At 31.2% G+C, this 72,089-nt stretch overlaps 2 pseudogenes across 1 annotated transcript; both read left to right on the plus strand.

The window, feature by feature from the left end:
• The first annotated feature begins 1,410 nt into the window (after positions 1–1,410).
• Positions 1,411–2,128, plus strand: LOC111297514 (putative calcium-binding protein CML13 pseudogene; annotated as a pseudogene).
• LOC111297516 (uncharacterized) lies at positions 1,798–25,229 on the plus strand (annotated as a pseudogene). Its single transcript, XR_016326329.1, has 18 exons — positions 1,798–1,933; positions 2,386–2,726; positions 2,810–2,849; positions 2,971–3,209; positions 6,364–6,404; positions 6,487–6,561; positions 15,023–15,120; positions 15,524–15,639; positions 15,760–15,875; positions 16,062–16,161; positions 16,741–17,099; positions 17,490–17,706; positions 17,942–18,000; positions 18,182–18,267; positions 18,333–18,573; positions 19,898–20,158; positions 23,948–24,191; positions 24,829–25,229. The product of XR_016326329.1 is annotated as an uncharacterized LOC111297516 (transcript).
• Positions 25,230–72,089: the final 46,860 nt, after the last annotated feature.

The raw sequence follows: 72,089 nt of genomic DNA on the forward strand, positions 1-72,089 counted from the left end.
GCATTTTTGAGCGACCAATGAGAAGATTGTGAAGATAGCAGTGCATTCGACACATCCATGGTTGGTAACCGCCAATGCCTCTAATTACGTCTCCGTATGGAACTGGGAGCCTCACCAGGTCATTTAGGTTGACTAGAGACGTTTTATTGGTGCCAAATTGGAGAAGCTTGCTGAGGATGAATCTGGTTCGCAATCTATTTCTATTTGGAATTTTCATCTTTTTTTTTTGGGTTTGATTTGACAAAATTTTGACTTCACAATGCCTAAAGGGAAACCTATAGAGGCCATCTGTTGAGGAAGGTAATTAATAAGGAATAGTGCATTTTTAGCCATTTTTTTCCTTTCTTCCAATAAAAAATAAAAATGTGAATCTGAAATGTCAACCTTTCTTTTTTGATGAATTGTTAAAAATGTTAAGCATGTGAGCTTTTTCGATGATGACGTGCTATTTTGGCAACTTTGGCGTACCCGTTATACGATTGTGGAGGCTCATTCTATTGTCAATCTTTGAAAAGTAGAAATTATAGTAATAATTTTCATAAACATCTCCCTTAATGACAAGAAGTTTTATGATTTAATGGAAAAGTTAAAAGATTTTCTTTTTGAAAAAACAGATATGATTTTAGCCCTTAACCATGAAAACGATGTGTAAAAGGTGAAAATGACCTTATAAAATTGAAAGCTCTAAAGGTTGTGCTAAAGATGAATCGGGGATTGTTAGTATAAAAGCTTCAAGCTAATATTATAGAAAATTTGTGTTTAACAAACTATTAAAAATTTATATATTTTTGTTGATATAAAAATATAAAAAATATTTTTTTAATTTTATTAAATTTATTTATAATTTTATTAAAATTTTAGATTATATTATTTTTATATTTTTTATTTATATCATTTTTATATGATATTATCATATCATTTTTATATAATATTATAATATCATATTTGAAATTATTATATCTAATTATTTGGATATAAATCCAGAATTATAGGCAATTGTACCAGTTTTGGGCTGAAGGTTAATACGGCAAATCCATGAACCTTGGGCTAAACCACCACAAAATTGAAATCTTAGCCTGTAATAATCCTATTCCTATTATATAGTAATCAATGATATAATATCAAAGCTTAGGCATATAATTATTTATTTATTGTAATTATTATTTATAATTTAGTATTAATGCTTGTAATAATTAATTGAAATCAGTTCTCGATTGGGACCCGTTTCCAATTCTCAATATTTCTGCCCAGAGAATAATTGAGGGGACAAGACAAGTCGCACTTTATAACTTTTTCTTTGTCATGACTTTAAAAAACGACATCGTTTAAATCAAACCATTAATTCGGCACCGTTTTGGACAAGTCTCCGATTCACACTCCTTTCCTCACGCTCACACCAACAAAGGCTCTGAACTCAAAATTCAAAGAACAGAAAATCGCTCAAAGCTAAGCACCCGAACCCAAAAGCCCCAACTGTACAAAATCGGCAAGGATCTGAGCGACGAGCAAGTCTCATCAATGAAGGAGGCTTTCACTCTCTTCGACACCGACGGCGACGGAAAGATCGATCCATCGGAGCTAGGGATCCTAATGAGGTCTTTCGGAGGAAATCCAACCCAAGCCCAACTCAAAGCTATAGTCGCCGAAGAGAAGCTAACTTCGCCGTTTGACTTCCTTCGGTTTTTGGATCTCATGGCCAAGCACATGAAACCTGAGCCGTTCGATAGGCAGCTACGCGATGCGTTCAAGGTGCTGGATAAGGATTCGACTGGGTTTGTCTCCGTGGCGGATTTGAGGCATATATTGACTAGCATTAGGGAGAAGCTGGAGCCGTCTGAGTTCGGTGAGTGGATCAGGGAAGTGGATGTCGGGTCAGATGGGAAGATCCGTTACGAGGAATTTATTGCCAGGATGGTTGCTAAGTGAGAAAAAGGTCATTGCTTGTTTTGTTTGTTCTTTGTTTTTGAAGAAAAGTTTTTTCTTTTTCTCTTCTGAGGGGAATTAGGGTTTGTTTGGATTTGATGTGGTAGAGGATAATGTTATGTTTATTTCATGGAATTGTTGGAAGTAATGCTAACTCTCTTTCTTAGAGACTTTGATTAAGGTGTAGTTATGTAATTTATATTAATATTCTTTGCTTAGTTTTATTTTGCATTAGAAATTTGCGCTTTCATGTTTTTGATGAATTTGTTCCAACAATTTCTTGTTTGGTCCTTTGAATTCTTTATGCAAGGTTGCGTTTTTATGCCTCTAAAATTTCATGATTAACTTCTATGTAGGGAATCTTTGTTACATTTTTATTTTCAAATTTTCAGTTATCAAGATGGATCCAAGTTAGGACCCAATTGTTTTGTTTCTATAATTTTTGGAAACCCGCAGGGACAGGACTCAGCTGAGAGTGGCTGGATCTGGAATTCTGGGGGAGATTTGAAGTTTGAATTGAGATCCTAGATTTGTTGGTCGCAGCTGCAAGTGAATGATAGATGAGTTGTTTTACTGTTTTAGAATTAGATCAGATGGGGGAGAAATGCTGCAACTGAGGGCATTTCGAGCGACCAATGAGAAGATTGCGAAGATAGCGGTGCATTTGACGCATCCATGGTTGGTAACCGCCAATGCCTCTGATTGCGTCTCCGTATGGAGCTGGGAGCCTCACCAGGTCATTTAGGTTGACTAGAGACGTCTTATTGGTGCCAAATTGGAAAAGCTTGCTGAGGACGAATCTGGTTCGCAATCTATTTCTATTTGGAATTTTCATCTTTCTTTTGGGTTTGATTTGGTTTGATTTGACAAAAATTTGACTTCACAGTGCCCAAAGGGAAACCTATAGAGGCCATCTGCGGAGGGAGGTAATTAATAAGGAGTAGTGCATTTTTAGCCCTCTTTCTCCTTTCTTCAAATCGAAAATTTAAATGTGAATTTGAAATGTCGACCTTTCTCTTTTGATTAATTGTTAAAAGTGTTAAGCAGGTGAGCTTTTTTGATGATGATGTGCAGTTTTGGCAACTTTGGCGTAACCATTCTGCGGTTGCTGAGGCTCCTTCTACTGTCAATCAACTTACTTTTGCTTTTGCCTCTCCGGCTCCATCAACAAAAGGACGGCATTTTCTTGTCATCTGCTGTGAAAATAAAGACATCTTTTCGGACTTGGTTAGCATGCGTGGCCGTGATGTACCCAAACAAGAGCTTGACAACAAGTTGCTTCTCTGGTCAGTGATCTTTCACTTTGCTCACTTTTGAAATATCAATTTCATCACCATATTTTATGCATTCATATATTTATTATTGTGGAAAAGAAAATGCACTCCTTTATGTCATATCATTTGCTGAGCCCAAATTCCACAATTGAAGCTTCCTATTCCATGTTGTCTGTTGGCTATAACTGCCAATGCTTTCATCTTTTCATATCCTTGGATGACTTGCATAGCATTTTGATTTCATTTGTGTGCCTCCCCATTTTTGAGTTTTGCTGCTGCCGCTCTCTAATTTCTGACTACTTTTTCTTATCATTGAAAACAATAATCTTGTAGCGGGCATGAGGTGACCTTGTTGATTTGCCTTCTTCAATTAAAGCGCCTCATACCCTGTCAAGCAAGGTGCTTTTTGTTAAGTGCATGCCTTTTGTGTGTAGAAAGGAAAGGGCACATAAAAGGCCTGCTGCACCCTTTTGGTCCTTATGGTTTTTAATCTCCTTTATTAGCTATGTTTATAGTAGCTAGAAAAGGTCAGTATCAATCCTTGGGGAATATAGTCCACTCACAATCTTTTGTTGAAATTGTAAGTCAAGGAAACATCAAGCTACTATGTGATGACAACTTTTAATTATTTATGATAATTATGGATCTTCAGAACTAATCAATTTAATGAGCAAATTTTTAATATTTATTAACAAACTCACAGATTTTAAGATTATTGCATATGGTACATAGATTTATTTTTTGTTTTATATATATTTTGGGTGCTTTTTACAAATTAGTGTCACAGACTTAGGCAAGTACTATTTTTCTCTTTGGGAGAGTAGGATTCAAGTTAGATATTTGTAAACTTAATGAATTATAGACCACTTGATAATTTTACTTTTAGGGAATTGGCTATTGGATTTAATAGTCTAATCATGCTTATTACATGTGCCAATTTTTAAGAGAAACTGGTGTTTGTTATAGTTTCTTTTTAAATATTACTTTTAACTGTGTATTTAAGGGTTGAAACTGTTGTGATTTTATAAAATAGTTAGAGATCCTCAACCAGTTTGAAACTTGACATGCATTATTTGCATGATAAAATATTGAATCCAATGGCTGGTTTAATCAATTATGAGTTGTGGAAAAAATATCAAGTTATAACAATTGGAAATTAACAAAAACAAAAGCTTGCCTTGGTCGCATATTTGGTCTTCTTTGAATGATGTATTTATCATATATAACCTACTTAAAACACAAAACTTCAGGTAATAAACCATGAAAGTTAAGTCATCATCATACTGTATTTCCAGGTCTCCTTCACTTCCATTTCCATTGGATTGATAATCTTCCTCTCTATCTTTGCAAATTCGATAATTTTCTACATTGTCGCCTTTAGTATCTTTCTGAAGTCATATTGGGACACCCCAGTGGTTAGAACTGGAAACTCTAACTTGAACATTTTGGGTTTGAATTTTGGGATGGGAGGGGCTACCTCCTAATTGTAGCTCAAAATCATTTGTGCCATAAAAAACAAATGAAGCCTCTAATCATGATTTTAATTTTATCTATTATTCCTTCTTTTACACCAAGTCCCAATAATGCTTGTTGCTATACCATATTCAAGCATCATCACAAAACACCAATTATTCTTTTACAAAATCTTTCTAATTAAACCATTCATTACTTTGAGGGTGAAATACAAAAATCCCCCTTCCAAATTAATAAAAGTACACTTAAACCCCCTTATATTTTAAAATGACCTTTTAACCCCCTTTTTTAAAGCTGTTAGTTAATCTGTTAAACCAACCAAATCCCACTTCCGTTTTGGCTAGGCAGACCTTTATGGAAAAAAATTGCCCCTTTCTTAATTTTTTTTCCTCCTTCCCTAACAGTAAGCATTGCTTTTTTTCTCTTTTTCTGGTTTTTGGATTGTTGAGTCTTTCATCCTCATCCACATAATCACCTCCCTCCCTCAGAGCCACCAATGCCCCTAAATGCTCATTCTTCACCTCGGCTTCTCCAATCTTGTTCACCTTGTCTCTGCACATCTGAAGTAACAACCTGCTACTTTTTGAAGATTTGTAAAACGCAAATCTATAGCTGTCATTACTACTTTTTGAATTAACCAAAGCCCTTTATTCTTCTTGTTATTTTTTAATCAATAAAATTTCAACGTTATAGCCCTTTATTTTTGTTGAGTGTGAATTTTCTTTATAGTTCTTGTTAGACGCTGCTTTATTGTTTGAAATACTTTTGGTCTCAATTTTGATGCTAATAATGCATTTGGGTTGTTTTATCAAGCTTCAAGTATTGGTATGTTCTTTCTTTTTTTTTGATTGGCTTTGTGAGGGGTTTTAGTTGGATTTTTTTTTTTTTTTGAAAATCTTTAGTTGCAAATGATATGAAATGGAGTGAAAGTAAGGAAACTCCACGCAATTTTTTGTATGGGTCTCTAAAAAGTAAGTTAAGTTTGACAATTTTGTAGTGTTTAGATAATTTTTTTTATTGTGTTCAAGTCTCAAGAGAGTTGGGGAAGCTTTTAGAACATACGAGGATTTTTTTTATTTTGATGATTTGTCAAAGTCTAATGTGCCAATGGATTCCAAACAACAAACGCTTTTCTAATAGTCTTGAAAGTCAAGGGGGTAAAGTCATTTTGAAACAAGAGGGGGGGGTTAGTGTACTTTCATTGAAGCAGAAGGGGGGTTTTTTTATTGTTTCACCCATTACTTTGACCATTGTCTATTTCAACATTTTGTTGATCATATCAATTTGTAAGCTGTTAATTGTGCCTATATAAGCTATATCATTTCATTTGTTTTGTTCTAGTTTGTTCCTCCTTTTTGCATGCATCTGCATGTGTTTACTAAAGCATAGCAATTTCCTTTTAATTGAATCAATTCACTTGCTTAAACACATGGTTCAGTTACTTTCACCCCAAGAAGCAGTAATGTCTGGCTGTTGTTATTTCTGAGGCAAGATGTGATATTAGTTCCACCATTTAGCCATGTATAAGAAGCATCTGAGATAAGAAGAATGCTAGAAATAGTAAACTGTCTAACAACTATTATGTATTGTTGATACAAATTTTGATCATGATTGAATTATCTTTACTACTTTGGACCTTTTTTTTCCTTGATCTAATGGTGTTATTAGGGTTCTTTCAATGATGACATGGAAGGTTTGGTGTTTGCTTTTTGGTCACATTCTCTACGTAATCTGGTGCTTATCCCTTTTAATTTATTTTCTAGTAGATTTCATTATGACATCATGTTTTTCTTTTAAATTCATTCTATTTTGGCAGCTTGTGGGAAGATACACTGGGGGTCATAAAAGATCAATTTCTTGTTTGATGACTTTCATGGCTTCTTCTGGTGAGGTAGGTCATAGTTTTCAAAGCAAAATCATACAACTATATATGTCTTTTGCTAATTCTTATTGTTCAAGAATAACAAATTTGCCCAACCATGAGCAATGCATGTGAGTTAATTATATTTTTATCATGATGTTAACATTTTTTATCATAAGGTTAATGTAATTCCCATCCTTGATTTGCATATTCATTTTTCAATAAATTTCAATGCAAGACAGCCTAAAAAGAAAATAAAAAGAATGATGATTTATGAATGAATAAATACATAGCTGATGAAATAATTTGTTTTGTCTTTTACATGGATTTGATAAATTCGGGTGCCACCCTAGTGTCGACATGACATGACATTGGTATAAGTATGAAATTTATGTCTGAGGTGGCACTAGAAATTCATACTTGATGTCTTTATGTAAGGTTATTTAAAAACCAGAGCTGAGATCATATGTGGAGATTGATGGAGACCAATGAGTCAATTTTTGTTGCTATGCCATTGTTGTTGATGAGAACTAGGCCTTTTAGCTTTTATCAACTAGTAGATTAGCTTCTAAAATTCCACATAGGTTAGGAGGGAAGAAGGGGGAGAGTTCGTTTGTCTGGCTACAGTTATGACTAGAAGAAAAAGAGGAAATTTATGGATTTTTTTAGTTTTTATCAAGTCGTAGCTTTGCTTTGAAAATCCCAAAGACATAGGTTAGGGGGGAAGAAAGGGGAGAATTCTTGTTTGTGGCTGCGGTTATGACTTTAGGGCATTTTTATATGCCAAGGGAATCACAACTTTTCTTTTAGTTCCAATTGGGCTTGAAAAAGGAGCTTATCTTGGAGCCTCAAGTTTTTGTTTATTGACATTGTGTTTAAGGAAGCGTAATGTCTTACTTTGGACTTAAAACCGAAATGGTTTTGTCTTGCACCTTTTTTTTTTACCATGGGCTGTTTCCTAGTTAATAATTATATGGGTTTGATGTTATAAAACAAATGCATTTAATTATTTTTTTGGTGGAATAAACCTGTTAAAATTAATTAATAATTGTTAAAAGTGTATTTGGTAGATAAATATATATGAAAAGAAATTGTTTTTTGATTAGGTAAAAACTGAAAGGGATTATTTATATTAGGCATTATATTTATAATTTTTTCATGACATCCATTTATGTTGTATGATATTGACTCTTTTTAGTTATTCCAAGAGTCCAAAACTTTGGGCGAAAGGCGAGCTAGACATTTGTGTCTAATACCCTCGTTTGAGTCCATGTAACTTAGATTCTTATGATGGTAGATTAGAGAATACCCTTTTACTCATGAATTTGCTGGAAGACATTTTGAATGAAGAATTGTTAATTGTAAGTTTCTATTCAATGATTTAGGACTTAAAAGGGGGGAGAGGATAAAGGGACAAAGTTAAGCTGTATAGTCACATAGATGACTCGAGAGATCAAGGGAGAGAGAGAGGGAGAGGGAGAGGTAGAGGTAGAGGGAGAGAGAGATATGGGATTGGACTAGAAGAATGGGTATTTTCATATGTATGAGAGAGAGGGAGAAAGGAAAAGAGATGGGATGGCGGTAAGTGAATTAGAGGCAAGTGTGTTTCCATTTGTATAGGCCCATTGAAGAAATCTTTAGAATAAAATTATTTTTTTCTTCTATATTTTTCTTATTACAATGCTAGAATTGCATGAAAATATATAGGCTAAAGATTGAATATTCTCAACCTTGAAACCCAAGATTTTCATGCATTAAAACAGCTAATCAAAGGAGTAATTTACTCTCTACACATAATAAAAAAATAGCATTCATAGAATGGTAGAATTTCTTTGTTACTGGTGAGTAACACTTGTATCTTTTTTTATTTGAGGAGTATTTGAGAAATATGCATTTGATGGATTTGGGATCTAATTTGCTTTGGTTTTGTTGGCTGGTAAGAACAAATGCAGTGCATCCAAACACTTTAATGGGAATAGACAAGATGATTCGAAGGTGAGGATAGAAGCTAAGAAGGGATTGGCAAGGGTTTTGAAATTTCAGGATTCGAGAAGGCATTCTATTTATAAGTGTGGGAAAACATTTAGTACAACTGAGTGTAATCTGTGTAGTTGATTCTACTTATTGTAATCTGTATATATTTGTATCCATAAAATTAAGAATTTATATCTCTAGAATTAAAGACAATGTCAGGATAGTCAATCCCTTAATTATAGGGATCAGTTTTTAGGAAGATTTAGTTTTTTAGTTTAACCCCTAGTTAGTTGTATATAAACCTAAGATGCTTATATAATTCTTAATGAACAGTTTTTTCAATATACATTTAGTTTTACTCTTAGTTTTTCATAATTTTATTTTGTAGTTTTTTCACATGGTATCAGGCTTTAGGTTTTTCTTGGGAAGTAAAATTTTCAGCCTTCATTGCTGACTTTTATTTTAGGCCTTCATTGTTGAACCCTATTAAGGCCCTTATAGCCATTTATTTTTCTTTTCTTTAGCGTTCGTTGCTAAGAATCATTTTTTGTTATATCTTAAGATTTGTTTCAAGTCAAAGAAAGATATCACTACCACCCAATTTGATTAAGTATCAACTGGAAAAATCATCGGAGTACTACAGATGTCTCGAAAACAAGAAGAGTTGGATAGAGAAGAGATTGAGAAGTTGAGAAGCCTATTGAAAACTTTTGAAAAGCCTACTGGGGTATGTTTCTTAGGTAAAGTCTTTAGTTCAGGTAAAGCCTTCTGGGTCTCATTGATTAAATGTCTCAGTTAAACCTATTATGAGTTCTTGGGTCATTGATTAAGGAGCCACAGATCATATGATACATTCCTCACAAAAGTTTAATACATATACCCTATATCTTAGTAATAAGAAAATTGTTGCTACAGATGGTTCATTTACTAAAGTGGCAGGATTAGGAGATGTTCAAATTAATCTCTCGTTTGTTCTTAAAAATGTTTTTCATGTTCCTGGATTGTCTACTAATTTGATATTTATACAGAAATTTACCAGAGATATGAATTGCAAAGTGACTTTTGATCCCTCTTATTGTGAATTTTAGGACCAGAGTTCGGGGAAGAGGAATAGACTTGCTAAGGAAAAGGATGGATTATACTATCTTGAGACATCAAACAACACAAGTAATGTCAAGAATAATTTACCTTTGTCATTTCTTTCTAAAACTCTCCCAATAAAGACAAAATCTGGCTTTATCATTTTCATCTTGGACATCTTTTTTTTTGCACTTTGAAAAACATGTTTCTTTTTTTGTTCAAAGGATTAAATGTCGAAAATTTTCATTATGATGTTTGTGAACTTGCAAAGCATAGACGTGTTTTTTTCAGTTAGCAACAAAGGAAGTTTTATTCCTTTTTACTTGATTCATATTGACATATGGGGTCCCTTTACAGTTCCTAATATTTCGGGTGCAAGGTGGTTTGTTTCTTTCATAGATAATTGTACTAGGGTCTTTTGGATATTTTTACTCAAATCCAAATCAGATGTGAATAGTGCATTTTTAAGCTTCCAAAACATGATCCAGAATTAATTTGGAGTGAAATAAAGAGATTTAGGTCTTATAATGCAAGAGACTATTTTAATTAGAGTTTATCAATCTATTTTCAAAATGAGAAGATTATCCATTAGTCATCTTGTGTTAATACTCCACAGCAGAATGGAGTGGCAGAGAGAAAAAACAGTCATTTACTAGCCATAACTCGAGCTTTACTTTTTCAAGCAAATGTACCCAAATCCTATTGGGGGGAAGTTGTTCTCAATGTCACACATATTATAAATAGGTTACATTCAAGGGTTTTGGGATTAAAAACTCTTATGGAACTATTCTCACAATTTTATCTCAACTTTAATACCACAAACAACCTCACGCCTAAGATATTTGGTTGTACATCATTTGTTCATGTTTACAGTCACAATAGGGAGAAGTTAGATCTTAGAGCAATTAAGTGCATTTTTGTAGGATATTCATAAACTCAAAAAGGGTATAAGTGTTATCATCCTCTAACCAAAAAATTCGATGTGTCTGCAGATGTCACTTTTGAAAAAAGTAAATCATTTTTTACTCAACCTTATCTTCAGGGGGAGACTTCATTCATGGAAGATAATGATAAAGATTTCTTTTTGCTTGATTTGTCCTCTTTTTCAACATTTTCATCCATTAATTCTTTTGAGTTGAAACCTATTTCTGTGGAGCCCAAGTTAAACACTGAATTTGAGTCTGAACTCATTCAAAACACGGAAAATGTGATAAAAGATAATATTGTTCTTGATTCTATGAAGAAATTACGGGTGTACTCAAGAAGGAAAGTTCTAGATTCTGAATCAGTGTCAGTCCAAGAACCTGATCCTAACTCTGGAAATGAGCTAATTACAGTTTCTGACTCTATTTCTCAAAATGAGCATGAATCTCTTAAAATTAGTAATTATGATCTGCCTATTGCAATTAAAAAAGGAATCAGAGAATGTACTAAACATCCACTATACCCAATTTTTAATTTTTTGTCATTTGAAAAATTCTCACCATCTCACAAATTTTCTTGTGAGCTTAAATACTATTTCTATTTTAACTATATTATCTAAGGCATTATCCAATGAGAAATGGAGGCAGGCTATGAAAATAGAAATGGAGGTTTTAGAGAAAAATAAAACATGGGAACTGATAGAGTTGCCTATAGGAAAAAATCTAGTTTGGTGTAAATGGATTTTCACTGTAAAATAGAAGGCAGATGGTACTGTTGAAAGGTATAAGGCCATGCTGGTGGCTAAGGGATACACTCAAACTTATGGAGTGAATTATTAGGAAATTTTTGCTCCAATTGCGAAGATGAATACAATTAGGATTTTGTTATCCTTGGTTGCAAATTACAATTGGTAGCTTCAACAATTTGATATAAAGAATGCCTTTTTACATGGTGATTTGGAAGAAGAAATATATATGAAAGTTTCACTGGGATTTGGAGGTTATCTAGAAGCAAACAAAGTATGCAAGCTGAAAAAGGATTTATATGGCTTTAAACAATCTCTTAGGGCTTGGTTCGAGAGATTTGCCAAGGTGATGTTGACAATGGGATATAAACAGAGTCAAAGGCATCACACATTGTTTATCAAACACTCAGATTCAGAAAAAGTCACAGCTCTATTAGTATATGTTGTGATATAATTGTAATCGGAGATGATGAAAAAGAGAGAGAATCTTTAAAACAATGTTTGACCAGAGAATTTGAGATAAAAGAGCTAGGGAGATTGAAGTATTTCTTAGGAATTAAAGTAGCTCACTCACGGCATGGTATTTTCATTTCACAATAGAAATATATAATGGATCTTTTGAAAGAAACTGGGAAGCGTGCATGTAAACCTGAAAGTACCCATCCTAATCATAAACTTGGAGAAGCTAATGAAGATGTTGTTGTAGATAGGGAGATGTACTAGAGATTAGTTGGAAGACTTATTTATCTCTCACATACTAAACTTGACATAGCATATGCTGTGAGTATGATAAGTCAATTTATGCATAGTCCTAAAGAAGTGTACTTACAGGCTGTCTATTATGTACTACAATATTTAAAGACTAATCCTAGGAGAGGTATCTTGTTCCAAAGAAATTCGAGATTTTTACTAGAGGCATATACAGATGCTAATTATGCAGGATTTGTAATTGATAGAAGATCTACTTTAAGCTACTGCACTTTTTTAGGTGGTAATCTTGTAACTTGGAGGAGTAAAAAACAGAATGTGATGACAAGATCAAGTGTTGATGTAGAGTTTAAAGCAATGGCTCAAGAAAATTGTGAATTACTATGGTTAAAGATTATCCTAGAAGACTTGAAGATCAAATGGGATGAACCAATGAGACTTTATTGTGATAACAAGTCTGCAATAAGCATTGTGCACAATCCTGTTCAACATGACAGAACAAAACACATTGAAGTAGATCGGTACTTCATGAAGGAGAAACTAGATAGTGGTTGATTTGCACACCATATGTATCAACCAAAGGTCAACTTGCAGATGTGTTGACTAAAGGTCTCAGCAGTGCAACATTTCAAGAAATTATTTTTAAGTTGGGAATGGAAAGCACCTACTCACCAATTTGAGTGGGAGTGTGGGAAAACATTTAGTACAGCTGGATGTAATCTGTGTAGTTGATTGTAATCTGCTGATTGTAATCTGTATATATTTGTATCCCTAAAATTAAGAATTTGTATATCTAGAATTAAAGATAAAATATCAGGATAGTCGATCCCTTAATTATAGGGATCAGTGTTTAGGAAGATTTAATTTCCTAGTTTAAATCCTAGTTAATTGTATATAAACCTAAGGTGCTTATATAATTTTTAATGAGCAATTTTTTCAATATACATTTAGATTTTAGTTTTTCCATAATAAGATATACAGCAGTAAGAACAGCTTCACCCAAAAAATGCTTAGGTACATGGGTAGCCATCATAAGGGATCTTGCAACTTCAACAAATGTCGATTCTCTCTTTTAGCAGCGCCATTCTTTTGAGAAGTGTCAATACATGAGCTTTGATGAATTATACCATGCTTTATTAGATATGATCCTAGAATTGAATTGTTGTATTCTGTCCCATTATCGGTTCTTAACACTTGGATTTTGGTTTTGAATTGAGTTTGGATCATATTGTTGAAGTTTTGGAATAGCTGGCCAACTTCTGATTTTTCCTTCATAAGGAATACCTAAGTAACCTTAGTATGATCATCAATAAATGTGACAAACCATCTGAAGCTAGTAATGTTATCTACTCTGGAGGGACCTCAAATGTCATTGTGTATTATTGAAAAAGGATGGGATGGTTTGTAAGGTTGTTTAGATATGTGGTACGAGTATGTTTGGATAGTTGGCATACATCACACTGAAAATTGTTGGGATTTTGATTGAATAATGAGGGAAACAACCTTTTGAGGTACAAAAACTTGGATGACCTAATCGATAGTGCTACAACATGATAGTGCTATCTTTATTATTACCTTTTTGTGCTAATGAACTTATTCGAATAGGAGTAGTAATGTTCTACAGTGATTGAGAAATGCTAGCTTTGAGGTTAGAGGTAACATCCAACGTTGGACTCTCCTTTTTGCTGGCTATGTTGGACTTTGAGTGAAAATTTTCAAAGGTTCAGATCGGGCTCTGATATTATAAAGAAATCTTTTGAATAAAACTATTTTATTCTTCTATATTTTTCTTATTATAATGCTAGAATTGCATAAAAATATATAAGCGAAAGGCTGAATATTCTTAGTCTTAAAACCCAATATTTTTATGCATTAAAACAACTAATCAAAAGAGCAATTTACTCTCTACACATGATAGAAAAATATTTAATGGATTTAATTTAATTACCTAAATCACTTATTCTAAAAATAAGAGACTTTGCTAAAATAGATAAAGTCAACTAATCAGATAATAATGAAGATTAGTTTTCCACATAATTACATGGCACATATATTTAAAGTTACTTTTTCTTACACTGCTTCTATTTCTTTGAATCAAGTACATGGACTTAAAGACTATCATTTCTTTTGTTCTATTTCCTTCTTTGCTATTCATTGATTTCTTAATAGTCTTACCTTTTTCATAGGGTATCTTTACAAAGGCTTCTTTCAATGTTGTGCCAAAAATTACTTTATCCTTTCCCATTTTTTTCTTGGATAAGATTGCAACTTGAAAGAGAAAGAGAGATGGGGGAAGGAGGTAGGCAATGGTATTTCATGTGTATAGGATTTTAATTATAGAGCACACCTTTTAAGTCACTTTTTTTTTCATTACTTCTACATATATGTATGGCACAAATGAACATAATGACAAATCCTTTCCTTTTCTTCTCTTTACTTCTCTTCCATTTGTCCATTTCACAATGTTAGCACCTTTTTCCTAGGGTACGATAGAAAAGGCTTCTTCCTGTGCTATGTCAAAATTTATTTTCATCCTTACCCATCTTCACTCTTTCTCTTCTTTGTCTTGGGAAAACATTGCAACTTTCTTACCATAAATAAATATATGATACATTTGTAACATCCTTATAGACATACATTATCTAGATGTAGTTTTAGGTTAATCTAGGGGAATAATTTTCTGTGCTATGTCAAAATTTATTTGTATCCTTGCCCCATCTTTTTTTGGGAAAAACATTATAACTTTCTTACTATAAATAAATACATGATACATTTGTAACAACCTTACATACATTATCTAGTTGTAGTTTTAGGTTCCATCTAGGGGTATAATCGACCTTAGTTGAGTTGATACAGTGCCAGGCTTAAGCTTAGCTAGATTAAAACATAGTCATTTGTTTAGGCTCTCCAACTTAATTTCTAGCTCACCACTGGGTTCCATTGATTTTGCAATAATGCGATTATTGTGAATGCATTCTTGTAACTTTGAATTTTGGCTGGATATAATTTCTCCTTAACAAGTAATACTTGTTTATTGTTTGTTTTCTCTTTCAATTGCAGGCACTTCTTGTTTCAGGTGCTAGTGATGGTTACTTATACTTTGGAGTGCAGACCATGGTCAGGATTCACGAGAACTTGTACCCAAGCTAAGTTTGAAGGTGCTTATCTCTTTAATTATTGAGAAAATCTCACCTACTTAAAGGCTAATAATCAACACAGTAAGTTATTCATTGATTAATATAATAATCTGAACGAAAAATCATATTCTATCAAAGATAGGCTAGGGTGTTGGTTTATTAAGAGACAACCTTAATTGCTCTCCCATAAAAGAAAATAATTTGTATATTTTATTTTTTTTTTGGATTGTATACATTTATGTTCCCCTTGTGAAATATTGAAATGTTTTATGAGTGTTGTTTATAGGGTTATTTCTTTTCTTAAAAATTTCTTGCTCTATACCTCTTTTCTATGCATTCACTTAAACATTTTGGACCTATTTGTGTGCATATTTTCTAGATGCCCTTTCTATAAGAAAGTTTTCATTTTTATGATATCAAATAGGCACATGATGGTGGAGTTATTGCTGTGAGCTTTCTAGAGTGATTGGAGGCACTCCTCAGCTTATTACAATCGGTGTAGACAAGACATTGGCTATATAGGACACAATCTCTTTTAAGGTTGTGTACTGTCCCATGAGAAGTATTAACAGTTGTGAATAGCACTTCCTATAACTGAAATTTTGCATTAAAGAGTTGGCATGTTTTCTCTATTCATTCTTGTTAACTTCTCTGCTACAGGAGTTATGGTAAATTAAACCCGTTCAAAAGCTTGCATGTCATATTGCAGCTTCTTGGTGTCATCCTCGAGCTCCTAACCTTGATATTTTGACTTGCATCAAAGATTACTATATATGGTACACTAATTTTTTTATTTTCTCAATGGCACCCACTAAATACATTTATAAGTCTTTTTTTTATATGTTGGCTTTTGTTACAGTATATTGGTGAAAGGCTATATGCAGTTAATAATGACAATTCGAGGCAGTATCGTTTGTTTAATTATTGCAAGGATAATACTTACTATTTTAACCTTTTTGCAGGGCTATTGAGCACCCAACTTATTCAGCACTTACAAAACCATTGTGTGATCTGTCTTCACTTGTTCCTCCTCAAGTAGTTGCACCGAACAAGAAACTTAGGGTATGTGGCTGTTTTTGTAGTTGTGATCCTAGGACCTCCATTGGTGGGGATTTTATTTTTATTTTATTTTTTATAAAACTTATTAGTAGTTTTAGTTTAATGTTATACGCTCTTAATGTTATGTTCAGTGTCAATATTGCAGAAAACTTAAATCAGTAATCTAATGAACTGTAGAAGAAAGAGGTTTACATAGAGAAGAAAATGGTCAAGCTTTTTGAGTAAATTCTAATTGCTTGTACAAGAAGCTCAACTAAGGATATAGAAGAACATGTTGGGACCTCATTGGCCTAACCTCTGGCAGCTAGACTTTGGTTTGTGTAGATAGGTTTAAATTCCTGGTGAATATTGCTGAAAATTTAGAAACTAAAGCCTAGAAACATAAAAATAGCATCCATTTACTGCTTACTCTATAAAGAAATTTAAATGTTATATTTATTCTTTGCCCATGAAATTGGCCTTTTTATATGATTGTCATTCTTTTCCACATAGCTTGATGTTTCTTTTGCTTTCTCCTTCCTCCTTACCATCTGATCTCTTCCCGAAGATGTCTGTTTTGACTTTTATAAGTTTCTACGGCAGGTTTATTGTATGGTTGCACATCCTTTACAGCCTCATCTTGTTGCTACTGGGACCAATATTGGTATTATTGTCAGTGAATTTGATGCTAGATCTCTTCCTCCTGTAGTTCCTCTCCCAACGCCATCTGGAAGTCAAGAACATTCTGCTGTTGACATTGTCGAAAGGGAATTGAAACTGTTAAACTTTCAGCTGTCCAACACAGCAAATCCATCACTTGGAAATAATGGCTTTTTATTTGAAGCAGGGAAGTTGAAGGGAGATTCACTTGAACCCTTGCATGTGAAGCAGATTAAAAAGCACATTAGTACACCTGTTCCTCATGATTCATATTCAGTTCTTTCAGTAAGCAGTTCTGGAAAGTAAGTACTCTTTCTTTTGCTTCAACACAATTGTTGATTTGTTGTTGCTTTACCGAGTGCCAGTTTCAACAATAAGTGTTGTAAATGATTTTGGATGTAGACATACATTAAATTTGTTTGGGGTTTGTTTAAATTCTATTTCACGTCTAGTTTGGACTGTTAGTTCCTCTTCTTCTCTCCTCCTGGCCTAGAAGAGAGACAAAGAACATCTATGCTCTTGTACCAGTCAGCTATAAGTACATCCTACTTTCCCATGTGCATGCACATATGTTATGCTTGGAGAGAGAAATTTCAGCTGGAATATGCTCTGTCCGTTAAGTCTCATACTGAGCAATTTTACCATTTTACTTTTATAGTGGGCATCATTCTTACTGAAGAACTTATGTGCAGGTATCTTGCAATTGTCTGGCTTGATATTCCTTATTTCTGAATCTACAAGGTTAGCGATTGGTCCATTGTTGATTCAGGAAGTGCAAGGCTTCTGGCTTGGGATACATGTTGTGACAGATTTGCTGTATTAGAGTCTGCATTACCTCCTAGAATGCCCTTTCTCCCCAAGGGAAGTTCATCAAGAAAAGCTAAAGCAGCTGCAGCTGCAGCTCAGGCTTGAGATCCAAGATAAGAAATTACCAAAACCGACTTAAAAAAACTCCTTTAAGTAGAAGGTTCGCCTAAGGTTGAAAGTTGACTGTTTCTGTATTCTGTCCATCAATTTACAGCATAGGCTTTACTCTTTAACTCTAAAGTTTTTGTGACATTTATGTTTGAATTCTTCTTACATCTTGGTTGTCTGCATCATCAAGCCTGTGAGAATAATATGTGGAATTTTATAATGTTTGTAGACAAAATATGTATATGTAATGCTGGACTTAGTTGATCTTACTTCACCATCTATCTTTGTGTAAGAGAATATGCGTGATACGAACCCAAATGACATTTATGGCTGGGATATATTTAGATATTTTTCGTAATTTGTCATACAAGTTTTTAGAGTCCTGAACCAGCTACCATGAACTCTTGTTCAAATTGAACTCCTGAACGAGTCTTTGTGTACGTATTGTGTGTGCATATAAATTGTATAGGAGCAGTTCCAAAGGTTTTGTTAGCCTAGTCCTGAATGAGTGCTTTGAGAAATTTGTGTTGCCTAATATCTGCTGCACTTTTACGTGTATTTTAATTTTACCATCTGATGACAAAGATAATATGCCATTTCCTTTTCATCAACATAATAATTGATTGAAGTTATAATGTGCAATTGGGAGACTTTTCAACCAGTAGGTGGTCTTCTCCCTCAGCCAGAGTGGACTGCATGGGACCAAACTGTTGAGTATTGTGCTCTTGGTTATCAGCGTTATATTGTCATCTGTTCCTTGCGCCCCCAGTATAGATACCTTGGAGATGTTGCAATTGCCTATGCCACTGGAGCTGTTTGGCAATGGAGACAATTGTTTGTGGCTACACCAACTGCAATTGAGTATGATATAGTTTCTTGTTCAGAAATTTGTTTACATTAAATTGAAATTCCTGGTTTTCTTCACTCTTTATTTTCTGCAATTTTTTTGTAAATTTTTTTTATGAATATATGCCTTACTCTAGTTATAGCCCCTCTTTGAAATGGAAGTGATTAAATGGACAAATAAGTTTATGGAAAGTTACCTATGTTACTAATTAAGTTGAGATTTACATTGCTTTGCTGAATAATGGAATATAAAATTTTACAATTTGACTTGTCATGTCTGATGAAGGCAGTGAAAGACTTTATTCTTCACTCTTCATTATGCAGTTCCAACATTTGCTATGTAGAATTTGATATTATGGTTTGTAGGTAATTTCATTACGAAGGTGCAGTATTATAATTTCTGTAAACTCTTCCACCCAAGAGTAGTTTTGTTGGATTTAGGTTATTCATGGAGTCTATTGTTTGCGGCACAAGAATAATAGCCACAATTTTGCCCTGTTTTTTCTGCTGCTCACCAATCCTAGCCACCTTTCCTTTCCTGTCTGACTCTCTTCTGAGGTTAAACCTCAATAGAATCAAACCTTTATTTACTTCTAAGCCCCAATCCTAATTACTATTAGCTGTAAACCCTAAAATTCCAAAAACTTTATAAACCATAAGTAGGAAAAAGAAAATTATCCCCTTGATATGTCCTAGATCAATGTTTTATGTTAAGCTACTACATCTATTGCTTTGAAGTATTTTAAAACAACCAAATATATCTTTCAAGTACATCTTTCTAGTTGTGTTGTATAACTTCTTTGTAATTTCTAATTTTACATTGAACATGCTAATATAATATTTTTATCATGTAATTTAATTTTGATGAGATGAACATACTAATATAATATTTTCATCGTGTAATTTAATTTTGATAAGATTGTACTATTAGTTGCTCTGAATAAATGGTAGAAGTGTTGAGAATGTATTTGCAACAGTTTTCATTGCATGATGCTACTTAATTCATTTTGAATTATTTCATGTATTGATTTCAGTTAGAGATTGCACTACCCACTGCATGGGAAAATTGGTTTTTCTCACTAATCTTTTCCCTTTTATGAGTGGTATTTCTAAATAGAATTGAATTCCTTGATTGATGCCTATTCTAGGGTCACAATTGAAGGCATAAAAAGCTATATTGCCACTTCTATTAATTTACACCCTCATTTCCTTCGATATAATGGAATTGACACAATCAACACCAATTTAAAGTTTTAAGTCCCTGAAGGCATTGAAATCTGTTCATAAAGGGCCTTTTCTTGCTGGTTAATGCGCCTATTCCTTTTTTTTTTTTTTTAAGTTGCTGGAATGCCAAGAGTGCAGACAAGCTGAACAGTAATTGTGCAATGCATGTCTTTTGTGCTGCTTTTTTGAGATGTGCTTTTGTGGATTCTGGAGTTGCACCCATTGACATAGAAACAAGAAAAATGAAAGAAGAGATGAAACTAAAAGAAGCACAGGCAAGAGCAGTTGCTGAGCATGGAGAGTTGGCTGTAAACATCGTAGAAGGTGCCAAACTGCTACACAAGAAAGAATAACATTGAGACCACCTATGCTGCAGGTCAGAATTCTTATATCACTTGTTTATAATTTTTTCTGTTGGCTGTCATTAATGGAGGTGGTGTTATACCATTATGCATACTTCCTTTCAAAGTTGTCAAGGCACCTAGGCTCTAAGGCACAGTGTAAAACAAGCAAAGAGCCTTGTTCCCTTTCAGAGGAGCGCCTTTAATCAGACACATGCCCTTTTTGTCTAGGCACATTTTTTTTTTCAAGGTGAAAGGTGCAGAAAAAGCACACCCGACTTTAAAGTGTTCTTTGTTTCTTTATTTTTAATTTCTTTTGTTAGATATTCTTTGAATAGTAAAAAAAATCAGCTGTATTTACATTAATAAAAAATTAAATAATATTATTGATACACAACATTTTGTTGAAGATGGAAGTGAAGAAAACTTAGAACTTTGTTTGATGACTTTAGTTGTGGTACTTCTTGCTCTTTGGAACACATTAGGCCATGTAATGGAGTACACTTTTTAATGTTTATTAACAAAATCATAGCCATTATACGTGCAATTTTGTTTGTCCTTTATATTATTATCTTCTAGAAATCAGCACTTTACTTCACTTGGGCGAGCACTTTTTTGAACTTCCTCCTAGCATGTATAGTGCACTTTGCACCTTTGACAACTGTCATAATGTATAGATCCGTAGACCCATCGTTAGACATTGATTTAAGGATTCGTCACTAATCTTTTTTATTTAGGTACAATTGGTCATTTAATTGAATCTGTCTTGTTTTAAAGAGAAGTCCCAAGCTTGAGTAAGATATTTTTAAAAGGTAATTATTTTTGTTCACCACTCTAGGAAATCCACCTAAGAGATATAGAACTTAAAAAACAATCCAAAAGATTGCTTTAAGGATAAAACAAACTCTATTCTGCCTTCTACAAAGAATAATAGAAAATAATAGGCTAGGAACATCCCTCTAAGCATGGAAGCTTCAAAGTTTTGGATTGCTAAGTTAATGGGATTGCCTTCAATCTTGTCCTGTTAAAGTGGTGCCTAAAATCATAGGATTTATATGTGAACACAATAATCTGTAGTGTGAACACAGTTATCTGTCCTTTTACCCCTACAAATAAAAGCCTTGCATATTGATAATGTGCTTAATATTTGGTGCTAGGTTCATCCATGACTCTAACCATAATCTTATCGATCTTCATGCTTTCCTTTTCCAGCTAGTGTGAACACAACGTCTATATTCCATCCTATTTTATTTTTGCATTTGTTTAGTGGATTTGGACCAAGGATAAGCCCATTTTATTTTTGGATTCCTCCTTAGTCTCAGCCAAGTTGTAATATGTGATGGCACTTCGGTACCAATCTCCTCTGGTTAGAAAAGTCTTGTCCTAAAGTCTAAATTAGTCTTCTCGCCATGGTAGGGTGACAAATTAGCAACATTGAAAGTGGGAGATACTCTATAAGTGTTGGAGAGCTTTATCTTGTAGGCATTCTCCCCAATGCATTGGAGAATTCTAAATGGATCATCTGCCTTAGGTTGTAACTTGCTAAATTTATCTAAAGGAAATCTCTCTTTCCACAAGTTAATCCACACCAAATCACCTTATTTAAACTCCACTTCTTCGATGCTTGTTTGTTGCCTTTTTATATTTCTCATTTTGCTGCAAAATTCTAGCTTTCACTTGCTTATGCAATTGTTTGATACCCTTAGCCATTTCTTTTGCATCTCTACTAAATTGTTGATTAGTAGGTAGAGGAACTAAATCTAAATGGCTGATTGGATTCTTACTATATACCACCTCGAAAGGGCTACAATTAGTGGTTTGGCTTGGTGAGCGATTGTAGGCAAACACTACTTGAGGTAAAACAAGATCCCATTGCTTGATATTCTTTCCTACATCACTTCTTAAAAGGTTGCTCAAGTTGCGGTTGATTACTTTTGTTTGACCTTCTGTTTGAGGATAATGAGAAGAACTATACTTGAAATTGGTGCCAAGCTTCCTCCAAAAGGTGCGTCAAAAATGACTAAGACATGATGGCTCTAGGAACTCCATGTAGCCTCACAATTTCCTTGAAATACAGATCAAAAATATGAGAAGTGTCTATAGTTTTAGTACAAGGAACAAAATGGGCCATCTTGGAAAAACGATCCACAACCACCATGATGGGGTCTTTGCTCCTTTGAGTTCTCGGGAGTCCTATTACAAAGTCCAAACTAACATTTTCCCAATGAGCATTAGGCACAGGCAGTGGAGTATACAATCCAATGTTTTGACCATGACTATTGGCAATGTGGCACACTCTACATCGGTCAAGGTGTTTCATAACATCCCTTTCCATTCTTGGCCGATAAAACCTATCTTGCAAAAGAGCAAGTGTCTTGTCCCTTCCAAAGTGTCCACCTGGGGCACCATCATGAGCCTCATTGATTAAAGCCTGTCTCAAGAAACATGAGGGAACGCAAAGGTTGTTAGCCTTGAAGAGGTATCCATCATGCAACAAAAATTGGTTGTGTGATCTTTGCTTGCATTTTTCCCAAATTTAGCTAAAGTAAGGATCTGCCTCATAGAGTCCTTTGATTACATCAAATCCAATAATTTCAACAGCCACAATCCCCAATAAAGTGCTTTCGACACAAAGCATCTACCACCACATTTTGAGTTCCCGATTTGTGCTTGATAGTGAAGTTGTAAACTTAAAGGAACTCCACCCAAGCTGCATGCCTTCAGTTGAGCTTGTGCTGGCTATTTATGAACTTCAAGGCCTTATGGTCTGAATATAAGACAAATGGCTTGCAAGGAGATATTGACTCCAAGGGTATCTACAACAACAATGCTTCCTTTGTGTTATATTGTCTTGATTTCATTTTTGCATATTCTTTTCAGTGATTACATGAGCACATCATACTTGAACTTATTTTCCAAAACTACCTATTTGCCCAATAAGAAAGCCTATTTTAAGAAACGAAATAATGTTAGGAAAGAGAAATGTTGAATATTTTCTAAAATTGTGGGTGCATCTTATGAGACAAGGATGTAAGTGAATCAAGACACTTCATATGTGATTGTACAAGCAATAACTTTTCATTTAATGTTTGCACCTTCTTTTCGAAGTTTCATATTGGCTTGGTTTGGAAGGTTTGTATACTTTTATATTTCAATATAATTCTCTTTCTATAAGTTTAGAATTCTTTAGCTGAAGGATTGTGTTACTCGAAATTTACTTCCAAAAACTGGTAGCCACTTGTTTCCTTTGAAATCCCTGCTTGCAGAAAATAAAATTTATAATAATGCTGTTGAATACTGTCTAAGATCTGCCCTCCCCCCTCCAAAAAAAAAAAAAAACACAAAAACAGAACATTATAGGTGACTTTAAGAAATCCAAATATTGGATGTAAGGTGCTCTAAATGTTTGCAGTAGCATGTTTTGTTCATAGGGAATAATAGAATAAAAAGAAGCACAAGCTTGCAATTTTAACTGAGCTTAATTTGAAAGAGAAAGCCAACATTGGAATTACTTGAAGATTGGAATATGTATTATTCATTATTAAGTTACCTTTAATTGGATGCTGGCATACGCACATTATTTTTCTTATTGTTGTTATGTTGGAGCTCCTTTGTGTTTGAGATATTTCGAAACTAGTAAAAAGAATAAAATAAAGGAAATGAACTCTAATAGCTATCACTACTTATTGCTGTAATTAGTTATCCTTTTTGGGTGCAAGATATATTTAAGTTGATAATTCTGTATGTTATGCCTTAATATTTGCTGGTACTGTTTACAATTTGATTAAGGGTCTCTGTTTTGTATCAATGTGTTTTCTTGTCAGGTCGTTCAATTAGCTTCTTTCCAGCATGCTCCTTCCGTGCCACCTTTCTTGTCGTTGCCGAAGCAATCTAAAATTGATGGGGATGATGCAACAATGCTAAAAGAGATGGAAGAAAGAAAGGTTAATGAGATAGCTGTTGGTGGTGGAGGGGAGCAGTTACTCATTTTCCAACTGAGCAAAAATGATCAGTGGGACCACTAATTGTGGTTGGCGTGAGGGATGGAGTTCCCTGGCTCATTGATAGGTAGTTTGCCCTGCAGTCTGAGAAATTCAGTGGCTTGCTAAAGAATTTTATCGCTGCACTTTCACTTAATAATTTTCCCCCAATTTTCCCTTTGCCTGTTTTGTGGTTGACCTTTTCATTGATTGCATAAGTGGGGACAAATTTGGCATGGCGCCAATTTGGAATTCTTGTTCTTGTTTTAGTTGATTACTTGCTTTTGGAATTTCTAAATGTTGCATTTTGCTGGTGTAGCTCTGATTATTTCTAGAGACTTCTCTATTATTAGGCATGTTTGGATGACACTAGTGTAACTTTATATATATAATTTTGCCACTAGTTCGCTTATTTTGCTTTAAAACAATTATTCGTTGATATATATCTCGATCTTTTGTACTTTTATTAAGGTAGTACTTTTCCAGCATTCACCTCTTTCAATTATTTATTTGTGATGTGTATACCTTGAAGGCCTGTAATCTGTGGTTCCATGATTATATAAATTATGCATATTAGAACATGTTCCTTGGGGTGGTTTCTTGATTAGAAATGCCCAGTTATTTTCATGTCATGCCCTATATTCATGTAAAACTCAGTTATAGTCATCCAGAATTGCAATTTATATTATCAAATGTTTCCATTACACTTATATTACTGTTTGTAGGTACATGACCCTGCATGCCTTGTCGCTGAGCCATCCCAGCATTCGTTGTTGGTGTCTCGCTGCTAATGGAGATGCTGTTAGTGCAGTGAAATGGTATAAAATTTTTCTTCTCTACTTCAAACGAGATTACAATTTTGTGCAACCTCATATTGTTTTCCTCCACAAGGCAAGCTGGCTTGGCAGAGATCATCATGATGATTTAGCACAATTTACGCTTGGAATGGGTTATGCCACTGAAGCACGTCATTTAACTAGCATATCTAAGAGGTTTGCCCTACATATTTTATGTTTGATTTCTTTTGTGGTTATGGTTCCTGTGTCTGGTTTTTTTACAATTTCAACTTTGAAATAAGCTTCTGTTTCTGTCATAAAAAAGTTCTATGTTAGATTTCTCTCTCTTACACACATGCCTTTTTATTCTTGCTTGCTTTCTATTTGCTATTCTTTGTTTATTGTTATCTGTACAGTGGAGTTTAACAAGTCCATGCATCATATATGCTTGTTGTATTTCTGCATGGTTTTTTGCCCATAATTGTTTGAAAACAGATCGACATTTTAGACTCCAAAATCCTTCAAAAACAGCATTACACCTAACATTGTTAAAATTTAAAACCAACGCAAGTTATAATTGTTCTTTGTTCGAGCAAGTTTAAAACATTGAATTCAACGATATTCAAATTCATTTCCGTATCAAAACCTGCTAAAACAGTGTTTCACACTTTAAAGCTTGAACTAGCAAAAATCGTTTTCAAAACAAAACATAGAAACTTCAAATACATTAAGCTTTTGAGTTTGTACATAATATATATATATATATATATATAAACAAGTTAGCACATACAGTAGTTAATTACATCAAGTGCCAATAACGATTTTACAAATCATATCCAAGTATCAAGAGCATCCCACAAATTCTTTAGAGCATTCATGAATTCTCTTAAAAATGTGTTTGAAGTATAAAAGTATGAAAAATTAAAACTGTATGAATGGTTTTTATATCACAAATTGAAATCTGTGAGAATGATTTTTATGCGCATAATTGCTCTAAAACAATTTTGATATTTTAAGCTCCAAAATCCTTTAAAAACAGCTTACACTTAATGTTGTAAAAAATTAAAATCAACGCAAGTTATCATCGTTCTTGAGTTTGTGCATAATATACGTAAGAACAAGTTAGCACATAGTACTTAATCACATCAAGCTCTAAAATGATTTCGCAAATGATATCCAACTATCAAAAGCATCACACAAATTCCTTAAAGCATTCACAAATTCTCTTATACGTGCGTCGAAAGCAAAAAGGTATGAAAAATTAAAATCGTGCAAATGGTTTTTATATCACAATTTGAAATATGTGCAAATGATTTTTATGATCATAATTGTTTGGAAAAAGATTTTGACATTTTAGGCTCCAAAATCTTTCAAAAACAGCTTACACTTAATGCTGTGAAAAATTAAAAGTAACACAAGTTATCATTGTTTTTTGTTTGAGTAGGTTTAAAACATTGAATTCAACGGTATTTAAATTCGTATCTGTTTCAAAACCCGTTGAAACAGTGTTTCACACTTTAAAGCTCGACACTACTACAAATCATTTTTCAACCAAAAGATAGAAACTTCAAAAATAGTAAGCCTTTGGGTTTGTGCATAATATATATATATATATATGAATATATATATATATATGTATAAACAAGTTAGCGCATACAGTAGTTAATCACATCAAACGTCAATAACAATTGCCCAAATGATATCCAAGTGACAAGAGCATCCCACAAATTCCTTAGCACATTCACGAATTCTCCTAAAAATGCATCTAATGCAAACAAAACTATGAAAAATTAAAACAGTGCCAAAGGTTTTTATATCACAATTTGAAAGTTGTGTGAATGGTTTTTAAGCCCATAATTGTTGGAAAACAGATTTTGACATTTTAGGCTCCAAAATCCTTCAAAAACAGCTTACATCTATCGCTGTGAAAATTTAAAACCAACACAAATTATCATCGTTCTTTGTTTGAGCAAGTTTAGAACATTGGATTCAACGATATTGAAATTCGTTTCTGTTTCAAAACCTACTAAAATAGTGTTTCACACTTTAAAGCTCGAAACTAGTAAAAATCGTTTTCAAAGCAAAATACATAAACTTCAAAAACATTAAGCTTTTGAGTTTGTGCATAATATATATATATATATATATATATATAAACAAGTTAGCACACAGAAGTTAATCACATCAAGCGCAAATAACGATTTCACAAATGATATCCAAGTATCAAGAGCATCCCACAAATTCCTTAGAACATTCACGAATTCTCCTAAAAATGCGTCTAAAGCAAAAAAGTATGAAAAATTAAAACCATGCGAATGATTTTTATATCACAAATTGAAATTTGTGCGAATGGTTTTTATGCTTATAATTGCTCCAAAACAGATTGACATTTTAGTCTCCAAAATCCTTCGAAAATAGCTTACACCTAACGTTGTGAAAAATTAAAATCGATGCATGTTATTATCGTTTTTTATTTTGTAAGTTTAAAACATTACATTCAACGATATTCAAATTTGTTTCCATTTCAAAACCTGTTAAAACAGTGTTTTGCACTTTAAAGCTTGACTTTACCAAAAATCGTTTTTAAAGCAAAACATAGAAACTTTAAGAACATTAATCTTTTGAGTTTCTGCATAAGATATCTAAAAACAGGTTAGCACACACAGTAGTTAATCATATCAAGTGTCAATAACGATTTCACAAATGATATCCAAGTATCAAGAGCATTCAACAAATTCTTTTTAGCATTCACGAATTATATTAAAAGTATGTAGAAAGCAAAAAAGTATGAAAAATTAAAATCGTGCGAATGGTTTTTATATCACAATTTTAAAGCTGTGTGAATGGTTTTTATGGCCATAATTGTTTGGAAACAGATTTTGACATTTTAGGCTCTAAAATCTTTCAAAAATAGCTTATACCTAATGCTGTGAAAAATTAAAACCAACGCAAGTTATCATCATTCTTTGTTTGAGCAATTTTAAAACATTGGATTCAACGATATTCAAATTTGTTTCCATTACAAAAGCTGCTAAAACAATGTTTCATACTTTAAAGCTCAACTCTAGCAAAAATCGCTTTCAAAGCAAAATATAGAAACTTCAAAAGCTTTAGCTTTTGAGTTTGTGCATATAATATACATAAAAACAAGTTAGCACATAGAGTAGTTAATGACATCAAGCGCTAATAACTATTTCACAAATGATATCCAGGTATCGAGAGCATCCCACAAATTCCTTGGAGCCTTCTCGAATTCTTCTAAAAGTGCGTCTAAAGCAAAAAAAGTCTGAAAAATTAAAACCATGCGTATGGTTTTGTTTATTACAATTTCAAAGCTGTGTGAATAGTTTTTATGCCCATAATTATTCAGAAATAGATTTTGACATTTTAGGCTCCAAAATCCATCAAAAGTATACACCTAACGCTGTGAAAAATTAAAATCAATGCAAGTTATCATCATTCCTTGTTTGAGCAAGTTTAAAACATTGGATTCAACGATATTCAAATTCGTTTCCATTTCAAAACCTACTAAAACAGTCTTTCGTACTTTAAAACTTGACTCTAACAAAAATCGCTTTCTAAGCAAAACATAAAAAGTTCAAAAACATTAAGCTTTTGAGTTTGTGCATAATAGATATAAAAATAAGTTAGCACATAGATAGTAGTTAATCACATCAAGCGCCAATAACGATTTCACCAATGACATCCAAGTATCAAGAGCATCCCACAAATTCCTTAGCTTTCACGAATTCTCCTAAACGTAAGTCTAAAGCAAAAAAGTATGAAAAATGAAAACCGTGTGAGCGGTTTTTATATCACAATTTGGAAGCTATTCAAATGGTTTTTATGCCCATAATTGTTCGGAAACAGATTTTGACACTTTAGGTTCCAAAATCCTTCAAAAATAGCTTACACCGAACGCTATGAAAAATTATAACTAACGTAAGTTATCATCGTTCTTTGTTTGAGCAAGATTAAAACATTGGATTTAACGATATTCAAATTCATTTCCGTTTCAAAACCTGTCGAAATAGTGTTTCATAATTTAAAGCTCAACTCTAGCAAAAATCACTTTCAAAGTAAAACATAGAAATTTCAAAAACATTAAGCTTTTAAGTTTGTGCATAATATATATAAAAACAAGTTAGCACGCATAGTAGTTAATCACATCAAGCACCAATAATGATTTTACAAATGATATCCAAGGATCAAGAGCATCCCCATAAATTCCTTAGAGCATTCATGAATTCTCTTAAACGTACGTCAAAAGCAAAAAGTATGAAAAATGAAAATCGTGCAAATGGTTTTTAAATCACAATTTGAAAGCTGTGCGAATGGCTTTTATGTCCATAATTGTTCGGAAGCAGATTTTGACATTTTAGGCTCCAAAATCTTTCAAAAAGAGCATACACCTAACGTTATGTAAAAATTAAAACCAACGCAAGTTATCATCATTCTTTGTTTGCGCAAGTTTAAAAAACATTGGATTCAACGATATTCAAATTATTTCCATTTCAAAACCTATTGAAACAGTGTTTCATACTTTAAAGCTCGACTCTAGCAAAAATAGTTTTCAAAGTAAAACATATAAACTTCAAAAACATTAAACGTTTGAGTTTGTGCATAATATATATAAAAACAAGTTAGCGCACATAGTTAATCACATGAAGCGCCAATAACAATTACATGAATGATATCCAAGTATCAAGAGCATCCCACAAATTCCTTAGAGCGTTCATGAATTCTCCTAAAAATGTGTCTAAAGCAAAAAAGTATGAAAAATTAAAACCGTGTGAATGGTTTCTTTATCACAATTTGAAAGCTAAGTGAATGGTTTTTATGCCCATAAGAGTTCGAAAACAGATTTTGACATTTTAGGCTCTAAAATCCTTTGAAAAACAGCGTACACCTAACGCTATGAAAAATTAAAACGAACATTAGTTATTATTGTTCATTGTTTGAGCAAGTTTAAAACATTGGATTCAACGATATTCAAATTTGTTTCTATTTCAAAACTAGCTAAAACAGCATTTCTTACCTTAAAGCTCGACTCTAGCAAAAATCATTTTCAAACCAAAACATCGAAACTTCAAAAACATTATTAAGCTTTTGAGTTTTTGCATAATATATATAAAAACAAGTTAGCACACAGTTAATCACATCAAGAGCCAATAACAATTTCACAAATGATATCCAAGAGTCAAGAGCATCTTACAAATTCCTTGAGCATTCACATATTCTCTTAAAAATGCCTCTAAAGCAAAAAAGTATGAAAAATTAAAACTGTGTGAATGGTTTTATATCAAAATTTGAAAGCTATGCGAATGATTTTTATGCCCATAATTGTTTGAAAACAGATTTTGGCATTTTCGGATCCAAAATCTTTCAAAAACAGTTTATACCTAATGCTGTGGAAAATTAAAACCAACGCAATTTACCATTGTTCTTTGTTTAAGCAAGTTTAAAATATTGGATTTAATGATATTCAAATTCGTTTCCATTTCAAAACCTGCTAAAACAATGATTCACATTTTAAAACTTGGCTTTTAGCAAAAATCATTTTCAAAGTAAAATATAAAAATTTCAAAAACATTAAGCTTTTGAGTTTGTGCATAATATATATATAAAAACAAGTTAGTACACACAAATAGTTAATCACATCAAGCACCAATAACGATTTCACAAATGATAGCCAAGTATCAAGAGCATCCTACAAATTCGTTAGAACATTCACGAATTCTCCTAGAAATGCGTTTAAAGCAAAAAAGTATGAAAAATTAAAACTGCACGAATGGTTTTTATACCACAATTTGAAAGGTGGGAGAATGGTTTTTATGCCCATAATTGTTTGAAAATAGAGTTTGACATTTTAGGCTCTAATATCCTTCAAAAACAGCTTACACATAATGCTATGAAAAATTAAAACCAACGTAAGTTATCATTGTTCTTTGTTAGAGTAAGTTTAAAACATTGGATTCAAAAATATTCAAATTCATTTCCGTTTCACAACTGGCTAAAACAGTGTCTCATAGTTTAAAGCTCAACTCTAGCAAAAACCTTTTCAAAGCAAAATATAGAAACTTCAAAAACATTATTAGGCTTTTGGGTTTGTGCATAATATATATAAAAGCAAGTTAGCGCACACAGTTAATCACATCAAGAGCAAATAACGATTTCATAAATGATATCCAAGTATCAAGTGCATCGCACAAATTCCTTAAAACATTAACGAATTCTCCTAAAAATGCGTTTAAACCAAAAAAGTATGAAAAATTATAATCATGCAAATGGTTTTTATGCCCATAATTGCTCAAAAATAAATTTTGACATTATAGGCTCCAAAATTGTGTAAAAAATTAAAACCAACGCAAGTTATCGTTGCTCTTTGTTCGAGCAAGTTTAAAACATTGGATTTAACGATATTCAAATTCGTTTTCATTTCAAAACCTAATAAAATAGTATGTCATACTTTAAAGCTCGACTCTAGCAAAAATCATTTTCAAAGCAAAACCTAGAAACTTCAAAAATATTATTAAGCTTTTGAGTTTATGCATAATAGATATAAAACCAAGTTAGCACATACAGTTTAATCACATTAAGCGCCAATAATGATTTCATAAATGATATCCAAGTATCAATAGCATCCACAAACTCCTTAGACCATTCACAAATTCTCCTAAAAATGCGTCTAAACAAAAAAGTATGACAAATTAAAACCATGCGAATGGTTTTTATGCCTATAGTTGTTCGAAAACAGATTTTGACATTAAAACCAGCTTACATCTAACGCTATAAAAAATTAAAACCAATGCAAGTTATTATCGTTCTTTGTTCGAGCAAGTTTAAAACATTGGATTCAACGATATTTAATTTCTTTTCCATTTCAAATCCTGATAAAACAGTATTTCATACTTTAAAACTCGACTCTAGCAAAAATCAGTTTCAAAGCAAAACATAAAAACTTCAAAAACAATATAAAAACAAGTTAGCACACACAGTTAATCACATCAAGCGCCCATAACGATTTCACAAATGATATCCAAGTATCAAGAGCATCCTACAAACTCCTTAAAGCATTCACGAATTCTCCTAAAAATGCGTCTAAAGCAAAAAAGTATGAAAAGTTAAATCCATACAAATGGTTTTTATATCACAATTTGAAAGCTGTGCGAATGGTTTTATTCCCATAATTATTCGAAAACAGATTTTGACATTTTAAGCTGCAAAATCCTTCAAAAATAGCTTACACCTGACACAATGAAAAATTAAAATCAACACAAGTTATCATTGTTCTTTGTTTGAGCACGTTTAAAACATTGGAATCAATGATATTCAAATTCATTTCCATTTCAAAACCTGCTAAAACAGTATTTTAGAATTTAAAACTTGACTCTAAGAAAAATCATTTTCAAAACAGAACATAGAAACTTCAAAAACATTATTAAGCTTTTGAGTTTGTGCATAATATATATGAAAAAAGATAGCACATACAGTTAATCACAACAAGCGCCAATAACGATTTCACAAATGATATCCAAGTATCAAGAGTATCCAACAAATTCCTTGGAGATTCATAAAATTCTCTTTAAAATGCATCTAAAGCAAAAATGCATGAAAAATTAAAACCGTGCGAATGGTTTTTATATCGCAATTTGAAAGCTGTTCAAATGGTTTTTGTGCACATAATTGTTCGGAAACAAATTTTGATATTTTAGGCTCCAAAATCCTTCAAAAACAGCTTACACCTAATGCTGTGAAAAATTAAAACCAACGCAACTTATCATCATTCTTTGTTTGAGCAAGTTTCAAACATTGGATTCAACGATAATCAAATTTGTTTCCGACTCAAATCCTGCTAAAACAGTATTTCAGACTTTAAAGCTTGACTCTAGCAAAAATCGCTTTCAAAGGAAAATATAGAAACTTCAAAAACCTTAAGCTTTTGAGTTTGTCCATAATATATATAAAAACAAGTTAGCACACACAGTAGTTATTCACATCAAGCCCCAAAAATGATTTCACAAATGATATCCAAGTATAAAGAGCATCCCACAAATTCCTTAGAGCATGCACGAATTCTTTTAAAAGTGCGTCTAAAGGATAAGTATGAAAAATTAAAACTGTGAAAATGGTTTTTAAATCACAATTTGAAAGCTATGCGAATGGTTTTTATGCCATAATTGTTTCGAAACAGATTTTGACATTTTAGGCTCTGAAAGCCTTCAAAAACAGCTTACACCTAATACTATGAAAAATTAAAAGCAACGCAAGTTATCATCGTTCTTTGTTTGAGCAAGTTTTAAACATTGTATTCAATGATATTCAAATTCGTTTTCCTTTCAGAACCTGCTAAAACAGTGTTCCATACTTTAAAGCTAGACTCTAACAAAAATCACTTTCAAACCAAAACATAGAAACGACAAAAACATTACGCTTTGAGTTTGTGCACAATATATATAAAAACAAGTTAGAACATACAGTAGTTAATCACATCAAGTGCCAATAACACTTTCATAAATGATATCCAAGTATCAAGAGCATCCCATAAATTCCTTAGAACATTCACGAATTCTTCTAAAAGTGCGTCTAAAGCAAAAAAGAAAGAAAAATTAAAACCGTGGGAATGGTTTTCATATCACAATTTGAAAGCTATGCGAATGGTTTTTATGCCTATAATTGTTTGAAAACCTATTTTGACATTTTAGGCTCCAAAATCCTTCAAAAACTGCTTACACCTAATGTTGTGAAAAATTAAAACCAACACAAGTTATCATCGTTCTTTGTTTGAGCAAGTTTAAAGCATTGGATTCAACGATATTCAAATTTGTTTCCATTTCAAAACCTGCTAAAAAAGTGTTTCACACTTTAAAGCTAGACTCTAGGAAAAATCACTTTCAATGCAACACATAGAAACTTCAAAAACATTAAGCTTTTGAGTTTGTGCATAATATATATATAAAAACAAGTTAGCACACACAGTAGTTAATCACATCAAGTGCCAAAAATGATTTCACAAATGATTTCTAAGTAACAAGAGCATCCCACAAATTTCTTTAAGCATTCACAAATTCTTCTAAAAGTGTATCTAAAGCAAAAAAATATGAAAAATTAAAACCGTGCGAATGGTTTTTATATCACAATTTGAAAGCTGTACGAATGGCTTTTATGCCCGTAATTGTTCAGAAACTGATTTTGACATTTTAGGCTCCAAAAGCTTTAAAAAAAAACTTACACTTAATGCTGTGAAAAATTAAAACTAACGCAAGTTATCATTGTTCTTTGTTTGAGCAAGTTTAAAATATTGGATTCAACGATATTCAAATTTGTTTCAGTTTCAAAACCTGGTAAAATAGTGTTTCACACTTTAAAGCTCGACTCTAGGCAAAATCACTTTCAAAGCAAAACATAGAAAATTCAAAAACATTAAGCTTTTGAGTTTGTGCATAATATATATCAAAACAAGTTAAAAACACACAGTAGTTAATCACATCAAGGTCAAATAATGATTTCACAAATGATATCCAAGTATCAAGAGCTTCCCACAAATTCCTTAGAGCAATCACGAATTCTCCTAAAAATGTATCTAAAGCAAAAAAGTATGAAAAATTAAAACCGTGCGAATGGATTTTATATCACAATTTGAAAGCTGTGCAAATGGTTTTTATGCCCATAATTGTTCGGAAATAGATTTTGACATTTTAGGCTCCAAAATCCTTCAAAAACAGTTTATACCTAACATTATGAAAAATTAAAACCAACGCAAGTTATCATCATTCTTTGCTTAAGCAAGTTTAAAACATTGGATTGAATGAAATTCAAATTCGTTTCCGTTTTAAAACCTACTAAAACAGTTTTTCACACTTTAAAGCTCGACTTTAGGAAAAATCACTTTCAAAGCAGAACATAGAAACTTAAAAAACATTAAGCTTTTGAGTTTGTGCATAATATATATAAAAACAAGTTAGCACATTCAGCAGTTAATCACATGAAGTGCAAATAACGATTTCACAAATGATATCCAAGTCTCAAGAGCATCCCATAAATTCCTTAGACCACTCAAGAATTCTCCTAAAAATATGTCTAAAGCAAAAATATATGAAAAATTAAAACCGTGCAAATGGTTATTATATCACAATTTGAAAGTTGTGCGAATGGTTTTTATGCCAATAATTGTTTCGAAACAGATTTTGACATTTTGGGCTCCAAAAGCCTTTAAAACAACTTACACCTAATGCTATGAAAAATTAAAAGCAACGCAAGTTATCATCGTTCTTTGTTTGAGCAAGTTTTAAACATTGGATTCAATGATATTCAAATTTGTTTTCCTTTCAAAACCTTCTAAAACAGTGTTCCATACTTTAAAGCTAGACTTTAGCAAAAATCACTTTCAAACCAAAACATAGAAATGACAAAAGCATTAAGTTTTTGAGTTTGTGCGCAATATATATATATATATATATCACAATTTTGAAAGCTGCGCCAAATGGTTTTTACGCCCATAATTGTTTGGAAACAGATTTTGACATTTTAGGCTCCAAAATCCTTCAAAAACAGCTTACACCTAATGCTGTGAAAAATTAAAACCAATGCATTTTATCATCGTTTTTTGTTTGAGCAAGTTTAAAACATTGGAACCAATGATATTCAAATTAGTTTTTGATTCCAAACCTGCTAAAACAGTGTTTCACACTTTAAAGCTAGACTCTAGCAAAAATCACTTTCAAACCAAAACATAGAAATGACAAAAGCATTAAGTTTTTGAGTTTGTGCACAATATATATATATATATATATAAACAAGTTAGAACACATAGTAGTTAATCACATCAAGCGCCAAGAACGATTTCACAAATGATATCCAAGTATCAAGAGCATCCCACAAATTCCTTAGAGCACTAACGAATTCTCCAAAAAATGAGTTTAAAGCAAAAAGGTATAAAAAATTAAAACTATGGGAATGGTTTTTATGCATATAATTGTTTGAAAATAAAATTTGACATTTTAGGCTCCAAAATCCATTAAAAATAGCTTACACCTAACACAGTGAAAAATTAAATTCAACGTAAGTTATCATCGTTCATTGTTTCAGCAAGATTAAAACAATTGATTCAATGATATTCAAATTCATTTCCATCTCAAAACTTGCTAAAATAGTATTTCATACTTTAAAGCTCGACTCTAGCAAAAATCATTTTCAAAGCAAAACGTAGAAACTCCAAAAACATTATTAAGCTTTTGAGTTTGTGCATAATATATATAAAAACAAATTAGCACAAATAGTTAATCATGTCAAGCGCCAATAACAATTTCACAAATGATATCCAAGTATCAAGAGCATCCCATAAATTCGTTACAACATTCACGAATTCTCCTAAAAATGTGTTTAAAGCAAAAAAATATGAAAAATTCAAACTGTGCAAAAGGTTTTTATATCACAATTTGAAAGCTGGGCAAATGGTTTTTATGCCCATAACTGTTCAAAATTAGATTTTGACATTTCAGGCTCCAAAATCCTTCAAAAACAGTTTACACATAACGCAGTGAAAAATTAAAACCAATGCAAGTTGTCATCGTTCTTTGTTAGAGCAAGTTTAAAACATTGGATTCAATGATATTCAAATTCGTTTCCATTTCAAAACCTGTTAAAACAGTGTTTCATACTTTAAAGCTCAACTCTAGCAAAAATCGTTTCCAAAGCAAAATATAGAAACTTCAAAAACATTATTAGGCTTTTTGAGTTTGTGCATAATATATATAAAACCAAGTTAGCACACACAGTAGTTAATCACATCAAGCACCAATAACGATTTCATAAATGATATCCAAGTATTAAGAGCATCCCACAAACTCCTTGAGCTTTCATGAATTCTCCTAAAAATGCGTCTAACGCAAAAAAGTATGAAAATTTTAAACCACGCGATTGGTTTTTATATCACAATTTGAAAGCTGTGCGAATGGTTTTTTTATTCCCATAATTGTTTGGAAAGAGATTTTGACATTTTAGGCTCTAAAATCCTTTAAAAACAACTTACACCTAATGCCGTTAAAAATTAAAACGAATGCAAGTTATCATCGTTTTTTGTTTGAAAAAGTTTAAAACATTGAATTCAACGATATTCATATTCGTTACAGTTTCAAAACTTGCTAAAACAGTGTTTCATACTTTAAAGCTCGACTCTAGAAAAAATCGCTTTCAAAGCAAAACATAGAAACTTCAAAAACAATAAGCTTTTGAGTTTGTGCATAATATATATATATATATATATTTAAACAGGTTAGCACACACAGTAGTTAATCACATCAAGGGCCATTAATGATTTAACAAATGAAATCCAAGTATCAAGAGCATCCCACAAATTCCTTAGAGCATTCATGAATTCTCCTAAAAATGCGTCTAAAGCAAAAAAGTATGAAAAATTAAAACGTGCGAATGGTTTTTATATCACAATTTGAAAGCTGCGCAAATGGCTTTTTTGCCCATAATTGTTCGGAAAAAGATTTTGACATTTTAGGCTCCAAAATCCTTTAAAAATAGCTTATACCTAATGCTATGAAAAATTAAAACCATCGTAAGTTATCATCGTTCTTTGTTTCAGCAAGTTTAAAACATTGGATTCAAAGATATTCAAATTCGTTTCAATTTCAAAACCTGCTAAAAGAGTGTTTCATACTTTAAAGCTTGACTTTAGCAAAAATTGCTTTCAGACCAAAATATAGAAACTTCAAAAACATTAAGCTTTTGAGTTTGTGCACAATCTATATAAAAAACAAGTTAGCACACAAAGTACTTAATCACATCAAACTCAAATAACGATTATACAAATGAATCCAAGTATCAAGAGCATCGCACAAATTCATTAGAGCATTCATGAATTCTAATAAAAGTGCGTCTAAAGCAAAAAAGGACAAAAAAATTAAATAACGTGAATGGTTTTTATATCACAATTTGAAAGTTGTGCGAATAGTTTTTATGCCCAAAATTATTTGGAAATAAAATTTGACATTTGAGGCTCCAAAATCCTTCAAAGACAGCTTACACCTAACACTATTAAAAATTAAAACTAACGCAAGTTATCATCGTTCTTTGTTTAAGCAAGATTAAAACATTAGATTTAATGATATTCAAATTTGTTTCTGTTACAAAACCTGCTACAACAGTGTTTCACACTTTCAAAGCTCGGCTATGGTAAAAATCATTTTCAAAGCAAAACATAGAAACTTCAAAAACATTAAGATTTAGAGTTTGTGCATAACATATATATATATAAACAAGTTAGCATACACAGTAGTTAATCACATCAAGCGCCAATAACAATTTCACAAATAATATTCAAGTATCAATAGCATCCCACAAATTCCTTAGAGCATTCATGAATTCTCCTAAAAATACGTCTAAATCAAAAAAGTATGGAAAATGAACACCATCCGAATGGTTTTTATATCACAATTTGAAAGCTATACGAAATGTTTTTTAGGTACATAATTAATTGAAAACAGATTTTGACATTTTAGGCTCCAAAATCCTTCAAAAACAGCTTACAAATAATGCTGTGAAAAATGAAAACCAACGCAAGTTATCATCGTTCTTTGTTTGAGCAAGTTTAAAATATTGGATTCAACAATATTCAGATTCATTTCCATTTCAAAAACTATTAAAACAGTGTTTCAAACTTTAAATCTTGACTCTAGTAAAAATCGTCTTCAAAGCGAAATATAGAAACTTCAAACACATTAAGCTTTGGTTTTTATATCACAATTTCAAAGCTGTGCGAAATAGTTTTTGTATCACAAATGGTGGATATATATATACAAAAAAACAAGTTAGCACACACAGTAGTTAATCACATCAAGTGCCAATAACAATTTCACAAATGATATGCAGGTATCAAGAGAACCCCACAAATTCCATAGAGCATTCACCACTTCTCCTAAAATAAGTCTAAATAAAAAATGAATGAAAATTTAAAAACCGTGTGAATGATTTGTATATCACAATTTGAAAGCTGTGCGAATAGTTTTTAATGCCATAACTATTCGAAAAACAGATTTTGACATTTTAGGCTCCAAAATCCTTCAAAAGCATCTTACACCTAACGTTGTGAAAAATTAAAACCAACGCAAGTTTTCATCATTCTTTGTTTGAGCAAGTTTAAAACATTGGATTCAATGATATTCAAATTCGTTTCCATTTTAAAACCTGCTAAAACAGTTTTCACGTTTTAAAGCTTAACTCTAGCAAAAATCGTTTTCAAAGCAAAACAAAGAAACTTCAAAAACGTTAAGCTGTTGAGTTTGTGCACAATATATATATATACATAAAAATTGAAACCATGCGATTGGTTTTTATATCACAATTTCAAAGCTGTGCGAAATAGTTTTTGTGCCCATAATTGTTCAAAAATAGATTTTGACATTTCAAGCTTCAAAATCCTTCAAAAACAGTTTACACCTAACGCTGTGAAAAATTAAAACCAACGCAAGTTATCATCATTCTTTGGTTGAACAGGTTTAAAACATTCGACTCAATGATATTCAAATTCGTTTTCATTTCAAAACTTGCTAAAATATTGTTGCATACCTTAAAGCTTGACTCTAGCAAAAATAATTTTCAAACAAAACATAGAAACATCAAAAACATTAAGCTTTTGAGTTTGTGCATAATATATATATATATATATATATATATATATAAGAAGTTAGCACACACAGTAGTTAATTACATCAAGTGCCAATAACGATTTCACAAATGATATCCAAGTATCAAGAGCACCCCAAAAATTCGTTAGAGCATTCACGAATTCTCCTAAAAATATGTCTACAGCAAAAAATATATCACAATTTGAAACCTGTACGAATGGTTTTTATGCCAATAATTGCTCGAAAATTAAAACCAACGTAAGTTATCATTGTTCCTTGTTTGAACAAGTTCAAAATATTTGATTCAACGATATTCAAGTTCGTTTCCATTTCAAAATCGGTTAAAACAGTCTCTCACACTTTAAAACTCGACTCTAGCAAAAATCATTTTCAAAGCAAAATGTAGAAACTTCAAAAACATTAAGCTTTTGACTTTGTGTGTAATATATATATATCTTTATATATATACATAAAAACAAGTTAGCACACACAGTAGTTAATCACATCAAGCGCCAATAATGATTTGACAAATGGCATCCAAGTATCAAGAGCACCCTACAAATTCCTTAGAGCATTTACGAATTCTCTTAAAAATGCATCGAAAGTAAAAAAGTATGGAAAATTAAAACAATGCGAATGCTTTTTTTATCACAATTTGAAAGTTGAGCGAATGGTTTATCTGCCCATAATTGTTCGAAAGCAGATTTTGACATTTAAGGCTCCAAAATCCTTCAAAAAAAGCTTACACCTAACGTTATGAAAAATTAAAACCAACGCAACTTTTCATCGTTTTTTTTTTTAGCAAGTTTAAAACATTTGATTCAATAATTTTCAAATTCGGTTCCATTTCAAAACCTGCTGAAACAGTGTTTCACACTTTAAAGCTCGACTCTAGCAAAAATCGTTTTCAAGGCAAAACATAGAAAATTAAACAACCTTAAGCTTTTGAGTTTGTGCATAATATATATAAAAACAAATTAGCACACACAATAGTTAATCAGATCAAGCGCCAATAACGATTTCACAAATGATATCCAAGTATCAAGAGCATCCCACAAATTCCTTTTAGCATTCACGAATTCTCCTAAAAATGCAGCTACAGCAAAAAAGGTATGAAAAATTAAAACCGTGTGAATGGTTTTTATATTACAATTTGAAAGCTGTGCGAATTGTTTCTATACTCATAAGTTTCCGAAAACAGATTTTGACATTTTAGGCTCAAAATCCTCCAAAAAATAGCTTGCCCCTAATGCTGTGAAAAATTAAAACCAACGCAAGTTCTCATCGTTCCTTGTTTGAGCAAGTTTAAAACATTGGATTGAACGATATTCAAATTTGATTCCATTTCAAAACCTTCTAAAACTGTTTTTCACACTTTAAAACTCGACTCTAGCAAAAATAGTTTTCAAAGTAAAATGTAGAAACTTCAAAAACATTAAGCATTTGATTTTGTGCATAATATATATAAAAACATGTCAGCACACAGAAGTTAATCACATCAAGTGCTAATAATGATTTCACAAATAATATCCAAGTATTAAGAGTATCCCCCAAATTCCTTAGAGGATTCACTAACTCTACTAAAAATGCGTCTAAAACAAAAAGTTATGAAAAATTAGAACCATGCGAATGGTTTTTACATCACAAAAACCACGCTGTGCAAATGGTTTTTATGCCCATAATTGTTCGAAAATAGATTTTGACATTTCAGGCGCCAAAATCCTTCAAAAACAGATTACACCTAACACTATGAAAAATTAAAACGAAACTTATCTTTGTTCTTTGTTCGAGAAAGTTTAAAACATTGGATTCAATGATATTCAAATTCGTTTCCATTTCAAAACCTGTTAAAACTCGACTCTAGCAAAAATTGTTTTGAAAGCAAAACATAGAAACGTAAAAAACATTAAGCTATTGAGTTTGTGCATAATATATATATATATATACATAAAAACAAGTTAGCACAAACAGCAGTTAATCACATCAAGCGCCAATAACAATTTCACAAATAATATCCAATTATAAAGAACATCCTACAAATTCTTTGGAGCATTCTCGAATTCTCCTAAAAATGCATCAAAAGCAAAAAAGTATGAAAAATTAAAACCGTGTGAATGGTTTTTATATCTCAAAAAAGTATAAAAATGCATCAAATGCCCATAATTGTTTGAAAACAGATTTTTACATTTCAGGCACCAAAATCCTTCAAAAACAGCTTACATCTAACGCTGTGACAAATTAAAACGAACGCAAGTTCTCATCATTCTTTGTTTGAGCAAGCTTAACAAATTGGATTCAACGATGTTCAAATTTTTTTCTGTTTCAAAACCTACTAGAGATTTTTCTGTTTCACATTTTAAAAGCTCGACTCTAGAGAAATTTTCTTTCAAGGCAAAACATAGAAAATTGAAAAACATTAAGCTTTTGAGTTTGTGCATAATATATATAAAAACAAATTAGCACACACAGTAGTTAATCAGATCAAGCGCCAATAAAAATTTCACAAATGATATCCAAGTATCAAGAGCATCCCACAAATTCCTTAGAGCATTCACAAATTCTCCTAAAAATGTGTTTAAAGCAAAAAACTATGAAAAATTAAAACCGTGCGAATTGTTTTTATGCCCATAATTGTTTCAAAACAGATTTTGACATTTGAAGCTCCAAAATCCTTAAAAAACAGCTTACACATAACGTTGTGAAAAATTAAAACCAATGCAAGTTATAATCGTTCTTTTTTTTAGCAAGTTTAAAACATTGGATTCAACGATATTCAAATTTGTTTCCATTTCAAAACCTGTTAAAACAGTGTTTCACACTTTTAGAGCTCGACTCTAGCAAAAATCATTTTCAATGCAAAACATAGAAACTTCAAAAACATTAAGCTGTTGAGTTTATGCATAATATATATATATATATACACACATAAAAACAAGTTAGCACACATAGTAGCTAATCACATCAAGCTCGAATAACGATTTCACAAATAATATCCATGTATCAAGAACCGCCCACAAATTTTTAGAGCATTCACGAATTCTCCTAAAAATGCATCTAAAGCAAAAAAGTATGGAAAATTAAAACCGTGCGAATAGTTTTTATATCACAATTTGAAAGCTATGCGAAATGGTTTTTATGCTCATAATTGTTCGAAAATAGATTTTTACATTTCAGGCTCCAAAATCCTTAAAAAACAGCTTACTTGTAAAGCTGTGAGAAATTAAAAACCAACGCAAGTTCTAATCGTTCTTTGTATGAGCAAGCTTAACAAATTGGATTCAACGATATTAAACTTCGTTTTCATTTCAAAACCTGCTAAAACAGTATTTCACACTTTAAAAACTCGACTCTAGCAAAAATCGTTTTCAAAGCAAAACATAGAAACTTTAAAAACATTATGCTTTTGAGTTTGTGCATAATATATATATATATATATATATTTATAAAAACAAGTTAGAGCACACAGTATTTAATCACATCAAACGTCAGTAATGATTTCACAAATGGTAACCAAGTATCAAGAGCACCCCACAAATTCCTTAGAGCATTCATGAATTCTCCTAAAAATGCATTTGAGGCAAAAAAAAGTATGAAAAATTAAAACCATTTGAAAGGTTTTTATGCCCATAATTGTTTGACAACAGATTTTGAGATTTGAAGCTCCAAAATCTTTCAAAAACAGCTTACACCTAACGTTGTGAAAAATTAAAACCAACGCAAGTTATCATCGTTTGAGGAAGTTTAAAACATTGGACTCAATGATATTCAAAATTGTTTCCGTTTCAAAACCTGCTAAAATATTGTTTCACACTTTAAAGCTCAACTCTAGCAAAAATCATTTTCAAAGTAAAACATAGAAACTTCAAAAACATTAAGCTTTTGATTTTGTGCATAATATATATATACAAACAAGTTAGCACACACAGTAGTTAATCTCATTAAGTGGTAATTATGATTTCACAAATGATATACAAGTATTAAGACCATCTCACAAATTCCTTAGAGCATTCACGAACTCCACTAAAAAAACATCTAAAACAAAAAAGTATGAAAAATTAGAACCGTGCGAATGGTTTTTATGCCCATAATTGTTTTAAAACAGATTTTGACATTTTAGGCTCCAAAATCCTTCAAAAACAGCTTACACCTAACGCTATGAAAAATTAAAACCAATGCAACTTATCTTCGTTCATTGTTTGAGCAAGTTTAAAACATTGGATTCAATGATATTCAAATTCGTTTCCACTTCAAAACCTGTTAAAACAGTATTTCACACTTTAAAACACGACTCTAGCAAAAATCATTTTCAAAACAAAAACATAAGCTTTTTGAGTTTGTGCATAACATATATATATAAACAAGCTAGCACACACAGTAGTTAATCACATCAAGTGCCACTAACAATTACACAAATGATATCAAAGTATCGAGAGCACCCCACAAATTCGTTAGAGCATTCACGAATTCTCCTAAAAATGCGCCTAAAGCAAAAAATTGTGAAAAATTAAAACCAATTTTTATATCACAATTTGAAAGCTGTGCAAATGGTTTTTATACCCAGAATTATTTGAAAAGAGATTTTGGCATTTCAGGCTCCAAAATCCTTCCAAAACAGCTTACAGCTAACGCTGTTAAAAATTAAAACCAATGCAAGTTATCATTGTTCTTTGATTGAGCAAGTTTAGAACATTGGATTCAATGATATTCAAATTCGTTTCCATTTCAAAACCTGCTAAAACAGTGTTTCCATTTCAAAACGTGCAAAAATCATTTTCAAAGGAAAATGTAGAAACTTCAAAAACATTAAGCTTACACCTAACGCTGTGAAAAATTAAAACCAATGCAACTTCTCATTGTTCTTTATTTGAGTAAGTTTAAAACATTTGATTCAATGATATTCAAATTCCTTTTTGTTACAAAACCTGCTAAAATAATGTTTCACAATTTAAAGCTTGACTCTAGGAAATATCGTTTTCAAAGCAAAACATAGGAACTTCGAAAACATTAAGCTTTTGAGTTTGTGCATCATATATATATATATATATAAACAAGTTAGCACACAAGTAATTAATTACATCAAGCGTCAATAACAATTTCACAAATGATATCCAAGTATCAAGAGCATCCACAAATTACTTAGAGCATTCACAGAGCATTCACGAATTCTCAAAAAAATGCATCTCTAGCAAAAAAGAATGAAAAATTAAAACTGTTTGAATGGTTTTTATATCACAGTTTGAAAGCTGTTCAAATGTTTTTTATGACCATAATTGTTCGAAAACAGATTTTGGCATTTTAGGCTCCGAAATCCTTTAAAATTAGCTTACACCTAATGCTGTGAAAAATTAAAACTAATGCAAGTTCTCATCGTTCTTTGTTTGAGCAAGTTTAAAACATTGGATTCAACAATATTCAAATTTGTTTCCATTTCAAAACCTGCTAAAACAGTGTTTAACAATTTAAAGCTTAGCTCTAGCAAATATCATTTTAAAAGCAAAACATAGAAACTTCAAAAACATTAAGCTTTTGAGTTTGTGCATAATATATATATATATATATATATATAAACAAGTTATCACACACAGTAGTTAATCTCATCAATTGCCAATATCGATTTCTCAAATGATATCCAAGTATCTAGAGCATCCCACAAATGCTTTAGACTATTCACGAATTCTCTTAAAAATGAGTCTAAAGCAAAAAGTATCAAAAATTAAAATAATGTGAATGGCTTTTATATCCCAATTTGAAAGCTGTGTGATTAGTTTTTATGCCCATAGTTGTTCGAAAACAGATTTTGACATTTCAAGTTGCAAAATCCTTCAAAAACTGCATACACCTAATGCTGTGAAAAATGAAAACCAACCCAAGTTATCATCATTCTTTCTTGGAGTAAGTTTAAAACATTGGTTTCAACGATATTCAAATTCATTTCTGTTTCAAAACCAGCTAAAACAGTGTTTCACACTTTGAAAGCTCGACTCTAGCAAAAATCATTTTCGATACTAAACATAGAAACTTCAAAAACATTAAGCTTTTGAGTTTGTGTGTAATATATATATATATATATATATATATATATAAGTTAGCACACACAGTAGTTAATCACACCAAGCACCAATAACGATTTCACAAATTAGATCCATCTATCAAGAGCGCCTCACAAATTCCATAGAGCATTCACAAATTCTCCTAAAAATGAATCTAAAGCAAAAAAGTATGAAAAATTAAAACCATATGAATGGCTTTTATATCACAATTTTTAAACTGTGTGAATGGTTTTTATGCCCATAATTGTTCGAAAATAGATTTTGACATTTCAGGCTCCAAAATCCTTCAAAAACTGCATACACCTAACGCTGTGAAAAATTAAAACCAACGTAAGTTATCACCGTTCTTTGTTAGAGTAAGTTTAAAACATTGGATTCAATGATATTCAAATTCGTTTTCATTTCACAACCTGCTAAAAACAGTGTTTCACACTTTAAAAGCTCGACTACAGCAAAAATGTTTTCAAAACTAAACGTACAAACTTCAAAAACATTAATCTTTTGAGTTTACGCATAATATATATATATATATAAACAAGTTAGCACACACAGTAGTTAATCAAATCAAGCGCTAATAATGATTTCACAAATGATATCCAAGTATCAAGAGCATCTCACAAATTCCATAGATCATTCACGAATTCTCCTAAAAATGTGCCTAAAGCAAAAAAGTATGAAAAATTAAAATCGTGAGAATGGTTTTTATATCACAATTTTAATGTTGTGTGAATGGGTTTTATGCCCATAATTGTTCGAAACACATTTTGACATTTCAGGCTCCAAAATGCTACAAAAACAGCTTACACCTAACGCTGTGAAAAAGTAAAACCAACACAAGTTATCTTTGTTCTTTGTTTGAGCAAGTTTAACAACATTGGATTCAACGATATTGAAATTCGTTCTCGTTTCATAACCTACTAAAACAGTGTTTCAGACTTTAAAAGCTCGACTCTAGCAAAAATCATTTTAAAAGCAAAACATATAAACTTTAAAAACATTAAGCCCTTGAGTTTGTGCATAATATAAGCAACTTAGCACACAGCAGTTAATCACATCTAGCACCAATAATGATTTCACAAATGATATCCAAGTATCAAGAGCATCTCACAAATTCCTTAGAGCATTCACGTATTCTCCTAAAAATGCATCTAAAGCAAAAAAGTATAAAAAATTGAACATTGCGAATGGTTTTTATATCACAATTTGAATGCTGTGCGAAATGGCTCTGATGCCCATAATTGTTCGAAAATAGTTTTGACGTTTTGGGCTCCAAAATCCTTTAAAAATAGCTTAAACCTAATGCTGTGAAAAATTAAAATAAACACAAGTTATAAGCATTCTTTGTTTGAGCAAGTTTAAAACATTGGATTCAATGATATTGAAATTTATTTCTATTTCAAAACCTGCTAAAACAATGTTTCACGTTTTAAAGCTCGAATCTAGCAAAAATTGTTTTCAAAACAAAACATAGAAACTTCAAAAACATCACGCTTTTTAGTTTGTGCATTATATATATATATATATATATATATATAGCACATACAGTAGTTAATCACATCAAGCACCAATAATGATTTTCAGAAATGATATCCAAGTATCAAGAGCATCCCACAAATTCCTTACAGCATTCACTAATTCTCATAAAAATGCACCTAAAGCAAAAAAGTATGAAAAATTAAAATCGTGTGAATCGTTTTTATATCACAATTTTAAAGTTGTGCGAATGGTTTTTATGCCAATACTTGTTCGAAAACAGATTTTGACATTTTAGGCTCCAAAATCCTTAAAAAACAGCTTACACCTAATGCTGTGAAAATTTAAAACAAGCGCAAGTTATCATCGTTCTTTGTTTGAGCAAGTTTAAAACATTGGATTCAATGATATTCAAATTCGTTTCTGTTTCAAAACCAATTAAACAATGTTTCACACTTTAAAACTAGACTCTAGCAAAAATCATTTTCAAAGCAAAACATAGAAACTTGAAAAACATTAAGCTTTTGAGTTTGTGCATAAGTAGTAGTTAATCACATTAAGAGCCAATAACGATTTCACAAATGATATCCAAGTATCAAGAGCATCTCACAAATTCCTTAGACCGTTCATGAATTTTCCTAAAAATGTGTCTAAAGCAAAAAAGTATTAAAAAATAAAAATGTACGAATGGTTTGTGGATCACAATTTTAAAGCTATGCGAATTGTTTTTATTCCCATAATTGTTTGAAAACATATTTTGACATTTTAGGCTCCAAAATTTTTCAAAAACAGCTTCCACCTAATGCTATGAAAAATTAAAACTAATGCAAGTTATCATTGTTCTTTGTTTGATTTAGTTTAAAACATTGGATTCAATGATATTCAAATTTGTTTTCGTTTCAAAAACTGCTAAAACAGAATTTTACACTTTAAAGCTTGACTCTAGCAAAATTCGTTTTCAAAGCAAAAGTGGAAACTTTAAAAGCATTAAGCGTTTGAGTTCGCTCATAATATATAAATATATGCATATAATCACATAATGGTTCATCACATCAAGCGCCAATAACGATTTCACATATGACATCCAAATATCAAGCGCATCCCACAAATTTCTTAGAGCATTCATGAATTCTCCTAAAAATGCATCTAAAGAAATTGTTTGAAAACAGATTTTGATATTTTAGGCTCCAAAACGCTTCAAAAACGGCTTACCCCTAACACTGTGAAAAATTAAAACCAATGCAAGTTATCATTGTTCTTTCGTTGAGCAAGTTTAAAACATTTGAGTCAATGATATTCAAATTCGTTTCTGCTTCAAAACCTGCTAAAACAGCATTTCACACTTTAAAGCTCGACTCTATCAAAAATCGTTTTCAAAGCAAAACATGGAAACTTCAAAAACATTATGCTTTTGAGTTTTCGCATAATATATATACATATATATATATATATATAAACAAGTCAGCACACACAATAGCAAATCACATCAAGCACCAATAATGATTTCACAAAAGATATCCAAGTATCAAGAGAATCCCACAAATTCCTCAGGGCATTCAAAATTCTCCTAAAAATGTATCTAAAGCAAATAATTAAAAAAAAAAAACTATGCAAATGGTTTTTATATCACAATTTGAAAGCTGTGTGAAATGGTTTTTGTGGCCGTAATTGTTCAAAAACAGATTTTGTTGGTTTAGGCTCCAAAATCCTTCAAAAACAGCTAAGATCTAATGCTGTGAAAAATTAAAACCAACGCAAGTTATCATCGTTCTTTTTTTTAGCAACTTGAAAATGTTGGATTCAATGCTATTCAAATTCGTTTCCGTTTCAAAACCTGCTAAAACAGTGTTTCACACTTTGAAGCTTGAGTCTAGCAAAAATCATTTTCAAAGCAAAACGTGGAAACCTCAAAAACAATGAACTTTTGAGTTTGTGCATAATAGATTTATATATAAAAACAACCTAGCACACACAGTAGTTAATCACATCAAACGCCAATTATGATTTCACAAATGATATCAAAGTATCAAGAGCATCCCGCAAATTCCTTAGAGCATTAACAAATTCTCCTAAAAATGCGTCTAAAGCAAAAATGTATGAAAAATTAAAACAGTGCGAATGGCTTTTATAGCACAATTTCAAAGCTGTGCGAAATGCTTTTTATTGTCATAATTGTTTGAAAACAAATTTTGACATTTTAGGCTCCAAAATGCTTCGAAAATAGCTTACACCTAACGCTGTGAAAAATTAAAACCACTGCAGGTTATCATCGTTCTTTGTTTGAGCATGTTTAAAACTTTGGATTCATCGATATTCAAATTTTTTTTGGTTACAAAACCTGCTAAACCAGTGTTTCACACTTTAAAGCTCAACTCTAGCAAAAATCGTTTTCAAAGCAAAACATAGAAACTTCAAAAACATTAAGCTTTTGAGTTTGTGCATAATATATTTATATATAAAAGCAATTTAGCACACACAGTGGTTAATCACATCGAATGCCAATTACGATTTCACAAATGATATCCAAGTATCAAGAGCATCTCACAAATTCCTTGAGCATCTCACATATATATGAAAATTTGAAAGCTGTACGAAATTGTTTTTATGCCCGTAATTGTTCAAAAACAGATTTTGACATTTCAGGCTCCAAAATCCTTCAAAAACAGCTTACACCTAAGGCTGTGAAAAATTAAAACAAATGCAAGTTATCATCATTCTTTGTTTGAGCAAGTTCAAAACATTGGATTCAACGATATTCAAATTCATTTTCGTTTTAAAACCGGCTAAAACAGAGTTTCACACTTTAAAGCTCGACTCTAGCAAAAATCGTTTTCAAAGCAAAACATAGAAACTTCAGAAAACATTAAGCCTTTGAGTTTGTGCATAATATATATATATATATATATATAAACAAGTTAGCACACGTTGTAGTTAATCACACTAAGCGCCAATAACAATTTCACAAATGATATCCAAGTATCAAGAGAATCTCACAAATTCCTTGGACCATTCACAAATTTTCCTAAAAAGGTGTCTAATGCAAAAAAGTATGAAAAATAAAAGCCGTCCGAATGGTTTTTATATCACAATTTTAAAGCTGTGTGAATGGGTTTTATGCCCATAATTGTTCAAAAATAGATTTTTACAATTCAGGCTCCAAAATCCTTCAAAAACAGTTTACACCTAACCCTGTGAAAAATTAAAACTAACGCAAGGTGTCATTGTTCTTTGTTTGAGAAATTTAAACATTGCATTCAACAATATTCAAATTCATTTTCGTTTCAAAACCTGCTAGAACAGTGTTTCACTTTAAAGCTCGACTCTAGCAAAAATCTTTTTCAAAGCAAAACATAGAAACTTCAAAAACATTAAGCTTTTGAGTTTGTGCATTATATATATAAATATATATATATGTATATATATATATATATACACACGAAAACAAGTTAGCACACATAGTACTTAGTCACATGAAGCGCCAACAACAATTTCACAAATGATATCCAAGTATCAAGAGCATCTCACTAATTCCTTAGAGCACAGAAAAAAAGTATAAAAATTATAACCATGCGAATGGTTTTTCTATCACAATTTGAAAGCTGTGTAAATGGTTTTTATCTGCATAATTGTTCGAAAACAGATTTTGACATTTTAGGCTCCAAAATCCTTCAAAAATAGCTTACACCTAACGCTGTGAAAAATTTAAACCAATACGAGTTATCATCGTTCTACGTTTGAGCAAGTTTAAAACATTAGATTCAACAATAATTCAAATTCGTTCCCATTTCAAAACCAGCTAAAACAACGTTTCACACTTTAAAGCTCGACTCTAGCAAAAATAATTTTCAAAGCAAAACATAGAAACTTAAAAAACATTAAGCTTTTGAGTTTGTGCATAATATATATATGTATAAAAACAAGTTAGCACACACAGTTGTTAATCACATCAACCGCCAATAACGATTTAATAAATGATATCCAAGTATCAAGAGCATCCCACCAATTCCTTAGAGCATTAACGAATTCGCCTAAAAATGTGTCTAAAGCAAAAAAATATGAAAAATTAAAACCATGCGAATGGTGTTTATATCACAATTTGAAAGCTATGGGAATGGCTTTTATCCCCATAATTGCTCTAAATCAGATTTTGACATTGTGAAAAATTAAAACCAATGCAACTTATCATCGTTCTCTGTTTGAGCAAGTTTAAAAACATTGTATTCAACGATATTCAAATTCGTTTCCATTTCAAAACCTACTAAAAGAGTGTTTCACACTTTAAAGCTCGACTCTAGAAAAAATTGTTTTCAAAGCAAAACATAGAAACTTCAAAAACATTAAGCTTTTGAGTATGTGCAATATATATATATATATATATATATATATATATATATATAACAAGTTGGCAGACATACTAGTTAATCACATCAAGCACCAATAACGATTTCATAAATGATATCCAAGTATCAAGAGCATCCCACAAAATCCTTAGAGCATTCACCAATTCCACTAAAGCAAAAAAGTATGAAAAATTAAAAAACGTGCAAATGGTTATTATATCACAATTTGAAAGCTATGCAATTGGCTTTTATGCCCAAAATTGTTCGAAAACAGATTTTGACATTTTAGGCTCCAAAATCCTTCAAAACCAGCTTACACTTAACGCCGTAAAAAATGAAAACCAATGCAAGTTATGAACATTCTTTGTATGAGCAAGTTTAAAACATTGGATTAATTGATATTCAAATTAGTTTCCCTTTCAAAACTTGCTAAAACAGTGTTTCACACTTTCAAGCTCGATTCTAGCAAAAATCATTTTCAAAACAAATGATAGCAACTTCAAAAACATTAAGCTTTTGAGTTTGTGCATAACATATATATATATAACAAGTTAGCACACACAGTAGTTAATCACATCAAGTGCTGATAATGAATTCACAAACGATGTCAAGAGCATCCCACAAATTCCTTAGAGCATACACGAATTCTCCTAAAAATGTGTCTGAAGCAAAAAAGTATAAAAACAGATTTTAATATCACAATTTGAAAGCTGTGTGAGTGGTTTTTATGCCTGTAATTGTTCGAAAACAGATTTTGACACTTTAGGCTCCAAAATCCTTCAGAAACAGCTTACACCTAAAGCTGTAAAAAATTAAAACCAACGCAATTTATCATCATTCTTTGTTTGAGCAAGTTTAAAATATTAGATTCAACGATATTCAAATTCGTTTCCATTTCAAAACCTTCTAAAAGAGTGTTTCAAACTTTAAAGCTTGACTCTAGCAAAAATTGTTTTCAAAGTAAAACATAGAAACTGAAAAAACGTTAAGCTTATGAGTTCTTGCATTATATATATATATATATATATATATAACTTAGCACACACAGTCATTAATCTCATCAAGCATCAATAATGATTTCACAAATGATATCCAAGAATCAAGAGCATCAAACAAATTCCTTAAAGCATTCTTGAATTATCCTAAAAATGATATTCAGATTCATTTCCGTTTCAAAACTTGGTAAAATTGTGTTTCAAACTTTAAAGCTCAAAACAAAACATAGAAACTTCAAAAACATTAACTTATGAGTTTGTGCATTATATATATATATATATATATATATATATCATTATATATATATATATATATAAACAAGTTAGCACACACAGTCATTAATCTCATCAAGTGCAATAACGATTTCACAAATGATATCCAAGCATCAAGAGCATCTCACAACATTGCTTTCACAATGGATCTAAAACAAAGAAGTATGAAAGCTGTGCGAATGGTTTTTATGCCCATAATTGTTTGAAAACAGATTTTGACATTTTATGCTCCAAAATCCTTCAAAAACAGCTTACACCAAACAGTGTAAAAAATTAAAATCAATGCAAGTTATTATCGTTCTTTGTTTGAGCAAGTTTAAAACATTGGATTCAATGATATTCAAATCTATTTTCGTTTCACAACCTGCTAGAACAGTGTTTCACACTTTAAAACTCGACTCTAGCAAAAATCGTTTTTAAAGCGAAACATAGAAACTTCAAAAACATTAAGCTTTTAAGTTTGTCACAAATTACATCCAAGTATCAAGAGCATGTCGCAAATTCCTTAGAGCATTTTTGAATTCTCCTAAAAATGCTTCTAAGGCAAAAAGTATGAAAAATTAAAATGTGCGAATGGTTTTTATATGACAATTTGAAAGCTGTGGGAATGGTTTTTATCCCCAGAATTGTTACAGATTTTGACATTTTATGCTAAAAAATCCTTCAAAAACAGCTTACACCTAATGCTGTGAAAAATTTAAACCAACACAAGTTATCATCATTCAATATTTGAGCAAGTTTAAAACATCGATTCAACGATACTCAAATTCATTTCTGTTTCAATTCCTGCTAAAACAGCATTTCACACTTTAAAGCTCAACTCTAGCAAAAATTGTTCTCAAAGCGAAACGTAGAAACTTCAAAAACATTAAGCTTTTGAGTTTGTGCAATATATATATATATATATGTTTATAAACAAGTTAGCACACATAGTCGTTAATCACATCAGGCGCCAAAAACTATTTCAAAAATGATATCCGAGTATCAAGAGCATCACACAAATTCCTTAGAGCATTAACGAATTCTCCTAAAAATGCGTCTAAAGCAAAAAAGTTTGAAAAATTAAAAATGTGCGAATGGTTTTTATATCCCAATTTGAAAGCTGTGTGAATGGTTTTTATGCCCATAATTCTTCTAAAATAGATTTTGACGTTTTAGGCTCAAAATCCTTCAAAAACAGCTTAAACCTAACGCTATGAAAAATTAAAAAAAAGGCAAGTTATCATCATTCTTTGTTTGAGCAAGTTTAAAACATTTTCAATGATATTCAAATTTGCTTCCATTTCAAAACCTGCTAAAATAGTGTCTCATCCTTTAAAGCTCAACTCTAGTAAAAATCATTTTCAAAGCAAAACATAGAAACTTCAAAAACATTAAGCTTTTGAGTTTGTGCAAAATATATATATATATAAAGAAGTTGGCACACATAGTAGTTAATCGCATCAAGTGCCAATAATGATTTCATAAATGATTTCCAAGTAACAAGAGCATGCCACAAATTCCTTAGGGCATTCACGAATTCTACTAAAAATGCGTCTAAAGCAAAAAAGTATGAAAAGTTTAAAAATATGCGAATGGTTTTTATATCACAATTTGAAAGCTGTGTGATTGGCTTTTTATGTCCATAATTGTTCGAAAACAGATTTTCACATTTTAGGCGCCAAAATCCTTCAAAAACAGCTTACACCTAACTCTGTGAAAAATTTAAACCATCACAAGTTATTATTGTTCTACATTTGAGCAAGTTTAAAACATTGGATTCAACTATATTCAAATTCGTTTCCATTGCAAAACAGGCTAAAACAGCGTTTCACACTTTAAAAGTTGACTCTAGCCGAAATAGTTTTCGAAGCAAAACATAGAAACTTCAAAAACATTAGCTTTTGAGTATGTGCAATATATATATATATAAAAGCAAGTGGGCACACCTTAATCACATCAAGCACCAATAACAATTTCATAAATCATATCCAAGTATGAAGAGCATTCCACAAATTCCTTAGAGCATTCACAAATTCTACTAAAAATGCATCTACAGCAAAAAAGTATGAAAAATTAAAAAAATGGCCAAATGGTTTTTATATCACAATTTGCAAACTGTGCGATTGGTTTTTATACCCATAATTGTTCGAAAACAGATTTTGACATTTTAGGCTCTAAAATCCTTCAAAAACAGCTAAAATCCTACGCTGTGAAAAATTAAAACCAACACAAGTTATCATCGTTATTTGTTTGAGTGTTTAAAACACTGGATTCAATGATATTTAAATTCGTTTCAGTTTCAAAACTCGGTAAAATAGTGTTTCAAACTTTAAAGCTCGACTCTAGCAAAAAACGTTTTCAAAGCAAAACGTAGAAACTTCAAAAACATTTAAGCTTATGAGTTTGTGTATTATATATATATATATATATATATATATAAACAAGTTAGCACACACAATAGTTAATCACATCAAGCACCAAAAACGATTTTACAAATGATATCCAAAGTATCAAGAGCATCCCACAAATTACTCAGAGCATTCATGAATTCTCCTGAAAAAGCGTCTAAAGCAAAAAAGTATGTAAGCTGTGTGAATGGTTTTTATGCCCATAATTGTTTGAAAACAAATTTTGACATTTTAGGCTCCAAAATCCTTCAAAAATAGCTTACTCCTAACGCTGTCAAAAATTAAAACCAGCGCAAGTTATCATCATTATTTGTTTGAAGAAGTTTAAAACATTGGATTCAACGACATTCAGATTCGTTTCCATTTCAAAGCTTGACTCCAGAAAAAATCATTTTCGAAGCAACACACAAAAACTTCAAAAACATTAAGTGTTGGTGTTTGTCATTAATATATATATATATATATATATATATATATATAACCAGTTAGCACACACAGTAGTTAATCACATCCAGCACCAATAATGATTTTACAAATGATATCCAAGTATTAAGAGCATCCCACAAATTCCTTAGAGCATTCATGAATTCTCCTAAAAATGCGTCTAAAGCAAAAATGTATGGAAAAAAAAACCATGCAAATGCTTTTTATATCACAATTTGCAAGCTTTGCAAATAGTTTTTATGCTCATAATTGTTCAAAAATAGATTTTGACATTTTAGGCTCCAAAATCCATAAAAAATTGCTTACACCTAACATTGTGAAAAATTAAAACCAACGCAAGTTACCATCGATCCTTGTTTTAGCAAGTTTAAAACATTGGATTCAATGATATTCAAATTTGTTTAAGCTCAAAACCTACTAAATCATTTTCAAGCTTTAAAACCATGTAAATGGTTTTTACGTTGCATTTTGAAAGCTGTGCGAATTGTTTTTATGCCCAGAATTGTTCAAAAGTAGATTTTGACATTTTAGGCTCCAAAATCCTTCAAAAACAGTTACACCTAAATGTGTGAAAAATTAAAACCAATGCAAGTTATCATTGTTCTTTGTTTCAGTAAGTTTAAAACATTGGATTCAACGATATTCAAATTCGTTTCCGTTTCAAAACATGCTAAAATAGCATTCCATAGTTTAAAGCATGACGCTAGCAAAAATCATTTTCAAAGCAAAACATAGAAACTTCAAAACCATTAAGCTTCTGAGTTTGTGCATAATATATATAAAAATAAGTTAGCACACATAGTAGTTAATCACTTCAAGCGCCAATAATGATTTCATGAATGATATCCAAGTATCAAGAGCATCTCACAAATTCCTTAGAGCATTTGTTCGAAAAAGGTATGAAAGGTATGAAAAATTAAAATCTTACGAATGGTTTTGATGCCCACAATTGTTTGAAAAACACATTTTGGGCTAAAAAATCCATAAAAAACAGCTTACACATAACGCTGTGAAAAATTAAAACCAACGTAAGTTATACTTGTTCTTTGTTTGAGCACGTTTAAACATTAGATTCAACGATATTCAAATTCATTTCCGTTTCAAAACCTGCTAAAACAGTATTTCATAGTTTGAAGCTCGACCCTAGCAAAAATCATTTTTTCAAAGCAAAACATAGAAACTTCAAAAACATTAAGCTTTGGAGTTTGTGCATAATATATGAAAAACAAGTTAACACACACAGGTAATCACATCAAGTGTCAATAACGATTTCACAAATGATATCTAAGTATCAAGAGCATCACACAAATTCCTTAGAGCATTCACTAATTCTCCTAAAAATGAGCCTAAAACAAAAAAGTATGAAAAAGTAAAATCGTGCAAATGGTTTTAATATCACAATTTGAGAGCTGTCTGAATGGTTTTAATTGTTTGAAAACCGATTTTGACATTTTAGGCTCCAAATATCCTCCAAAAACAGCTTGCACCTAACGCTGTGAAAAATTAAAACCAACGCAAGTTATCATCGTTCTTTGTTTGAGCAAGTTTAAAACATTGGATTCAACAATATTCAAATTCCTTTCCATTTCAAAACCTGCTAAAACAGCATTTCACACTTTGAATGCAAAATCATTTTCAATGCAAAACATAGAAACTTTGAAAACATTAAGCTTTTGAGTTTGTGCATAAAGTATATAAAAACAAGTTAGCACACATAGTACTTAATCACATTGAGCGCCAATAACGTTTTCACAAATGGTATCCAAGAATCAAGAGCATCCCACAAATTCCTTAGTGCATTCATGAATTCTCCTGAAAATGCGTCTAAAGCAAAAATGTATGAAAAATTAAAACCGTGCGAATGGATTTTATATTACAAATTGAAAGCTGCGCAAATGGTTTTTATACCCATAATTGTTCAAAAACAGATTTTGATATTTTAGGCTCCAAAATCCTTCAAAACAGCTTACACCTATCGCTGTTAAATATTAAAACCAATGTAAGTTATCATTGTTCTTTGTTTGAGAAAGTTTAAAACATTGGATTCAATGATATTCAAATTCATTTCTGTTTCAAAACCTGCTAAAACAGTGTTTCACACTTTAAAGCTCGACTCTAGCAAAAATCATTTTAAAAGTGAAACATAGAAACTTCAAAAACATTAAGGGAGTTTGTGCATAATATATATGAAAATAAGTTAGCACATGCAGTAGTTAATCACATCAAGTGTCAATGATTTTATGAATGATATCCAAGTATCAAGAGCATCTCACAAATTCCTTAGAGCATTCATGAATTCTCCTAAAAATGCGTCAAAAGAAAAATTATGAAAAATTAAAACTGTGCAAATGGTTTTTATATCAAAATTTGAAAGCTATGCGAATGGCTTTATGCCCAAAATCGTTCAAAAACAGCTTAAACATAATGCTGTGAAAAACTAAAACCAACACTAGTTGTCTTTGTTCTTTGTTTGAGCAATTTTAAAACATTGAATTCGATGATATCCAAATTCATTTTCATTTCACACTTTAAAGCTTGGCTCTTTTAAAAATCATTCTCAAAGCAAAACATAGAAACGTCAAAACCATTAAACTTTTGAGTTTGTGCATATTATATATAAAAACAAGTTAGCACACACAACAGTTAATGACATCAAGCACCAATGATGATTTCCTATATCCAAGTATCAAGAGCATGACACAAATTCCTTAGAGCATTCACGAATTCTCCTAAAAATGTGTCTAAAGCAAAATGCGTGAAAAGTTAAAACCGTGAAAATGGCTTTTATAACATAATTTGAAAGCTGTGCGAATGGTTTTTATATACAGAATTGTTTGAAAACACATTTTAACATTTTAGGCTCCAAAATCCTTCAAAAACAGCTTACACCTAACGCTGTTAAAAATTAAAACAAACGCAAGTTATCGCCGTTCTTTGTCTAAGCAAATTTAAAACATTGGATTCGATGATATTCAATTTCGTTTTCATTTCGAAACCTGCTAACACAGTGTTTCACACTTTAAAGCTTTACTTTAGCAAAAATTATTTTCAAAGCAAAACATAGAAACTTCAAAACCGTTAAGCTTTTGAGTTTGTGCATAATATATATAAAAACAAGTTAGCACACACAGTAGTTAATGAAATCAAGCACCAATGACGATCTCCTAAATGATATCCTAGTATCAAGAGCATCCCACAAATTCCTTATAGCATTCATGAATTCTCTTACAAATGCGCCTGAAGGAAAATGTATGAAAAATTAAAACCATGCAAATGGTTTTTATATCACAATTTGAAGGCTGTGCGAATGGGTTTTATGCCCATAATTGTTTGAAAATAGATTTTGAAATTTTAGGCTCCCAAATCCTTTAAAAACAGCTTACACCTAACGCTATGAAAAATTAAAACCAATGCAAGTTATCACCGTTCTTTGATTGAGTAGGTTTAAAACATTGGATTGAACGATATTCAAATTTTTTTGTGTTTCAAAACCTGTTAAAACAGTGTTTCTTGCTTTAAAGCTCGACTCTAGCAAAAATCGTTTTAAAAGCAAAAGATAGAAACTTCAAAAACAAGCTTTCGAGTTTGTGCATAATATATAAAAAAACAAGTTAGCACACACAGTTAATCACATCATGGGCCAATAACGATTTTACAAATGATATCCAAGTATCAAGAGCATCCCACAAATTCATTAGAGCATTCACGAATTCTCTCAAAAATGCATCTAAAGAAAAAATGTATGAAAAATTAAAACCATTCGAATTGTTTTTATATCACAATTTCAAAGCTGTACGAATGATTTTTATGCCCAGAATTGTTTGAAAATAGATTTTAACATTTTAGGCTCCAAAATCGTTCAAAAATAGCTTACACCTAATGCTGTAAAAAATTAAAATCAACGCAAGTTATCGTCATTTTTTGTTTGAGCAAATTTAAAACATTGGATTCAATGATATTCAAATTAGTTTCTATTTCAAAACCTGCTGAAATAGTGTTTTATGCTTTAAAGCTTGACTCTAGCAAAAATCGCTTTAAAGCAAAAGATAGAAACTTCAAAAACATTAAGCTTTCCAGTTTGTGCATAATATATAAAAAAGAAGTTAGCACACACAGTTAATCACATCAAGCACCAATAACAATTTCACAAATGATATCCGAGTATCAAGAGAATCCAAAAAATTCCTTAGACCATTTACGAATTCTCCTAAAAATGCGTCTAAAGTGAAAAGGTATGAAAAATTAAAACCGTGCGAATGATTTTTATACCACAATTTGAAAGCTGTAGGAATGGTTTTTATGCACATTTTAGGCCCCAAAATCCTTCAAAAACAGCTTACACCTAACGCTACAAAAAATTAAAACCAACGCAAGTTATACTCGTTCTTTGTTTAAGCAAGTTTCAAACATTAGATTCAATTATATTTAAGTTGGTTTCCCTTTCAAAACCTGCTCAAACAGTATTTCATACTTTAAAGCTCAAAGCAAAACAGAGAAACTTAAAAAACATTAAGCTTTCGAGTTTGTGCATAATACATAAAAAAAAGTTAGCACAGAGTTAATCACATCAAGTGCCAATAACGATTTCAAAAATGATATCCAAGTATCAAGAGCATCACACAAATTCCTTAGAGCATTCACTAATTCTCTTCAAAATCATGCGAATAGTTTTTATATCACAATTTGAAAGCTGTGTGAATGGCTTTTATGCACATAATTGTTGGAAAACAGATTTTTGACATTTTAGGCTCCAAAATCCTTCAAAAACAGCTTACACCTAACGCTGTAAAAAATTAAAACCAAGGCAAGTTATCCTCATTCTTTGTTTGAGCACGTTTAAAACATTGGATTCAACCATAATCAAATTTGTTTCCTTTTCAAAACCTGCTAAAACAGTATTTCATAGTTTAAACCTTGACTCTAGCAAAAATCGTTTACTAGAAACTTCAAAAACATAAAGATTTTCGAGTTTGTGCATAGTAAATAAAAAACAAGTTAGCACACACAGTTAATCACATCAAGTGTTAATAACAATTTTACAAAAAATATCCAAGTATCAAGAGAACCACAAATTCCTTCGAGCATTCACGAATTCTCCTAAAAAAGTGTCTAATGCAAAAGAGTATGAAAAATTAAAAACCGTGCCAATGGTTTTTATATCACATTTTGAAAGGTGTGCGAAAAGTCTTTATGCCCATAATTGTTCGAAAAGATATTTTGACATTTTAGGCTCCAAAATTCTTCAAAAACAGCTTGCACCAAATGCTCTGAAAAATTAAAACCGATGCAAGTTATCCTTGTTCTTTGTTTAAGCAAATTTAAAACATTGGCTTCAACGATATTCAAATTCACTTTCGTTTCAAAACCTGCTGAAATAGTGTTACATACTTTAAAGCTCGACTCAAGCACAAATCATTTTCAAAACAAGACATAGAAACTTCAAAAACTTTAAGCTTTTGAGTTTGTGGATAATAAATAAAAAAATAAGTTAGCACACACAGTTAATCACATCAAGTGCAAATAACGATTTCACAAATGATATCCAAGTATCAAGAGAATCCCAAAAATTCCTTAGATCATTCACGAATTCCACTAAAACTGCATCTAAAGCAAAAAAAGTATGAAAAATTAAAACCGTGCAAAAGGTTTTTATTTCACAATTTGAAAGCTTTGAGAATAGCTTTTATGCCAGTAATTGTTCGAAAACAGATTTTGACATTTTAGTCACCAAAATCCTTCAAAAACAGCTTACAACTAATGCTGTTAAACATTAAAATCAACGCAAGTTATCCTTGTTTTTTGTTTGAGCAAATTTAAAACATTGGATTCAATGATATTCAAATTCGTTTCCATTTCAAAACTTGCTAAAATAGTATTTGATACTTTAAAGCTCGACTCTAGAAAAAATCATTTTCAAAGCAAAAAGTTAGCACACACAATTAATCACATCAATTAGCACACACAATTAATCACATCAAGAACCAACAACGATTTCAGAAATGATATCCAAGTATCAACCGCATAACACAAATTCCTTAGAGCATTCATGAATTCTCCTAAAAATGGGTCTAAAGCAAAAAGTATAAAAAATTAAAACCGTACAGAGGGTTTTTATATCACAACTTGAAAGCTATGCGAATTGTTTTTATGCCCATAAATTGTTCAAGAACAGATTTTGACATTTTAGGGTCCAAAATCCTTCAAAAACAGCTCACACCTAATGCTCTAAAAAATTAAAACTAACACAAGTTGTCCTCGTTCTTTGGTTGAGTAAATTTAAAACATTGGATTCTACACTATTCAAATTAGTTTCCATTTGAAAAAATGCTAAAACAGTGTTTCATACCTTAAAGCTTAACTCTAGCAAAAATCGTTTTCAAAGCAAAACATAGAAACTTAAAAAACATTAAGCTTTTGAGTTTGTGCATAATATATATAACCAAGTTAGCACACACAGTTAATCACATCAAGCGCCAATACCGATTTCACAATTTATATCCAAGTATCAAGAGCATCCCACAAATTCCTTAAAACATTGATAAATTCTCCTAAAAAACATCTAAAGCAAAAGTATGAAAAATTAGAACCGTACGAATGGTTTTTATATCGCAATTTGAAAGCTGTGCAAATGGTTCTTATGCCCATAATTGTTTGAAAACAAATTTTGACTTTTTAGGCTCCAAAATCCTTCAAAAACAGCTTGTACCTAATGCTATGAAAAATTAAAACCAACACAAGTTATCATCGTTCTTTGTTTGAGAGAGTTTAAAACATTGGATCCAACAATATTCAAATTCGTTTCCATTTCAAAACCTACTAAAACAGTATTTCATACTTTGAAGCTCAACCCTAGCAAAAAGCATTTTCAAAGCAAAACATAGAAACTTCAAAAACGTTAAGCTTTTGAGTTTCTGCATAATATATAAAAAAAACAAGTTAGCACACATAGTTAATCACACCAAGCACCAATAATGATTTCACAAATGATATCAAGTATCAAGAGCATCCCACAAATTCCTTAGGGCATTCACGAATTCTCCTAAAATTGGATCTAAAGCAATTTTAAAGCTTTGCGAATATTTTTATGCCCATAGTTTTTCGAAATCCGATTTTGATATTTTAGGCCCCAAAATCCTTCAAAAACAGCTTCCACCTACCGCGGTGAAAAAAAATTAAAACTAATGCAAGTTATCATTGTTCTTTTTTTAGCAAGTTTAAAACATTGGATTCAACGATATTCAAATTCATTTTCATTTCAAAACCTGCCAAAATAGTGTTTCATAGATTAAAGCTCGACTCTAAAAAAAATCGTTTTCAAAGCAAAGCATAGAAACTTCAAAAACATTAAGCTTTTGAGTTTGGGTATAATATATAAAAAAAAACAAGTTAGCACACAAAGTTAATCACATCAAGTGCCAATAACGATTTCACAAATATTATCTAACTATCGAGAGCATACCACAATTACTTAGAGCATTCACGAATGCTCTTAAAAATAAGTCTAAAGCAAAAAATATGAAAAATTAAAACAATGCGAATAGTTTTCATATCACAATTTGAGAGTTGTGCGAATGGTTTTTATGCCCATAATTGTTGAAAAACAGATTTTGACATTTTAGGCTCCAAAATCCTTCAAAAATAGCTTACACCTAACGCTATAAAAAGTTAAAACCAACGCAAGTTATTGTCGTTCTTTGTTTGAGCAAGTTTAAAACTTTCAATGATATTCAAATTTTTTTTTGTTTCAAAACCTGCTAGAACAGTATTTCATAGTTTAAAGCTTGACTCTAGAAAAAATTATTTTCAAAGCAAAACATAGAAACTTCAAAAATTTTAAGCTTTCATGTTTGTGCATAATATATAAAAAAAACAAGTTAGCACACACAGTTAATCACATTAAGTGCCAATAACAATTTCACAAATGACATCTAACTGCCAAAAGCATCCCGCAAATTACTTAGAGCATTCAAAAATTCTCTTAAAAATAAGTCAAAAGCAAAAATATGAAAAATTAAAACTGTTGAATCACAATTTGAAAGCTGTGCGCTTGGTTTTTATGCCTATAGTTGTTCAAAAACAGATTTTGACATTTTAGACTCCAAAATCCATCAAAAACAGCTTACACCTAACGCTGTGAAAAATTAAAACCAACACAAGTTATCCTCGTTCTCTGTTTGAGCAAATTTAAAACATTGGTTTCAACGACATTCAAATCCGTTTTCGTTTCAAAACCTGATAAAACAGTGTTTCGTACTTTACAACTCGACTGTAGAAAAAATAATTTTCAAAGCATTAAACTTTTGAGTTTGTGCATAATATATATATATAAAAAAATAAGTTAGCACACAGTTAATCACATCAAGCACCAGTAACAATTTCACAAATGATATTCAAATATCAAGAGCATCACACAAATTCCTTAGCCCATTCACGAATTCTCCTAAAATTGCATCTAAAGCAAAAAAGTATGAAACATAAAAACCATGCGAATGGTTTTTATATCACAATTTGAAAGCTGTGCGAATATTGTTTTTATGCTCATAATTGTTTGAAAACAGATTTTGACATTTTAGGCTCCAAAATCCTCCAAAAACAGCTTGTATCTAAAGCTATAAAAAATTAAAACCAATGCAAGTTATCTTCGTTCTTTGTTTGAGCGAGTTTAAAACATTGGAACCAGCAATATTCAAATTCGTTTCCATTTCAAAGCCTGCTAAAATAGTATTTCATACTTTAAAGCTCAACTCTACCAAAAATTGTTTTCAAAGCAAAACATAGAAACTTCAAAAACGTTAAGCTTTTGAGTTTGTGCATAATATATATAAAAACAAGTTAGCACAAATAGTTAATCACACTAAGCACCAATAACGATTTCACAAATGATATCCAAGTATCAAGAGCATCCCACAAATTCATTAGGGCATTCATGAATTCTCCTAAAATTGGATCTAAAGCAAAAAAGTATGAAATATTAAAACCGTGCGAATGGTTTTTATATCACAATTTCAAAGCTGTGCGAATGATTTTTATGCCCATAATTGTTCAAAAACCGATTTTGATATTTAGGCTCCAAAATCCTTCAAAAACAGCTTCCACCTATCGCAGTGAAAAAAAAGTAAAACCAACACAAGTTGTCGTTGTTCCTTTTTGAGCAAATTTAAAACATTGGATTTAACGATATTCAAATTCATTTTCATTTCAAAACCTACTAAAATAGTATTTCATAGATTAAAGCTCGACTGTAACAAAACTCGTTTTCAAAACAAAACATAGAAACTTCAAAAACATCAAGCTTTTGTGTTTCGGCATAATATATATAAAACAAGTTAGCATAATATATATAACATCAACTGCCAATAACGATTTCACAAATGATATCCAAGTATCAAGAGCATCCCTCAAATTCCTTTAAGCATTCACGAATTCACCTAAAAATGTGTCTAAAGCAAAAAAGTATGAAAAATAAAAAACGTGTAAATGGCTTTTATGCCCATAATTGTTTGAAAACAGATTTTGACAATTTAGGCTCCAAAATCCTTCAAAAACAGCTTGTGCATATTATATAAAAACAAGTTAGCATACACAGTTAATCACACCAAGCGCCAATAACGACTTCACAAATGATATCCAAAGCATTCCACAAAGCATAAAGTATAAAGCATATAATCGTTCCACAAAGCGCCAATACGTCTAAAGCATAAAGTATGAAAAATTAAAACTGTGTGAGTGGTTTTTATATCACAATTTCAAATCTGTGCGAATGGTTTTTATGCCTATAATCGTTCGAAAACAGATTTTGGCATTTTAGGCTCCAAAATCATTCGAAAAAGAGCTTACACCTAACGCTATGAAAGAAAAAAAAAAAAACCAACGCAAGTTATCGTTGCTCTTCGTTTGAGCAAGTTTAAGCATTGGATTCAACGATATTCAAATTCATTTTTGTTTCAAAAGTTGCTAAAACAGTATTTCATAGTTTAAAGCTTGACCCTGGCAAAAATCGTTTTTAAAGCAAAACATAGAAACTTCAAAAACATTAAGCTTTTGAGTTTGTGTATATTATATAAAAACAAGTTAGCATACATAGTTAATCACACCAAGCGCCAATAACGATTTCAGAAATAAATCCAAGTAGCCTCCCACAAATTTCTTAGAACACTCACAAATTTTCGTAAAAATATGTCTAAAGCATAAAGTATGAAAAAATAAAACTATGCGAATGGTTTTTATATCACAATTTGAAATTTGTGCTAATGGTTTTTACACATATAATTGTTCGAAAACAGATTTTGATAGTTTAGGCTCCAAACTCCTTCAAAAACAGCATACACCTAATGCTATGAAAAAAAAATTAAAACCAATGCAAGTTATCGTTGATGTTTGTTTGAGCGAGTTTAAAACATTGGATTCAATGATATTTGAATTTGTTTCTATTTCAAAACCTGCTAAAATAGTATTTCATAGTTTAAAGCTAGACTTTGGCAAAAATCGTTTTCAAAGGAAAACATAGAAACTTCAAAAACATTCAGCTTTCGAGTATGTGCATAATACATAAAAAACAAGTTAGTACACACAGTTAATCACATCAAGCCCCAATAACGATTTCACAAATGATATTCAAGTATCAAGAGTATCCCACAAATCACTTTAAGCATTCATGAATTCTCCTAAAAATGCGTCTAAAGCAAAAAAAAAAAATTAAAAATTAAAAAGGCTTTTAAATCACAATTTGAAAGCTATGTGAATGGTTTGTATGCCATAATTGTTCGAAAACAGCTTACACCTAATACTATGAAAAATTAAACCAACGCAAGTTATCATCGTTCTCTGTTTGAGCAAGTTTAAAACATTGGATTCAACGATATTCAATTTGTTTCCGTTTCAAAATCTGCTAAAACAGTATTTCATAGTTTAAAGCTCGACTCTAGAAAAAATCATTTTCAAAGCAAAACATAGAAACTTCAAAAACTTTAAGCTTTCACGTTTGTGTATAATATATAAAAAAACAAGTTAGCACACACAGTTAATCACATCAAGCGCCAATAATGATTTCACAAATGATATCCAAGTATCAAGAGCATCCCACAAATTCCTTTAAGCATTCACGAATTCACCTAAAAATGTGTCTAAAGCAAAAAAGTATGAAAAATTAAAAGCATGCGAATGGTTTTTATGCCCATAATTGTTCGAAAATAGATTTTAACATTTTAGGCTCCAAAATCCTGCAAAAACAGCTTGCACCAAACACTATGAAAAATTAAAACCAACCCAAGTTACCGTTGTTCTTTGTTTGAGAAAGTTTAAAGGATTGGATCCAACGATATTCAAATTCGTTTCTGTTTCAAAACCTGCTAAAATAGTATTTCAAACTTTAAAGCTCAACTCTAGCAGAAATCATTTTCAAAGCAGAACATAGAAACCTCAAAAACATTAAGCTTTTGAGTTTGTGCATAATATATATATAAAAAAAAAGTTAACACACACAATTATTCACACCAAGCACCAATAACGATGTCACAAATGATATCCAAGTATCAAGAGCATCCCACAAATTCCTTAGGGCAAAAACGTATGAAATATTAAAACCATGTAAAGGTTTTTGTATCACAATTTGAAAGCTGTGTGAATGGTTTTTATGCCCATAATTGTTCAAAAACAGATTTTGACATTTTAGGCTCCAAAATCCTTCAAAAACAGCTTGCACCTAACGCTATAAACAATTAAAACAAATGCATGTTATCGTCGTTCTTTGTTTCAGCAAGTTTAAAACATTGGATCCAACAATATTCAAATTCTTTTCCATTTCAAAACCTGCTAAAACAATATTTCATACTTTAAAGCTCAACTCTAGCAAAAATTGTTTTCAAAGCAAAACGTAGAAACTTCAAAAACATTAAGCTTTTGAGTTTGTGCATAATATATAAAAACAACTTAGCACACAGTTAATCACACCAAGCTCCAATAACAATTTCACAAATGATATCCAAGTATAATGAGCATCCCACAAATTCCTTAGAGCATTCACGAATTCTCCTAAAAATACGTCTAAAGCATAAAGTATGAAAAATTAAAATGATGCGAATGGTTTTTATATAACAATTTGAAAGCTGTGGGAACAATTTTTATACCCATAATTGTTCGAAAACAGATTTTGACATTTTAGGCTCCAAAATCCATCAAAAACAGCTTAATCCTAATGCTGTGAAAAATTTTATCATTGCAAGTTATGCTCGTTTTATGTTTGAACAAATTTAATACATTGGATTCAATGATATTCAAATTTGTTTCCATTTCAAAACCTCCTAAACAGTGTTTTCATACTTTAAAGCTCGACTCTTGCAAAAATCGTTTTCAAGGCAAAACATAGAAATTTCAAAAACATTAAGCTTTTGAGTTTGTGCATATTATATAAAAATAGGTTAGCATACACAGTTAATCACGCCAAGCGCCAATAACGATTTCACAAATGATATCCAAGTATCAATAGCGTCCCACAAATTCCTTAGAGCATTCACAAATTCTCCTAAAAATACATCTAAAGCATAAAGTATGAAAAATTAAAACTGTGCGGATGGTTTTTATATCATAATTTGAAATCTATGCGAATGGTTTTTATGCCTATAATTGTTCGAAAACAGATTTTCACATTTAGGCTCCAAAATCCTTCAAAAACAGCTTACACCTAACTCTGTGAAAAAAAAAATAAAACCAACGCAAGTTATCGTTACTCTTTGTTTGAGCAAGTTTAAAACATTGGATTCAACGATATTCAAATTTGTTTCTATTTCAAAACCTGCTAAAATAGTATTTCATAGTTTAAAGCTTGACTCTGGCAAAAATCATTTTCAAAGGAAAACATAGAAACTTCAAAAACATTAAGCTTTCAAGTTTGTGCATAATACAGAAAACCATGTTAATACACACAGTTAATCACATCAAGCACCAATAACGATTTCACAAATGATATCCAAGTATCAAGACTATCCCACAAATTCCTTAAAAATGCATCTAAAGGAAAAAAGTATGAAAAATTAAAACCATACAAGTGGTTTTTACATCACAATTTGAAAGCTATTTGAATGGTTTTTATGCCATAATTGTTCGAAAACAGATTTTGACAATATAGGCTCCAAAATCCTTCAGAAACAGCTTACAGCTAACGTTATGAAAAATTAAACCAACGCAAGTTATCGTCGTTCTCTGTTTGAGCCAGTTTAAATCATTGGATTCAATGATATTCAAATTTTTTTCCATTTCAAAACCTGCTAAAACAGTATTTCATAGTTTAAAGCTCGACTCTAGAAAAAAACTTTTTCAAAGCAAAACATATAAACTTGAAAAACTTTAAGCTTTCATTTTTGTGCATAATAGATAAAAAAAAACATGTTAGAACACATAGTTAATCACATCAAGCACCAATAACGATTTCACAAATGATATCCAAGTATTAAGAGCATCCCACAAATTCCTTTAAGCATTCACGAATTCTCCTAAAATGCATCTAAAGCAAAAACGTGTGAAAAATCAAAACTGTGCGAATGGTTTTTATATCATAATTTGAAATCTGTGCGAATGGTTTGTATGCCTATAATTGTTCGAAAATAGATTTTGACAATTTAGGCTCCAAAATCCTTCAAAAACAGCTTATAGCTAACGCTATGAAAAATTAAACCAACGCAAGTTCTCGTCGTTCTCTGTTTGAGCAAGTTTAAAACATTGGATTCAATCATATTCAAATTTGTTTTCATTTCAAAACCTGCTAAAACAGTATTTCATAGTTTAAAGCTCGACTCTAGAAAAAATAATTTTCAAAGCAAAACATAGAAACTTCAAAAACTTTAAGCTTTCACATAAAAAAACAAGTTAGCACACATAGTTAATTACATCAAGCGCAAATAACGATTTCACAAATGATATCCAAGTATCAAGATCATCCCACAAATTCCTTTAAGCATTCACGAATTCTTCAAAATGCGTCTAAAGCAAAAAAGTATGAAAAATTAAAAATATGCAAGTGGTTTTTACATCACAATTTGAAAGCTGTGCGAATGGTTTTTATGCCATAATTGTTCAAAAACAGATTTTGACATTTTAGGCTCCAAAATCCTTCAAAAACAGCTTACAGCTAATGCTATGAAAAATTAAATCAATGCAAGTTATCATTGTTCTCTGTTTGAGTAAGTTTAAAACATTGGATTCAATGGTATTCAAATTTGTTTCCATTTCAAAACTTGCTAAAACTGTATTTTATAGTTTAAAGCTCGACTCTAGAATAAATCATTTTCAAAGCAAAGCATAGAAACTTCAAAAACTTTAAGCTTTCACGTTTGTGCATAATATATAAAAAAACAAGTTAGCACACACAGTTAATCACATCAAGCACCAATAACGATTTCACAAATGATATCCAATTATCAAGAGCATCCCACAAATTCCTTTAAGCAATCACGAATTCACCTCAAAATGTGTCTAAAGCAAAAAAGTGTGAAAAATAAAAAGCGTACGAATGGTTTTTATGCCCGTAATTGTTCGAAAGCAGATTTTGACATTTTAGGCTCCAAAATCCTCCAAAAATAGCTTGCACCTAATGCTATGAAAAATTAAAACCAACCCAGGTTACAGTCGTTCTTTGTTTGAGCAAGTTTAAAACATTGGATCCAACAATATTCAAATTCGTTTCTGCTTCAAAACCTGCTAAAACAGTATTTCATACTTTAAAGCTCAACTCTAGCGTAAATCATTTTCAAAGCAGAACATAGAAACCTCAAAAACATTAAGCTTTTGAGTTTGTGAATAATATATAAAAACAAGTTAACACACAGTTAATCACACCAAGCACCAATAATGATTTCACAAATGATATCCAAGTATCAATAGCATCCCACAAATTCCTTAGAGCATTCACAAATTCTCCTAAAAATGCTTCTAAAGCAAAAAAGTATGAAAAATTAAAACATGCGAATGGTTTTTATATCACAATTTGAAAGCTTGTGCAAAAGGTTTTTTTGCCAATAATTGTTCAAAAACAGATTTTGACATGTTAGGCTCCAAAATCCTTCAAAAACAGCTAGTACCTAACATTGTAAAGAATTAAAACCAATGCAAGTTATCCTCGTTCTTTGTTTGAGCAAATTTAAAACATTGGATTCTACGATATTTAAAATCGTTTCCATTTCAAAACCTGCGAAAACAGTTTTTATACTTTAAAGCTCGACTCTAGCAAAAATCATTTTCAAAGCAAAACATATAAACTTCAAAAACATTAAGCTTTTGAGTTTGTGCATAATATATAAAAACAAGTTAGCACAAACAGTTAATCACACCAAGCGCCAATAACAATTTCACAAATGATATCCAAGTTTCAAGAGCATCCCACAAATACCTTTGGGCATTCACGAATTCTCCTAAAATTGCATCAAAAGCAAAAAAGTATTAAAACTGTGTGAATGGTTTTTATATCACAATTTGAAAGCTGTGTGAATGGTTTTTATGCCCATAATTGTTCGAAAATAGATTTTGACATTTTAGGCTCCAAAATCCTTCAAAAACAGCTTGCACCTAACGCTACGAAAAATTAAAACTAACGCAAGTTATCATCTTTCTTTGTTTGAGCAAGTTTAAAACATTGGATCGAATGATATTCAAATTTGTTTCCGTTTCAAAGCCTACTAAAACAGTATTTCATACTTTAAAGATCAACTCTAGTAAAAATGATTTTCAAAACAAAACATAGAAACTTCAAAAACATTATGCTTTTGAGTTTGTGCAAAATATATATAAAAACAAGTTAGCACACAGTTAATCATGTCTAACGCCAATAACGATTTCACAAATGATATCCAAGTATCAATAGCATCCCACAAAATCCCTAGAGAATTCATGAATTCTCCTAAAATTGCATCAAAAGAAAAAAAGTATGAAATATTAAAACCGTGTGAATGGTTTTTATATCACAATTTGAAAGATGTGAGATTGGTTTTATGCCCATAATCATTCGAAAACAGATTTTGACATTTTAGGATCCAAAATCCTTCAAAAACAGCTTGCACCTAAAGCTATGAACAATTAAAACCGAAGAAAGTTATCGTCGTTTTTTGTTTGAGCAAGTTTAAAACATTGGATCCAACAATATTCAAATTTGTTTCCATTTCAGAACCTGCTAAAACAATAATTCATACTTTAAAGTTCAACCCTTGCAAAAATCATTTTCAAACCAAAACATAGAAACTTCAAAAACATTAAGCTTTTGAGTTTGTGTATAATATATAAAAAAACAAGTTAGCACACATAGTTAATCACATCAAGCGCCAATAACGATTTCACAAATTATATCAAAGTATCAAGAGCATCCCACAAATTCATTAAAGCATTCACGAATTCTCCTAAAAATCCGTCTAAAGCAAAAATCCTCATTGTAAAGCAATTTTCTAGTTGAAGTAAATTAAAGCTATCAATTGAAATTAAGGTTATATTTGGTACACAATATTGTAATAGGATAGAATAATATAATATTATAAATAAGTTTAGATTAATTTATGTCATCTTATATTATATTTGATGTGTGTAAATATTAAAAACAAGATAGAATATTATTTTACCATTTATCATGTTT

Source organism: Durio zibethinus, chromosome 12 (genome assembly GCF_047325235.1).
Source record: "Durio zibethinus cultivar Kanyao isolate XHJ-2024 chromosome 12, ASM4732523v1, whole genome shotgun sequence".
Classification (NCBI taxonomy): Eukaryota; Viridiplantae; Streptophyta; class Magnoliopsida; order Malvales; family Malvaceae; genus Durio; species Durio zibethinus.